Source organism: Mobula birostris, chromosome 4, assembly GCF_030028105.1.
Source record: "Mobula birostris isolate sMobBir1 chromosome 4, sMobBir1.hap1, whole genome shotgun sequence".
Classification (NCBI taxonomy): domain Eukaryota; kingdom Metazoa; phylum Chordata; class Chondrichthyes; order Myliobatiformes; family Myliobatidae; genus Mobula; species Mobula birostris.
Window position 1 is genome coordinate 109,733,818 of NC_092373.1, and position 72,089 is coordinate 109,805,906.

Genomic DNA, 72,089 nt, shown 5'->3' on the forward strand with positions numbered 1-72,089 from the left:
AACATCATGTGTGGTCTCAGTACCCATGAAGGTCCAACTGAAAGTTTTAAATGACTACCATCCAGTGGCCCTGGCCTCACACATCATGATGACCCTACAGAGGCTCACCTCCAACCCCTGGTCAGATCAGCCCTCAATCCCCTGAGGTCTGCTGACCAGGAGCACGTTGGCGTCGAGGATGCTGTCATCTACTTGCTGAACAGAGCGTAGTCTCATTTAAATAAGCAGAGCAGCACTGTGAGGATCATGTTTTTTTTTAATTTCTCAAGTGCCTTCAATACCATACAGCCCTCACTGCTGGGGGAAAAGCTCTGTTCAATGCAAATTGGCACTTACATTGTATCTTGGATAATGGATTCCCTGACTGGCAGATCATCGTTTGTGTGGCTTCAGAGCTGTGTGCTGGACATAGTTATAAGCAGCACTGGGGCCCCTCAGGGGTCTGCATGAACTCCCTTCCTGTATACCTTGGACTTTAGGTACAACACTGAGTCATGTCATCTGCAGAAATTCTCTGATGAGTCCCCAATAGTTTGGTGTATAAAGGGAGGACAGAGGATGAATGCAGAAGATTGAAGACTTTGTCAAATGGTGCAAGCTGAATCATCTGCAGCTCAACATTAGTAAGACAAAGGAGATGGTGATGGACTTTAGGAAGACCAAACCTGCACTGCTCTCTGGTATTATTGATGGTGAGAATGTGGATGTGGTGAGAACCTACAAGTTCTTGGGGGTTCACCTGGATGACAGATGAGTGGAGCACCAACACAGAGGCTGTGTACAAGAAGGAACAGGGTCGCCCCTACTTCCGGAGGAGACTGAGGCCTTTTGGAGTATGCGGGCCTCTTCATCATATGTTCAACCAGTCTGTTGTCATCAGTACAATTTTCTTTGTGGTGGTGTGCTGGGGGAATAGCACCAACACGGGTGATGCCAACAGGCTTAATAAACTGATTAGAAAGGCTGGGTCCTATTATAGGAGTCAAACTGGACACACTGGATTCTGTGGTAGAACAAAGGACCCTACGGAAAATCATGGCAATTCTGGACGATGTTTCTCATCCTCTGCATGCCACCTTGGTTGAACAGAGGAGCACTTTTAGTAATAGACTAAGGCTCCTGCACTGCTCCAAAGAGCGCTATATGAGGTAATTCTTACCCTCAGCCATTAGGCTCTATTATGAGTCAACCTATAGCCAGGGAAGTGATGACCCCTCCTGTTAGAATGTTATTAACCTCTGTTTACCAGAGCTCCGTTTAAGCTCTGTTTAGCTCTGTTTACCACACCCTGTTATCTTGGACACCCTGTGCAATACCACCATCAGTTCTTATCTGGACAGTGTGAATGTGAACCATTACTCTATAATATTACGGTAATTCTTGCACTACCATCTTACTAGTGTGTGCTTGAAAATCTTGTACGTCTTATTTTTAAGGTAACTTATTTTTTAATTCTTCTTTCTTCTGATATTTGTATATCTGTACACTTGTAATGCTACTGTGACACTGCAATTTTCTTTGGGATCAATAAAGTATCTATCTAACTGTCTACCTATCTATCCATATCTTGGCCTAGGTACCAAAGGGATACAGACTGATTTTAGAACTTCAGTAGAGACACAATCATCTGGGAAGATATGATTGGCAGTGGAACTGGATGTGAGAACGTAATACAATTGTACCCCTCCCAGGCTTGCTCTGCCATTTAATAAGACTATAATTGATTCAGTTTTGAGTCTCATCACCAATGTTCAAGCAAACGCAAGACTTCGGGGCAATATCTCCAAATCAGGGTCAGGCACCTGTTAGAATATGTTATCGTCTGACTGAGAGAAAACAAGGATGTGCATATCCACCATGTGATGATAAGTATCATTGACTGATCAAATGTTTTGTCTTCTGTCCTCAACAGTGGTGGCAACAGAAATGTAATCTTTAGAAAATTATTGCTGAAGTTCTTAAGAACCCCTAAGAAGGCATCCCGGAGGCAACCTAATAACCTACAACCAATAGGAGTCACAGAGTGTCTGGAGTGCCCTGACGACCGCATAATTTGGCATCTGTGAAGGACAGTGGGATTCTTGACTGAAAATCACCAAGGCTGGTTTGAGAAGAATGACCAGCAGATCCAACAGCTAATAAATCAGAATTGCAAGGAAGCTGTACCACTCATTGTGGGAAAATGAGCAGGTTTTAAGACATTTATAGACTGAGATTCAAAAGAAAATCTGTAACCTAAGGAAGAGGGAGTGGTAGGAGCTTAGAGATTCAATATTTCACTGATATATGTAATGAGCATTTAATCTTCAGCTTCCTCAAAATCTTCTGTGGTGCAGTCACCAAAGAGTCTGCCCTGCTAAGGACAATGCAGCTTGCTGTGTGGTAGGTCATGTCTAACCAATCTTATAGAATTTTCTGAGGAGGTTACGAGGAAAGTTGATGAAGGAAAGGTGTGGACATTGTCTACATGGACTTTAGTAAGGCCTTTCACCAAGTCCCACATGGGAGGCTGGTCCAGAAAGTTAAATCACTTGTTATTCAGAATGGGCATTTGAACAACAGCCATTCAGAGATCGGGAGCAAGAGAAGAGGTGAACTCACACAGGTCAGTAAGTGCACATTAAAAGCGGTGCTTTGTGGGAGTTTCAGCGTTTGAGCAGCAGCCAATCAGAGATTGGGAGCTGAGAGAAGAGGTGACTCTCACAGGTCAGTGAGTGTGCATAAAAGGTCGCGCTTTGTGGGTGTTTCAGCGTTTGAAAAGCAGTCAATCAGAGATCGGAATTTATTAGCAAGGGCAAATAAAAATAAAGCAGGTGCAAGTGGAGCACCCTTTGTTAGAGTGGGAATTAGAGGCTTCAGCAAGGAGAGGCTTGAGTGCGGGAAGACGAAAAGCTGTAGGTAGATTTTTTTTTAGTTTGTTTATTGTTTCCTTCTTTATAATTGCACAGTTAGAGCAGTAAGGGTGCCAGCCAGGATAGTGGAATCAGAAGTGGGAAGGGAGGGAGACCTCCAGTGTCCCTGATGACTTCACCTACAAGAAGTACATCCAGCTGCAGCTTCTAACACTCCACGTTAAGGACTTGGAGCTGAAACTGAATTAGCTCTGCATCATTCAGGAAACTGAGGAAATGATAGACGGGACCTATAGAGAGGTAGTTACACCAACGATGCAGGACATTGGAAACTGTAACTGTGAGGAGGGTGAAAGGGGTTAAACAACTAGTGCAGAATACCCCTGTGACTATTCCCCTCGACAACAGTTATATCACTTTGGATACTATTCCTAGTGCTGGTCAGTCCAGTACTGAGTCTGGTTCTGTGGCTCAAAAGGGAACAGGGGTGAAGATGAGCTGTGGTGATAGGGGATTTATTCATTAGGGGAACAGAAAGGAGGTTCTGAGGACATGAAAGAGGTTTCTGGATGGTATCTTGCCTCCCAGGTGCCAGGGTCCTGGAAATCTCGGATTGAGTCCTCAGTATTCTTAAGTGGGAGGGTGAACAGCTAGAAATGTGGTCCGTATAGGTACCAATGACATAGATAGGAAGAGGGACGAGGTTCTGCAAAGTGAGTTCAGGAAGTTATGTGCTAAGTTAAAGGACAGGACCTCTAGGTTTGTGATGTCAGGATTGCTACCCATGTCATGTGCTGGTGAGTCCAGAAAGAGGAAGATTATACAGTTAACACTAAGGAGTTGGTGTAGGAATTGCATCACAATTTTGGATCATTGGGCTCTCTTCCAAGGAAAGTGGTGGTTGTGGTGGGGGGAGGCGGTGCATTTAAACTGGAGTTGCAGGGGGATAGGAACCAGAATGCCAGAACAGATAGTAGGGAGGTTGTGGAGAAAGATGCTGTTAAACCTATGTACAAGGTCAGAATCGAAAAGTTGAGCATAGTGCAACTAATATTCTGAGCTGCATATATTTCAATGGAAGGATTACGGTAGAAAAGGCAGATGAGCTCAGGGCACGAACCTACACATAGAATTATGATATTCTAGCTACTAGTGAGACTTGATTGCAAGAGGGGCAGGACTGCCAGCTCAATATTTCGGGGTTCCGTTGTTTTAGATGTGATAGAGCAGTAGGGGTTAAAGAGGGAGGGGTGTCATTACTAGTCAGGGAAAATTTCATGGCAGTGCTCAGTCAGGGCAGAAAACTTGTCTAGTGAGGCTTTATGGGTGGATCTGAGGATTAAAGAAGATATGGCCGTGTTAAAGGGGCTATATTATAGACCAGCCAACAATCCGCAGGATTTAGAGGAACAAATTTGTCGAGAATTCACAGGCTGTTGTAGGAAACACAAGCTTGTGATAGGTGATTCTAACATACGACCAATTGACTGGGACTCCCATACTGTAAAAGGATAGAGTTTGTCAACTTTGTTCAGGAAAGTTTCCTTAATCAGTGCAACTGGAGAGTGTGCAATACTTGATCTTCTATTAGGGACTGAGACAGGGCAGGTGACAGAAGTTTGTGCAGGGGGATATTTTGCATCCTGTGCCATTAGTTTCAAGGTAATTATGGAAAAGGATAGGTCTGCTTCTTAGGTTGAGATTCTAAATTGGAGAAAGGCCAATTTTGAATGTACCAGAAATGATCTGGCAGGTGTGGACTGGGATGGGCTGTTTTCTGGCAAAGGTGTACTTGATAAGTGGGAGGCCATCAAAAGTGAAATTTTGAGAGTACAAAATTTGTATGTGGCTGTCAGAATAAAAGGTAAAGATAACAAGTGTAGGGAACCTTGATAGTGAGACCCTGGTTAAGGGAAAAACGGAGGTACACAGCACGTATAGAGAGGAACAAATGATGTTCTTACAGAGTATAAGAAATGTATGAGAACACTAAAGAAAGATATGAGGAGGATTAAATAAAGGCTTAAGGTTGCCCTAGCAGACAAGATGAAGGTAAATCCTAAGAGCTTCTAGAGGGCCTCTGCTTCTGGTTAGGATGGCGCCAGTGAACAACAGTTTCTAGGACCAGCCAGTCGAACTTCCAGATAGCCAATTTCTTCAATTATTTCACTTTTTCAAGCCTGTGAACTGTCAACAAATTTGTTCCTCTAAATCTTGCTTGTTCTTTTAGTCTTGATCGTGTTTCAGAGACTGTTGGAAACTGTGATGTGTAGTTTGGAGTTCAATCGAGTGTCAGGTGTCAGATCTCATGGTGGGGAGCATTTTGGAGATAGTGATCACAATTCTATCTCCTTTACCATAGCTTGGAGAGGGATAGGGACAGACAGGTTAGGAAAGCGTTTAAGTGGAGTGAGGGGAAATATGAGGCTATCAGGCAGGAACTTGGAAGCATAAATTGGGAACAGATGTTCTCAGGGAAATGTACAGAAGAAATGTGACAAATGTTCAGAGGATATTTGCGTGAAGTTCTGCATAGGTATGTTCCAATGAGACAGGGAAAGGATGGTAGGGTACAGGAACCGTGGTGTACAAAGGCTGTTGTAAATCTAGACAAGAAGAAAAAAAAAACTTATGAAAGGTTCAAAAAACTAGGTAATGATAGAAATCTAGAAGATTATAAGGCTCGCAGGAAGGAGCTTAGGAATGAAATTAGGAGAGCCAGAGGGGACCATGAAAAGGCCTTGGTGGACAAGTTTAAGGAAAACTCCAGGACATTCTACAAGAATGTGAAGAGCAAGAGGATAAGATGTGAGAGAATAGGACCAATCAAGTGTGACAGTGGAAAAGTGTGTATGAAACCAGAGGAGATAGCAGAGGTACTTAATGAATACTTAGCTTCAGTATTCACTTCGGTTAGGATCTTGGCGACTGTAGGGATGACTTACAGTGGACTGAAAGGCTTGAGCATGTAGACATTAAGAAAGAGGATGTGCTGGAGCTTTTGGAAAGCATCAAGTTGGATAAGTCACCAGGACTGGACGAGATGTATCCCAGGCTACTGTAGGAGGCAAGGGAGGAGACTGCTGAGCCTCTGGCAATGATCTTTGCATCATCAACGGGGACGGGAGAGGTTCTGGAGGATTGGAGGGTTGCGGATGTTGTTCCCTTACTCAAGAAAGGGAGTAGAGGTAGCCCAGGAAATTATAGACCAGTGAGTCTTACTTAAATTGATGGAGGAGATCCTGAGAGTCAGGATTATGAACATTTGGAGAGGCATAATATGATTAGGAATAGTCAGCATGGCTTTGTCAAAGGCGGGTCATGCCTTACGAGCCTGATTGAATTTTTTGAGGATGTGACTGTACACATTGATGAAGGTAGAGCAGTAGATATAGTGTGTATGGATTTCAGCAAGGCATTTGATAAGGTACCCCATGCAAGGCTTATTGAGAAAGTAAGGAGGAATGGGATCCAAGGGGACATTGCTTTGTGGATCCAGAATTGGCTTGCCCACAGAAGACAAAGAGTGGTTGTAGATGGGTCATATTCTGCATGGAGGTTGGTGACCAGTGGTGTGCCTCAAGGATGTGTTCTGGGACCCCTTTATGATTTTTATAAATGACCTGGATGAGGAAGTGGAGGGATGGGTTCATATTGGTAGGTCAAATATGATGGCAGAATATAGCATTAATGGTATAACTCTTGGCAGTGTGGAGGTTCAGAGGGATCTTGGGGTCTGACTCCATAGGACACTCAGAGCTGTTGCGCAGGTTGACTCTGTGGTTAAGAAGGCATACGGTGCATTGGCCTTCATCAGACCACACTTGGAGTACTATACTCAGTTCTGGTCGCCTCACTACAGGAAGAATGTGGAAACCATAGAAAGGATGCAGAGGAGATTTACAAGGATGTTGCCTGGATTGGGGAGCATGCCTTATGAGAATAGATTGAGTGAACTCTGCCTTTTTTCCTTGGAGCAGTGGAGGATGAGAGATGACCTAATAGAGCTGTATAAGATGATGAGAAGCATTGATTGTGTGGATAGTCAGAGGCTTTTTCCCAGGGCTGAAATGGCTTGCACGAGAGGGCACAGTTATAAGGTGCTTGGAAGTAGGTACAGAGGAGATGTCAAGGGTAAGTTTTTTTTTACGCAGAGAGTGGTGAGTGTGTGGAATGGGTTGCCAGCAACGGTGGTGAAGGCAGATACGATAGGGTCTTTTAAGAGACTCCTGGATAGGTACATGGAGCTTAGAAAAATAGAGGGCTATGGGTAACCCTAGGTAATTTCTAAGGTCAGGATGTTCAATACAGCTTTGTGGGCCGAAGGGCCTGAATTGTGCTGTAGATTTTCTATGAGTGATCTTGGGGTGTACTGCCCCGGAGAGGACCACGAGCATGGGCTGCGTCATGCACAAGACCAGAGATGGGTCCACAATTGACTCCATTTGGAACTGTTGAGAAAGATTGAAGCATCGAGGCAAATTCAGAGGAGGTCAGTGTTGCTCTTCATGGAGGCTGCAGATCAATGGTGGTTGGTAGCTTTGTCCACAGTGTTCAGGAGGCCGCACGTCGGTGGCGTTTTGAAGGGCACAGGTCGGCAGTGTGGCCATGGCTCTTCACAGAAGGACTAAATTTGTGCGGCTGCTCTTCTCATTTCTGGTAGGAGGATGTTTTCAAAATTCTAAGATTTATGTGATTATTGGACTGTCGTTTATATTGCTCTTCTTCAATGTTCTGTGTTATCTTTCTTGCTGCCGATTGGCGGGTTGGGGTTCAGGGTGGGTGTTCTGTTGGTTTTTGTGTCGGGGACAGGGGTTTGGTGCTGCTGATGCTGTTCTTTTTCAGAGAGAGGGTCTTGGGGTTTGGGGCTTTTGACATGGCTGCCATCTTACGGGTGGGCTATCTGTTGGTTTTTGTGCAAGAGAGGGGTTGAGGGGTTTGGGGTTTGCGAGTTTTGCTTATTTTTCTTTCTGTGGGGGGGGGGTTTGTTAATGTCTTTTCTTTCAACAACCCCTGTTGTTTTTCTGTATTTCATGGCTATCTGGAGAAGACTTGTATTGTGCATGCATACTTTGACAATAAAATGAATCTATGAACCTATGACCCTGATATGTTAAGAGCGAAACGATTGCAAGGGATAAAATTGGTCCTCTGGAAGATCAGAATGGTTATCTGTACATTGAGGCAAAAGAGATAAGGGAGATCTTAAATGGATTTTTTGCATCTGTATTGAGAGACGGATACAGAGTCTATAGAAGTGAGGCAAAGCAGCAGAGATGTCATGGATACAGATTACAGAGGAGGAGGTGTTTGGTGGCTTGAGGCAAATTAGGGTTGACAGATCTCCAAGGCCTGACAAGATGTTTCCTCAGACCCTGCATGTGCAGAAATTGCAGGGGCCCTAGCAGAGATATTTAAACCATCCTTAGTGTCAGGTGAAGTACCGGAGAATTGGGGGATAGCTAATATTCCACTGTTTAAGAAAGGCTGTAAGAATAAGCCAGGAAATTTTAGGCTGGTGAGCCTATTAGAGTAGTGGGTAAGTTATTGTAAGATATTCTAGGGGACTGGATGTATGGATATTTGAATAGAGAGGGACTATTTAGGGATAGTCAGCATGGCTTTGTGCTTGTTAGGTTGTGTCTAATCAACCTTAGAGTTTTTTGAGGAAGTTACCAGGAAAGTTGATGAAAGTAGGGAGTGGATGTTGTCTACATTGACTTCAGCAAGGCATTTGACAAGGGCTTGCTTGGCATTCAAGTTAAATGGATTAGACATTGGTTCTGTGGGAGAAGACAGAGAGTGGGAGTAGATGGTTGCCTCTCTGACTGGAAGCCTGTGACTAGTGGAGTGTTCCAGGGACTGGTGCTGGATCCATTGTTGTTTGTCATCTATACCAACGATCAGGATGATAATGTGGTTAAATGGATGAGCAAATTTGCGGATGACATCTAGACTGGGGTGTAGCGGACAGCGAGGAAAACTATCAAAGCTTACAGCAGGATCTGGACCAGCTGGAAAAATGAGATGAAAAATGAATTTAGGCGAGGTGTTGCACTTTAGGAGGAGCAACCAGGGTAACCACGCTCTTATACATCTGAGCGGTAGGGCAATGAGGAATGTGGTAAAACAAAGGGATCTGGGAATACAGATCCATAATTCATTGATAGTGGCGACACAGGTAGATAGGGTCGTAAGGAAAACTTTTTGCACATTGGCCTTCATAAATCTAAGTACAGAGTACAGGAGATGGGATGTTAACTTGAAGTTGTATAAGATATTGGTGAGGCCTAATTTGGAGTACCATGTGCAGTTTTGGTCACAATGAATCTTAATGTTGTATATGGTGACATAAATGTATGTGTATATATATATATATAGGCATCTGTTAGTCTCGTGAGACCATGGATTTGCGCCTTGGAAGGTTTCCAGGGAGCAGGCCTGGGCAAGGTTGTATGGAAGACTGGCAGTTGCCCGTGCTGCAAGTCTCCCGTCTCCATGCCACTGATGTTGTCCTAAGAAAGGGCACTAGGACCCATGCAGCTTGACACCAGTGTCGTCGCAGAGCAATGTGTGGTTAAGTGTCTTGCTCAAGGACACAACACGCTGACTCAGCCAAGGCTCGAACTAGCAACCTTCAGATCACTAGACGAATGCCTTAACCACTTGGCCACGTGCCATTTGGCATGGACTAGATGGGCCAAAGGGCCTGTTTTTCTGCTGTAGTTTTCTATGACTTTATGACTGTAAGTAGTCAATTGAATTCACTATTGACTTGGTGGGAGCAGCCAGAGAACAATAATAGGTGGTGCTTCTTGGTTTGGGGGATTATGACCAGTGGCGTGCAACAGGGACCAGTGCTGGATCTGCTCTTGTTCATCATACACATTAATGTCTTGATGGTAAACTGGATCAGCACATATGCAGATGACACCAAGATTGGGTATGTAGTGGACAGTCAGGAAGGCTATCAAAGCTGGCAGAGTGATCTGGACCTGTCGTGGTTTCACAAATGACAAGGAAGCGCCGAAGATTCTTCAAGAAATGTTTAAACTTTAATTTGCAAAGTAAAGCTGAGACAGACAGTGGACCAGGCTGTGTAAGTCTGTCACTGACTGCCCATTTGTCGTTTTCACACAGCATTCTTTATAGCCCTTCTGGGTAGCATACCTCTGTAAGTTTTTCACTCTAACTAATAAATCAATCACTCTTATCTCTCTTACTTGGCTACATTCGTTCTTCTCAAGGGGTTAAAAGTACACAGGTTTCATTCAATGGTTACATCCCAAATACCACAGTAATCCCACGCACTCAGTAACAGACGCTTAATGCATAGTAAAGGCATGGTCAATTTCTGAATAAGCACCTAATACGTGATAAAAAAACTTAGAAAACAGAGTTAAAATGTTTTCCAATATAATCCCTCCTTTGAGACTGACAAAGTCTCACATAGAGAGAGGAAACTCCAAGTACACACACAAAAGCTCAAATAAACTCCAGAATTTACTCCCAAATCTGGGTCAAACTATAATTTCTTGTGCTTAGAACTCGAAATGTTCTCTCCCTACCTTCCTAGGCCACTGAGCCAAAAACCTGTCCCTTCATGTCTGAGACAGGAAAAAAGACTCAGGAGCCCTTACAGTCTACTCCCACATTATCACTTCCCTCCTGTACATCTTGCATGTCGTGTAAGCTGTAACAGTACATCATTGGTGTTTCTCTTTCCACTGGGCTTGATTCAGCAATTTCCAGGAGCATCGGAAAGCGTTTTGTTGTGGCCCGCATTATAAGAGACTTGAGACACGGAAGAAAACAGCACAAAACAATCGCACAGCTTACCAATACAATACCTACAGTTATCGCTATCTTGGTTAGCCATGCTCCCCATCCCCCTAGTTTACTATCTAACCAGTCAAATAACTGATGTCCGAACCCTGCATTCTGTCTAACTTCTCTTCTCAGACTTTTCAATTTGTTCATTGCTCTGGTAAATGATACCTCCGGACTAGTGTTATTTGGTATAAAAGTACAGCACTGTTCTCCAAACATTACACAAGCTCCTCCTTTTTCTGCCAACAGCCAGTCTAACACCTGTCTATTCTGCCACGCCACTCTACTAGTTGCATCTAGCTGTTGTCCTAGTGCCTCCTGCGCATCATTGGTGTAATTAATGAATCTCTGTTGATTATAATATATGTAATTTATCCACTCAACATTTTTGCTAACCCCTATCACGGGTATAAGTGCTTCCCAGCCCGCAGCAATCTCATTTCTTGCCTTAAACTTGTTAGGTATACCTCTCGGCTGTCCTATACTGTCGATTCGGATCGTTGGATCAGGTTCATATTTTCGCCTCTTCCACCGCAGTGTCTGCTGCTTTGGAGCGTCAAATTGTACTTCAGGGGATACTACAACTTCTTGAATCAGCATAACCCGTGTACATGTACCTGTCCAACCGAGGGGGAGTGTGGATCTCAGACCTCCCTCCTGTCCACACAGCCACCAGGTATCTGCTAATGGGATGGCCTGGGCATCCAGTGCACCATTGGGCTGAGGGGTACCTGTCTTGTATCTTCGGCCTGGGGTTACATCCCAAGTCTTAACACGGTTGCTACTGAAATGCCCAACCGAGAGATCACCTGTCCGCATGAAGCATTCATAACTCAAATGTTCCTGCATTTTAAGCTTTCCCATTGTGGGTGTCTGGCTTCTTTTATTTATAGCCCACGGTCTGCTGTAATTACAGTTAGAGGCAAGCTTGTTTTGATCAAACTGCGAGGAAGCCTGGTATAACATACACCAATAAGGGCACATTGGTGTGTTGGCCACACACTTCTGATAACAGGGGTTTACCTTAACGCAAACCCTCATGGAACAAGCCTTGGCCGCACTCGGGCACTGCCGTTCACACCGTTCCCTATGCTCCCCTCGCTATTGCGCACAAGTGGAGGAGTTGTATGGCACGGAGACTACATACTGTGCTGGGCTTGACCTTGAGCACAGATAACAATTCTGCCTCTTCATCATCCCTGCTGTATAGTTTGCCCATTGGTACCACGTGCTCTGGTACCATGGTATGGAGGTAATCGTTGTGCTCCTCTTACTCCTTTCTCTCAGGTTTTGTGGGATCCTAACAGTCCCATGCCACATCTGCCAAGTTAATGGTCTCCAAGTCTGCACAAGAGTATCTGAGTGTATCATCCCGAAGGGCGAGACTGGTCGCCCCCAAGTCGTCCCCATTATCTGAAAAAGTACTACCACCCATAACCCCATCCTTAGAGTCTTCGGGCCTGTTCTCAGGACCAAAAATTTCCCTTATTACTTGGTCAAGTTCCTGCGGTACAGTGACACTTCATGTTCTTCTTGTCTGTCCCCTGCTATCCGTTGGTCTTCACCACTTACCTCAGGCTCCACACCTGACTGTCCCTGCCGGACTGCTCTGGTGCAGTGATTGAGATGGTACCAGGTGGAACGTCCCTCTACTTGAACTGCAGTGGGTGACGCCTTGGTTACTGTAAAAGGCCCTTCCCTTCTTGGTTCGTTCCACTTTCTTCGAAAAGCTAGCATATAGACCTGATCTCCTGGCTTGATTGGTCCTTCCCTTTGCACGATCTCCGGCTCTTTCTGTTTTTCCTGCGCACAGATAGACTTATGTATCATAGTTAGTTGCTGCAAGTATTGTTTTAGTTCTACTTCCAATTGTTCCAAGCTAGGCCCTTTATATGGTCCTCTCCACTGGGGCACAGGCGTGGGCCTTCCGGTTAGCACTTCATGCGGTGTTAGACACGTCACTCGATTAGTTTGCATGCGGTAACTCATTAACGCTAACGGCAGTGCGTCAATCCAGTTGAGTTTAGTATCCATACAAATTTTATTCAGTCTGGTTTTTAGAGTCCCGTTAATTCTTTCCACCGTGCCCCATGATACACGCATCCAAACCTCTGCTTTATTCTTAGTGCTTACAATACTAATTTGACCACGTTTTGGATAAACGCCGAACCATTGTCTGAGCTGACTTCTGTAGGTATCCCGAATCTTGGGATCACTTCGTTTGTCAGAAATTTTACCACTGTTCCTGCCCCTTGATCTTTCGAGGGTACCGCTTCTACCCATCTACTGAATCTGTCAATTACTACTAACTTGTATCTTTTCCCTCTTACTGTCCTTATCATATCTACGTAGTCAATCACTAAATGTTTAAATGGCCCTTTGGGCATGGGTGTATGACCTATTGGGGTTGTAATTCCTTTCCGAACATTATTCTGTGCACATACCTTGCACTGCGACAGCACATGGTCTACTGAAGCCTGTAAATAAGGCGACCAAAAACTGTCCTTTTTTATTTTCCTTATTACTTCCCCCCTTGCACAATGATCCATCCCATGCGCTTCTGAAATCAGGATAGTCAACAATGGGGTGGGTGCTACCAATAGACCGTCCTCCGTGCTCCACAGGCCGTCTGGGCTCTGCTTGGCCCCCCTTCGTCTCCACATTGTCTGCTCTGCCAAAGTTGCCTTACTTTGTATTTCAATCAGGTCCTCTACCTTAGGTTCCGGCTCCAAGCTTACCTGGGGCGCAATGATGGCCAACGTACATCCAGATGCTTTCCGGGCTGCTTCGTCTGCAGCTTGATTTCCCTTAGTTATTACATCGTTTCCTTTTTTATGTGCCTGACACTTCACTATAGCCAGCACTTTGGGTTTCATCATCGCTGTTATTAAATCTAAAATTTGCTGACAGTGCTGTATGGGATCTCCATTACTCTTCTTAAATCCTCTCTGTTTCCACACTCCATGCGCATATGCGGAATCAGTATAAATGTCTACTTTCTCACCTTCCATCATTTCACACGCTGCTGTCAGGGCTTTGATTTCCGCTAATTGAGCGAAACACGGTTGGGGGCAAGCTTCCATTCTAATAGTCTTAAAGCTTGTCTGATCCTGCTGCACTACTGAGAAACCTGCATGATTTCCATCATAATCCCTATAACAGGAGCCATCTACAAACGAAACCCTTTTATCTTCCTCTTCTAGTGGTTCGGATCGTAAATCTGCTCTTAATTTGGCAAATGCCATTGTCTCCCTTACACAGTCATGAGGTTCTCCTTCATGACCCAAGGGGACGTAATCAGCTATATTACTAGTAGTACATCTCTGTATGGTTATATCTGGAAATGTCAATAACATCTGTTATGCTGTTATTCTGGCTGGTGTCAACACGAATTTACGTCTTTCCAGTAATTCTGTTACCTTGTGTGTGTACAGGATCACAGGGTAGCCCATGGTCACGGATGATGCCTTTTCATAGGCATAGTATAATGCTGCTAATCCCCGATAACAGGGTGGGTACCCCTGAGCCACTTCATCCAATTTCACACTATAGTATGCTATTGGTTGTTTTGCTTCTCCTGTGCCTGTCTCTTGTGTTAGAACCGCTGTGATATAGCCTTCCTGCCGATTGGATACATACGAATGAAAGTCCTTTTCATAGTCAGGCAAAGCTAACTCTGGGGCTGACTGCCATTCCTGTTTAATAGTATTAAACGCTATTTCTGCCTCCTCATTCCACTGTAAGCCACTCTTCAAACTTGTATGTCCTGCCTCCTTCATTATTTTCCTTAATGGCATTACGATTTCAGCATATTCCCCAATCCAATCTGAACTGTATCCTGTTAATCCTAAAAACGGCATCATCTACTTTCCTGTCTGGGGTTTAGGAGCTTTAGCTATTGCCTCAATTTGATCCGGCGCTATCGCCTTCATTCCCTTGGAGATTACCCTACCTAGGTATTCTACCTGTTGCTTACAGAATTGCAACTTCTTTTTGGATACCTTATGTCCTCCATAGGCCAGTCTTTCTAAAAGGGTTATGGTATCCTGTTCACACTGCTCCTCGCTTTCGGAGCAAATTAACAAATCATCCACATACTGTATTAATGTACTTTCCAATTGTATACCCTCTAAGTCTGCCTTTAATACTTGATTAAAAATGTGCGGTGAGTGCTTAAATCCTTGCGGCATTCTTGTATAGGTATACTTGTTACCTCTGTATGTAAATGCAAATAAACACTGACAGTGGTCAGCCAGGGGAATGCTGAAGAAAGCTGAACACAAATCAATCACTGAAAAATAGCTTGATTCCGGCGGAACATTAGTCAAAAGCGTGTGTGGGTTGGGGACTACGGCTGGCCAGTCCTCCACTACCTCATTTACCTCTCGTAAATCATGTACGAGTCTCCATTTGGATTTGTCCGCTTTTAAGACGGGCAATAGCGGAGTATTACACAGACTATCTATCCTCTTAAGTACGCCTGCTTCGAGCAACCCCTGTATCGTGGGCGCTATTCCCTCCTCTGCTTCTGGTCTTAGAGGGTATTGTGGTCTCCAAGGTGGAACTGCTCCCTTTTCCAGTTTTATTTCTAACGGACTTGCTGTTTTTATTCTCCCTACGTCCGTGTCATGTTGCGACCACAGAATAGATGGTAACCTATCCAGCCTGTTATCTTTTCCCTGACCTTTCTCCTTTTCCAATAGTGACATGTGCAGCTGAGGAATTACTTCGACCTCTTTTATAGTTCCTGTCATATCTATATCTACCATTATTTTGATTTAGTTGTTGTCTCCCGATGCCCATACCTCCTGCGTAATTTTCCTCCAAACCATTACGGTTCCAGCGCGTTTTACTACGGGTCCTAGGTCTCTAGACTGGTATCCCTCATTCACCAGCAACGTTATGTGGGGCACAGCCTCTGGTATTCTATACCATTTCTCCAAGAAGGTATTCCACCTGACTTGTAGGGCTGCTCCTTGCTTTCCAATTATTATAGCCTCTCCTCTTAAGTGCTGCCGGGTACATGTCCCCTCGTGCCATCTCTCCTCTAACTCCTTACTCTGAGTCTTGTCAAAAATTACTGTGCAATGTAACTCAGACATAGGTGCTTCCGCCTTGGGCAATATGACCTCACGTCCTTTTTCCATTTTTCCCAGGTTTCCCAGATCTGATCTTCTATGTCTCCTATCCAGAAAACATTAGCTTTCTTGATTTCCCGCACTAGTAACTGAGTATTCGCTCTTTCCACACTCAACCCATTTTCTAGTGCATTCTAATTTTAATTCTAGTTTTAATAGTGCATCTCTGCCTAGCAAATTAATCGGGGTTCCTTTGGACACTAATACTGGCAGAATTATTCTTTTACTGCCCATCCCCAACCGTACTGGAGCTGCATATTATGTTAACTGTGTTTTCCCCGAGAACCCTACAGTCTTAATAAATTTTCCTGACATGGGAAGGTGAAGGGCATACTGTGGCTGTACACAGGTATACGTGGCTCCAGTGTCTATCATCATGGGTGTCAATTGCCCTTCTAGCATAACCTGAACAATGGGTTCCTCTTCCGCCTCCCTTGTTATCACTGGGTCATTTCCCTTCCCACCTGGGTTCTCTGGGCACCCCTAGCATCTTGCATAGGGGTTCACGGGTCCGCTTGAGCCCGTGGGGGCTGGTCCTTGGCTAACCTGCGGTTCCCTTCTCATCGGCCCCTGCTGGTACGTGACGGGCCATAACCTGAGTAGACAGTCTCTTCTCATATGTCCTGGCTGGTTACACCCCCAATACAGTCTCTCTATCTCTCTCTCCCCTTGTCTCCTCACTGGCCCTCTTTGTCCATAACCTCTCTGTCCCCCTCCTTGGGGTTTCCAGTCCTGTCTGGGCTGCTGTTTAAATTTACTCTGTTCCTGATAGGGCATTCGTGGGAATGCTCCTCCATTTATTATTGGCATGGGGTTTTCTGGCCCCTGTCTGACAGCGCGACCGGTTCCTCCATACAGTGGTGTTTCATCCATTTCAACGGTTGCACTCAAATCGGGTGCTACTGGCAGCATCTTTTTTCCTTCTCTTTTTCCTTCTTTTTGAGTTCTTCAAGCTGCATTTGCGTTAGCTTTCTTTGCACCTCTTCCTGCTGCTCAATCAGCTTCCATTTGTCTTTCCGATATTTCTCAACCGCATGAATTACGTGGTGTCTAAATTCTCGTGAGTTCATTGACATCAGTCCGACCACTTCCTCCAATTTAGATTTAACTTGCGGAGGCATTGCTTCCAAAACGGCAGTTCGGAACAGTATGGTTATAAACGAGTTGTCTTCCACTTCTTGCTCAGTCTCCAGCCTCCACCTTTTCAACTGATTTTCTACATAGGCTGCTAGATTCTCAGTGTCCCCCAGCGGATCCCCTTTCAAAGCTTTGGGGTCCACTTTGAGTGGGTAAAGCTTCCTGAGGGCCTGCCATACCCTCTGCCTCACTTGGTCAAAACTGGTCCCGTCAGTCATTGGGCTGAACGCATTTAGTAGTCCAGCCGTTTCCATCAACTCTTTTAATTTGAAGGTTCCCATCAACCTTATCAGCAGTGCCTTCAAATCTCCCATAGCCAATAACCGTCCCGTAGTTTCTTCTTCAAAAGCTCTGATCCACTTCCCTGCTCCTTCATGTAAGCTAGGCAGGGTGTTTTTCAGCCCTTCCAGGTCCTGGGAGCCCCAAGGAACATATTGTACTTGTCCCGACCCTTTTACTAACAATGGCATCACTTTTTTCCTTCTCTCCCCGTATTCTGATTTTCCTCCTCATCCGACTCCTCGTCCCCTTCTGACCTCGTTCTTACTGGCTGCCACACAAATCTCTCCGGGGTTTGCTCCCTCCCTTGTTTTCCTATTTTCTCTTGACTTCTCCTTAGAGTCCTCTCTTTCTGATTCAGGCTAGCATTTGCTCAAGTCCTGGCGAATTCCTCAAACTGTTGTTGGAAACCCAGTGGGAAACCCAATTTCCACTGTAATCTCCTATACCCTTTCTCCGCTTCTCTTATCTCCCTTTCCACTCTCTCTTTTTCCCCTTCAAGGAACTCCTCTTCTATCCCCTGTCTACACTCTCTTATACCCTCATACTCATTACTTGACTCTTGTTCTTCTGGTAAATCATCTTCTTTTTCAGCCTGTTCAGTGTCGTATTCCTGTAACAGGAATTCCTCCTGATTTTTCTTCAGCCTCAATTCCTGCAACTCTTTGATACGTTCTCTTATTATCTTACTTTCTCGTTCTACTTTTTTCTTATCTTCCTGCATCTCCTTCCACAGTGCCCCTCTCTCCTCCTCATATTTCCTTCTTTCCTCCTCGTTCTCCCAGACTTTAAATTTTCCCCCCAGTTCTAGTTCTCCTGTTAATACAGGGCACTGTTTAAGAATCTCCTTCTCGTAATAAGGGGGAGGGGTTTCTACATTTCTCAGGTCTGAGTATAGAGTCAGCTCTTTATTCGGTTTCTCCTGTGATTTACCAAACTGCTTTTCTTGTTTCTCAGTGTCTTCTTTACTTGCTACTGATATTCGTCCTTTCTTTCTCAATCTTTCTCCCTCCATCCTAAAGAGTTTTAACACTTCTATCTCCTATTTTCTTTTTTTTCTCCCTTTTTTTTAGATTTATCTCTTGGTTTATAATTTTTAATTAGCGCCTCCCTTTCCTCACATAAACTTATATCAAATGTTCCTTCTTTCGGCCACTTCGTGACCAGATTTTTGGTTCTTTTTTCCCATTTTTCTGAAATTTCCGCGATCTTACCGAGACACACCAGGAATATTCTACTCAATATTTCTACTGCTGTTCCTTACCCTGTCATATTGTTCGTCCCCTTTTTAAGGGATTCTTGGCGTCTCACACCAAAGTAATACTATTTTCTGTAACCTATTTTCTATCTAGCCTTATGGTTTCTTCTCACCCGCGTCTAAATTATCTACTTAAACTATCCTTATCTTCTATTCTGTTCTGCCCGTGCAGACCCCTTTCTCGGGCGGTATCCGCAGAACCTTCTTTTTACACCTCGCCTAGTCAGACCCTTAACTTTTCTTAAAGCAGTATTCATGAGGATTTTCTCTTTTCTTTCTTTCCCTGTCTATTCAGACCCTCGTCTCGTACGAAGCGGTATCCACAGGGACTTACCAACACCACGTGGAATTTTTCTCACCTAACTTCTTATTACTTTATTCATACTTACCCCCCTCACTGCAGTGTTCTTGATTAATCCTCCGAGCCTCCTTTTAACCCTCAATTCTGCCAGATTCTTTGAATCGGAGAGACCCTTCGGCAGTTGTTTCACACTCCTGAGTCCCCGAGATCTCCTCAAAAACCAACAGAATTCTTAGTCCAAATTGTCGCTAAAAAGCGCTTACCTTTGTTCGGGTGCACCCTGAATTCTGTTAGCTCTGTGGAGGTCCCCCAGGGACCGGGAAGCGCCCTCAGTTTGCCGTTTCCTTCTTCCACGGGTCTCTTCCCGATCCTGCCTGACTACGCCAGTTTTGTCGTGGTTTCACAAATGACAAGGAAGTGCTGAAGATTCTTCAAGAAATGTTTAAACTTTAATTTGCAAAGTAGAGCTGAGACACAGTGGACCAGGCTGTGTAAGTCTGTCACTGACTGCCCATTTGTCGTTTTCACACAGCATTCTTTATAGCCCTTCTGGGTTAGCATACCTCTGTAAGTTTTTTACTCTAACTAATAAATCAATCACTCTTATCTCTCTTACTTGGCTACATTCGTTTTTCTCGAGGGTTTAAAAGTACACAGGTTTCATTCAATGGTTACATCCCAAATACCACAGTAATCCCACGCACTCAGTAACAGACGCTTAATGCATAGTAAAGGCGTGGTCAACATCTGAATAAACACCTAATATGCAATAAAAACACTTAAAATAAACACTTAGAAAACAGAGTTAAAATGTTTTCCAATAGACCAGCTGGGAAAATGGCAGATGAAATTTAATGCAGACAAGTGTGAGGTATTACACTTTGACCAGACAAACCAGGGTAGGACTGTGAGCAATAGGGCACTGAGGTGTGTGGTAGAACAAAGGAATCTGAGAATACAGATCCATAATTCTTTGAAAGCAACATCACAAATTGATAGGGTTGTAAAGAAAGCTTTTGGCACATTGACCTTCATAGATCAAAGTATTGCGTACAGGAGTTGGGATGTTATGTTGAAGTTGTATAAGATATTGGTGAAGCCAAATTTGGACTGTTGCATTGGGTTCAAGTTACCTACCTGCAGGAAGGATGTCAATAAGCTTGAAAGAGTGCAAAGGAAGTCTACAAGAATGTTGCTGGGACATGAGGACCTGAATTATTGAGTAAGGTTTAATAGGTTAGGACTTCATTCCCCAGAGTGTAGGAGAATGAGGGGAAATCTTATAGACGTTTCTGAGGGTGCTATGTAGCATAGCAGTTACTGTGATGCTATTATAGCCGAGTTCTTGGAGTTTGGAGTTCAATCCTGCCATCCTCTGGGCATCCTCCCCGTGAATGAGTACATTTTCTCCAGGTTGACCGGTTTTCTCCCACAGTCCAAAGACATAACAGGTAGGTTAATTGGTCATTGTAAATTGTCCTGTCACTAAGTTAAGGTTAAATAGGAGTGTTGGGGTTGCTTGGCAGTGTGGCTTGAAGGGCCAGAGATACATTGTATCTCTAAATAAGAAAAGTACAAAATTATGTGAGGTGTAGATATGGGTGTAGCCATGGCTGTCTGCTGCAAAGATGTTTGAAGATCAAGACCTCAGACCTATTACAATTGCATATCCACCGTCAATCCTTTAAGCGTCCACAGAATCGCCTATCTGACCCCCTTACTATCGAGTCCCCTATCACAACTGCCCTCCTCTTCCTTGCCCTACCCTTCTGAGCTACAGATATGCAATGGCAAGCATTTAAAGGTTGCATGGATGAACTGCAACAAATGTTCATCCCAGTTTGGCAAAAGAATAAATCAAGGAAGGTAGTGCACCCGTGGCTGACAAGAGAAATTAGGGATAGTATCAATTCCAAAGAAGCAGCATACAAATTAGCCAGAGAAAGTGGCTCACCTGAGGACTGGGAGAAATTCAGAGTTCAGCAGAGGAGGACAAAGGGCTTAATTAGGAAGGGGAAAAAAGATTATGAGAGAAAACTGGCAGGCAACATAAAAACAGACTGTAAAAGCTTTTATAGATATGTAAAAAGGAAAAGACTAGTAAAAACAAATGTAGGTCCCCTGCAGACAGCAACAGGTGAATTGATTATGGGGAGCAAGGACATGGCAGACCAATTGAATAATTACTTTGGTTCTGCCTTCACTAAGGAGGACATAAATAATCTTCCAGAAATAGTAGGGGACAGAGGGTCCAGTGAGATGGAGGAACTGAGCGAAATACATGTTAGTAGGGAAATGGTGTCAGGTAAATTGAAGGGATTGAAGGTAGATAAATCCCCAGGGCCAGATGGTCTGCATCCCAGGGTGCTTAAGGAAGTAGCCCAAGAAATAGTGGATGCATTAGTGATAATTTTTCAAAACTCGTTAGATTCTGGACTAGTTCCTGAGGATTGGAGGGTGGCTAATGTAACCCCACTTTTTAAAAAAGGAGGGAGAGAGAAACCGGGGAATTACAGACCGGTTAGCCTAACGTCGGTGGTGGGGAAACTGCTGGAGTCAGTTATCAAGGATGTGATAACAGCACATTTGGAAAGCGGTGAAATCATCGGACAAAGTCAGCATGGATTTGTGAAAGGAAAATCATGTCTGACGAATCTCATAGAATTTTTTGAGGATGTAACTAGTAGAGTGGATAGGGGAGAACCTGTGGATGTGGTATATTTGGATTTTCAGAAGGCTTTTGACAAGGTCCCACACAGGAGATTAGTGTGCAAACTTAAAGCACACGGTATTGGGGGTAAGGTATTGGTGTGGGTGGAGAGTTGGTTAGCAGACAGGAAGCAAAGAGTGGGAATAAACGGGACCTTTTCAGAATGGCAGGCGGTGACTAGTGGGGTACCGCAAGGCTCAGTGCTGGGACCCCAGTTGTTTACAATATATATTAATGACTTGGATGAGGGAATTAAATGCAGCATCTCCAAGTTTGCGGATGACACAAAGCTGGGTGGCAGTGTTAGCTGTGAGGAGGATGCTAAGAGGATGCAGGGTGACTTGGATAGGTTGGGTGAGTGGGCAAATTCATGGCAGATGCAATTTAATGTGGATAAATGTGAAGTTATCCACTTTGGTGGCAAAAATAGGAAAACAGATTATTATCTGAATGGTGGCCGATTAGGAAAAGGGGAGGTGCAACGAGACCTGGGTGTCATTATACACCAGTCATTGAAAGTGGGCATGCAGGTACAGCAGGCGGTGAAAAAGGCGAATGGTATGCTGGCATTTATAGCGAAAGGATTTGAGTACAGGAGCAGGGAGGTACTACTGCAGTTGTACAAGGCCTTGGTGAGACTACACCTGGAGTATTGTGTGCAGTTTTGGTCCCCTAATCTGAGGAAAGACATCCTTGCCATAGAGGGAGTACAGAGAAGGTTCACCAGATTGATTCCTGGGATGGCAGGACTTTCATATGAAGAAAGACTGGATGAACTGGGCTTGTACTCATTGGAATTTAGAAGATTGAGGGGAGATCTGATTGAAACGTATAAGATCCTAAAGGGATTGGACAGGCTAGATGCAGGAAGATTGTTCCCGATGTTGGGGAAGTCCAGAACGAGGGGTCACAGTTTGAGGATAGAGGGGAAGCCTTTTAGGACCGAGATTAGGAAAAACTTCTTCACACAGAGAGTGGTGAATCTGTGGAATTCTCTGCCACAGGAAACAGTTGAGGCCAGTTCATTGGCTATATTTAAGAGGGAGGTAGATATGGCCCTTGTGGCTACGGGGGTCAGGGGGTATGGAGGGAAGGCTGGGGTGGGGTTCTGAGTTGGATGATCAGCCATGATCATAATAAATGGCGGTGCAGGCTCGAAGGGCCGAATGGCCTACTCCTGCACCTATTTTCTATGTTTCTATGTTTCTATTACAATCCTCATGAATGAGATTAGTCTCTCAAAAGCAGACACCTCAATAGACTAAAGAGCAAATGCAACACTGTCTCCACAAAACCATCCAATTGAGTTGTCAGAATATGTGAATATACACAGCAATGATGTCAAATTACATGCAGTTGACTCCATTGGGAAAGCCATGCAGTTTTAATTGCAGAGTACTGAAGTAGACACTCTAGCCTGAACCTCGTAGCAGCCATCTCATCTAACTTGGCTCTCAGCTGTTAAATATCTTACACAGTTGGAACATCCCTGTTCTCCAGACTATTCATCTCTGCAATATATTGTTCCAGGTGTCCATGACATTGGATATAATCAGTGGAAATCTTGGCGTTGGCAGAATCTTTGTTTGCAAACCCCAGTCTCTTCTCCCTCAAACAAACCTTCTTGTTCAGGTGGTGTGGCAATTCTCATCTTTGTCCTTATCTTCTTTCCTCAGGCATTTTTAGACTCATCCCAAAACTCCTTCCTCCAACTTTGCCCCTTAATACCAGTGAACTATATCAGACTATTTCATCATATCACCATATTGCAAACATCTTTACACCTATGACTGAGTAACTAAATACAGCTCCAACATCATATTCAAGTTTGCTGATGACACCATTGTTGTGGGCCATATCAAAGGTGGCGATGAATCAGCATACAGGAGGGAGATTGAAAATCTGGCTGAGTGGTGGCATAACAACAACCCCTCACTCAATGTCAGCAAGACCAAGGAGCTGATAGTAGACTTCAGGAGAGAGAAACCAGAGGCTCATGATTCTGTCCTCATTGGGGGATCAGAGGTGGAGAGGGTCAGTAACTTTAAGTTCCTGAGTGTCACTATTTCAGAGGACCTGTCCTGGACCCATTATGTACATGTAATTGCAAACAGAGCACAACGGCACTTCTACTTTCTTAGAGTCTGCAGAGATTCGACATGACATCAAAAACCTTGACGAACTTCTATAGATGTGTAGTGGAAAGTGTATTGACTGGCTGCATACAGTCTGGTATGGGAACACCAATGCCTTTGAACGGAAAATCGGATTCGGCCCAGTACATCATGGGTAAAACCCTTCCAACCATTGAGCACATCCACAGGAAATCTGTCATGAAAGATTCTCACCACCCAGGCCATGCTCTTTTCTCGCTGCTGCCATCAAGTAAAAGGTACAGGTGCCTCAGTACTCAGATCACCAGGTTCAAGAACAGTTACTACCCTTCAACCATCAGGCTTTTGAACAAAAGAGGATAATTACAGTCATCTATTGAGGTGTTCCCACAACTGATGATCTCACTTTAAGGACTCTTTATCTTGTTATTTCATGCTCTTGTTATTTATTACTATTTATTTATAGTTGCATTTCAACAGTTTATTGTCTTTATGCTCTTGCTCTTTCATTGATCCTGTTTACAGTTACTATTCTATAGATTTACTGAGTATGCCCACAAGAAAAAGAATCTCAGGATTGTATGTGGTGATGTGTATGTACTCTGATAATAAATTTTACTTTGAACTTTAAACATCCATAGCCCTGACTACTCATCTCACCATCTTCCCACAGGAAAATCATCTTTTCTAACTCAGACATCCAATTCCCTATGCTCTGACTTCTACCCATCATAACATCTCTACTGTTGTTAGCCTACTGAAGTGTGACCTGAATAGCTTGTTCTAACTACAACACTGATTATTTGATTTTCTTTTGCCATAACCCTGGAGTCATTCTTTTAAAATTTCCCATCTGTTTATTACCAGGCCTTACAAAATCAAACTATGCACAACTACACAACACTAACATCCTCAGCTAATAATTCTCACTATCCTAAACTCATACAGAAAAGCAAGGACCATCCATAGTTGCTCCTGTCCTTTCTGCAACCCTTTCTGACTGAAGGCATGAATTTCTTCATCCTTATACAGTGCAATCTTGCAAATTTCCCTTACTGCTATTTCACCTGCCTTCTTGGCCTGATCCTAATTTCTCTTATTGTCATAATTTTGCATTATTATATTTCAAATTTGCTTTTTGAGTCACAGCTGCATTTCTTAAGGTTAGAATTTTTCCACAAAGCTTCTGAAGGCCTTGTGTATGTTTTGCATTTGCAGAACATAGAACAGTACAGCTTGGAATAGACACTTTGGCCCACAATATCTGTGCCAACCATAATGCAAATTTAAATTATTTCCATCCACCTGCACACAGCCCATGTTCCTCCATCATCTGCAAGTTGATGGAGACGGAGAAATGCAATTGTTCTCCAAGGAACTCATTTCTGAAGTGTTGGTTTAAAAACAAGTTCAACAGGAACACGCTGTTAAGTTGGTAATGATTTATTTAAATTGGCTCTTTGCCAAGGGTTTTTATATATGTGAACAGGATGTAAATGTTGCAGCAAAGGAGCTTTTCTGGGATGAATAAATGTCCTAAATGACAGTCTACTAATATAATTACCTTGTCTGACATTAGTTTTATAAAGGAACACCTGTAAATAAAACATAATCTGCATTAATTTTCATGTTTGTTTTCTTATCAAATCCCAGAGTTTGGTAAATTATTGAAGAATTAATCACTCAGGGTTGGGCTTTCAAGATTTGGTTGCCAACTCATAAGTCCAAATGCATCTGACTTCCTGCTATTGGACCTTGTGCGTTGCAAAATGAGTCTTACCAAATTGTATGTTTAAAACCTTGCTAATTTGTGTATTTAAACTAATGGTACCAACGGAACTAGAGGCTATCGAAGCACTTGATTTCCTCAACAGCTATCGGAGAGTTTGCTTCTTCCAACTCCTGCAGTTTCCGAGTGCGAATGGGAATGATGAGTCACCAATTGCTTTACTATATATAAAAAGAATAAAGGAAGTAAAGAGAAGCTACATTCTCTCTGTAAGTATATTCTGATAAAAATGTTGGCAGATGTGTTACCCCTAAATTTGAAAGATAAGTCACAGTAATTAAAGAAACTTTGAAAACTTTTGTTAATAATGAAACAAAGTTATAATGTTTGAAAAGTTAAGACTGGTGGAATTTAACTCCTTATCATGATTTAAATGAGGCAATATTTTAGTTAGATGCATGCAGTGGGTTAACTTTCTCTCCTTTGTTTCTTGCTTATGAAGGTAATTGATCAGCATTTGGTTGTAAATGATTTCTGTCAAAACGTATTTGGAAATTACTACAGTCCAATGATTTCCTCTCTGATTATTCATTGCCTTTTCCAAATATACCTGTTGTTTCTTTACTTACATATTTTTTACATATTGTGATTTAAAAACAATAACTGCTGGAGTTGTGTTAAAGGCTCAACAAAATGTTATCCCTGTGACTGTCTTCAATGTCAAATGAAAACCCAACAATGCATTTCTCAGCTCCCAGTCCATTAGGAAAATTGGAAAACTTTATTGTGACTTTATATTGGTAATAATACAAATAAGTACTTGTGTCCAAAATTTGACATCTTCTAATAAAATCCAGAGATGTTCTTTGTTATCTCCAGAGTTTGTGTCATCTGTTTATGAAATGGTAAATTGACAATGTAGTAACTGCGATTTCTAAGAGGTACAGATCGTAACTTGTACACCATCGAGTGAATTGAATAAAACATGTTCAATTCTCAATGTAAATAATGCTGCATGGAGGCTGCTAGAATCAGAGGTGGGTGTAATTTCAGTTCTCCACAGGAGAACACTCTATTTTTGTAATACTTCTTTCCATGTAAGCATCCTTTCCAATTAGTATAGTGGATTCCAGTTAACTGGGCAGTTAGTTAATCGGAGCAGCCACTTATTTAGAGAACAGAAACTAATCAAGAAAATAACCGGGATTCCCTTCTTTTATTTGGGACGGCAAAAAAACAATTTCACTCCTTCAATGAGTTAGGAACTACAAAGAATTTAAAGTGTCGACATTCATCTTTAATGTTACAATAAAAATGAAGATCTCGAGGATACATTTATTAACAGCATTGTATGAATGTAGTCCATTATCTGCACTAGGTGTCAGCACTGATTTTGTTCATTCACAGTCAAAAGAGTACAACATGGATGAATTCCTCTATCAATAGATATTAGTTTTATAGTACTGTAGTGTTGGAAATGTGCTAATTTGTTCTGTATTTCATTTAATTACATAATTTGTTACTCAGTTTGTCTTTTTTATACCTTTTGAACTACAGTATTTGCATGAAACTTCGGCTAATTGAGGCAGCCATTTAATTGGACCAAAATGTACTGGTCTCAATATGGCCCTATTAACTGGAATCCATTGTGTAGAGCATTTAGTGGGAACCAAGACAAGCATCTTTATTTGAATGCAGTAACCCCAACCTGAATGTACAAATCAGTTCTAAATATACAGACTCATTTGCAAAAGAAATTGAATGCTAAAGTGGAAGGATGGGCAGGATCAAAATGCTTGATTCAGCTTCGAGATACAAATTAGCAGAATGAGTAGGTCCTTGACCTTTGTGCCTTCTTCATAATTAAGCTTATTGTTATCTCAACTTTAAACAGTAACCTTTCACCTCCCTTGCTTATCAAGAATCAGATGCAGCTTTTCATTGATTCTGTCGTGTTTCTTAGTATTTTCTGTGAATGCCCACAAAAAATTAATCTCAGTGTATGTACTGGATATAGTGACATATATGTACTTCGATAATAAGTTGACATTGAACTTTGAACCTCTGCTTCCACCACTGTTTGAGGAAGAGAATTCCAAAGACACATGCTCTCTGACAAAAATATCTCTCTCTCTGTCTTAAATGGCTGACCCTAATTCTTAATGACTCCTAAGTCTGTCTATAACTTATATAACTAAAACACACATCCTACATTTGTGTTCAATTTCCCTCACAAAAATAATATACGTTCTGTTGATGTCTCTAATTGCACCTTAGAACCTTTTGCAAACTGCTTGACTATCCAAGTGACAGAATCTCCTATGTGATATTAGAGAGAAAAATGAATGAAGTCTCATTGCAGGCAAATCAGAAGAGCCTGTGATGAAAATTCATTTGGATCTAAATTGGCTCAACAATAGGAATCTGAGAATGAGGATGGGCAGATGTTTTTGTAATTACTTACTTACTTACTGCCTGTTGCGCTGCTGGCATTTAGGGCAACAATGGAGGTCCTCCATCTTTGTCTGTCCTTGGCCACTCAGATGTAGAAGGACTCTTCATTGCTGTTTCTGTAACAATTTTGTGTTACCAGTCAGCTGACCCCTCTCACCCCAAACCTGGAGGACTGATGAACCGCTCTTAGTCTGGCCTCTACCCTTTGACCTGTTTGACGTGGGTGACCCTACCAAGAGCCAAAGCACAAAGCCCTGATTCCAGCCAACATAGTTCTCCAGGTCATTGAAGTAAGCAAGCTTCCAAACCTCGGCAAGGTTGTGGTCCTCCTGGAGGGTTTTTGTAATTGCAAGCCTATAACTGGTGTTGTAACATAGGGATCAATGCTAGAGCCCTTACTCTTTGTTAAATACTTTGATGATTTGCATGTGAATACAGAAGGCAGACTGCCATGAAATTCTGATAATATGCTGTGCAATTGTTAAGAAATCCCAACGATTCAATAGCTGGTTCATAGGATGATGTTTCTCATACTCCTTTTGAACCCCTCAGAGTTCTGGTTCCAACATTCGCTTCAAACTCACTGGAGACAGCTTCCTGTGCTCACTGAGGCCCTGGTGCTCCTTTAAACATTGGAAAATTTATTACACTACTTGGTAACATTCAAAAAATGTCAATTAAAAGTGTTTTGCAATATTAATAGGAATAATATCCACTGGAGGGTGGAATTTTAGTGTTGTAAGTGATATCTTTCGGTGAGGTTATGACAAGGATCACTAATGGTGGCAGCTCAGTTAGTTGAGGTAGTTAAAATGGTTATCAGAGTATGTTGCCTTCATTAGCCATGCTATAGAATATAAAAGCAGGGATGTTATGGTACATCAATTGGTTGGGCCCCAGGTACAATACAGATTGCCATGCAACAAAAAGGAAGCTTTTACATTGGAGAGAGTGCAGAGGAAATTCACCAAGTTGTTGCCTGAGATGGTTCATTTCACTCATGAGGAGAGACAGAGCAGACTGGGTTTGTTCTGTCTGGAGCAGAAGGGGTAATCTGAGAGAGGTATACAAAGCTATGAGGGCATAGATAATGTAGGCAGTAAGAAGCTTTTAATCAAATATGAAATGTAAAAGCCAGAGGGAATAGGTTTAAAATAAGGGGTTGTGATTTTGAGGGGATCTGGGAAAGTATTTTTTTCAACTCAGTAGGTGGTTGGAATGTGGGTGATGGAGGCAGGGACTTTCACAACATTTGCTTATCTAGATGAGCATTTAAATCATTAAGGCATAGGATCAAGTGCTGGAATGGGATTAGTATCAAGAGGTACTTGATAATTTGCATGGATGTAGTTTGCCCAATTGCCTACTTCTCTGCTGAATGACTCCATAACTCTGTGAGCATTGGAACTGTTGATTCCAGAGAGATGACAGAAACGTACATGACAGTATTAATGCCAGATGCTCCCAAACATGAGTTTGGAAGTTTAGCTCAAGATGCTCAAGTAATGGTCTGGAGAGCAGCTAAAATGAATGGACATATGGTTATGTAGAAAATTCAAGTTACAGGGGCATGACCAAACACACTAAGATTGTTCAGAATAGAGAAAAATATAAGAAAACCCAGTTTTCATTTTGGAGGTAATTTGGCAGGATAGGGCTGATCTTGAAGTTTGGAAGCAACAAACTAATATCCTAATCTGGAGAGAGAGAGGCAGAAAATGATTGAGTCCTAAATCTGTTTTAAGGAAAAGTTATCAGTGGACACACACCATAGCTTGATCCAGAGTTTAGTAGAAGCGAGTATGGATCTAGCTGATCAGTAATATACTCCAGCGGATCCAGAACCCCAATGCAATCAACAACAATACGAACAGGTGGATAACCAGCAGAACAAATACTGTATACCATATACTGTATAGAATTAGCAGAGTGAGCAGGCAAATATGAGATCATCGAATTTACAAAATATTGATAATTGAGTAAATTATTTCATTTACACAACAGCAGGTCAGAAACTAGAACTGAGGGAACTATAGATTACAGTACTGAAATTGGGAACAAAATATCAATAATTTTGGACCTTCAGAAGAGTGGAAAAGCATCACAAAAGAGGCAATGTGTCTGATACCTGCAAAGGAAGACTGAGAAACTGGTGGAAAGAAAGCCTGTCAGAAATTCAGAAAGGAAGGGGCAGCACAGTAACACAACACTTTACAGTACCAGCAACCCAGGTTTTATTCCTGTTGTTGTCTGTAAGGAGTTTGTATGTTCTCCCCGTGACTGTGAGAGTTTTCTTTGGGTGCTCTGGTTTCCTCCCCCAGTCAGTCCAAAGATGTACCGGTTGGGTAGATTAATAGGTCATTGTGAGTTGTCCCATGATTAGGAAAGGAAAGGAAAGCTATGTCGCATCCGGAGTTTCTCTGGTTAGCGGACAATTTCCCTCCACACCTCTCTGACGTAGTGGGGAACCACATACAAGGCAAGTTACAGCAGTGGTTTGCCATTGCCTTCTGCCGGGTGAGTTTCCAAAGAGATCACCAGCTCGTAACCCAGCACAGATGGAAAGCGTGCAGGGGAGCCGGCTGGATTCAAACTCGGGACCTTTCGTCCTGAAGTCTGATGCTGATGCCACTACGCCACGAGCCGGGTCCCCATGATTAGACCAGGATTTAACTGGGGGATTGCTGGGTGGTACGTCTTGAAGGGCCAGGAGGGCCTATTTCATGCTGTATGTCAATAAACACTAACAGCTGAGAGGTCAGCTATGAGCTTGAAACAGTTACAGTACATGGAAAACTAAACAGTAGAGTCATAGTGGGGTTCAGTGGAGCTGTATGTTTATTTTTTATCATGGGAAGGTATTACTAGGCAGTGGGAAGAAAATATTCAAGTATATTCAAAGTTCAAAGTAGAATTTATTATCAGAGTACATACATGTCACCACATGCAACCCCGATATTCTTTTTCCAATGGGCATATTTAGCAAATCCATAGAACAGTAACTGTTAAACAGGATCAATAAACAACAAACTGTCCAAATGCAAGTAAATAATGAGTATGAAGTAAAAAGATAAGGAGTCCTTAAAGTGAGACCATCGGTTGTGGGAATGCCAGAAATGGAATGAGTGTAGTTATCCCCTTTTGTTCAAGAGCCTGATAGTTGAGGGGTTGTAACAGTTCTTGAGTCCAGTGGTGCGAGTCCTGAGGCTCTTGTATCTTCTACCTGATGGTAGCAGCAGAAAGAGAGCATGGCCTGAGTGGGCGGCGAGGAACTTAGATGATGGATGCTGCTTTTCTACAGCAACATTTCATGTAGATGTGCTCAATGGTTAAGAGGGCTTTACCCATGATGTACTGGGCCAAATCAACTACCTTTTGTAGGATTTTCTGCTTAAAGGCATTGGTGTTCCCATACCAGGCCCTAATGTACCCAGTCAATACACTTAACACCACACATTTACAGCAGTTTGCCAGGGGTTTTGAAGGTTTGGATGTACTTGAGATCATGAAAATAATTACAGCATTCTGCTGACTCCTGGGAATCCCTGGCCCAACAAGCTTGATTGGAGAATGAACATTCAGTCATGTGCCAGGAACATACAAAAGCTCAGAGTAAATGGTGGAAAAGTGCACAACCTCACCAATTCTCCACTTATCAGTGATTAAGTCTACATGTCCCATATTAGCCATATCAGGCACCTTAGAGCCTGGAAACAAGTAATCCTTGATCTCAAGGCTCTGCCTTAGAACAGAAGATATACTGAGAATAAAAAAATAATTGCAGATGCTGAAAATCTTAAATAATATCTGAAAATGCGAGAAACACTCATCAGGTCAGATAGTATCTGCAGAAAGAGCAAAAGAGTTTAGGTTTTATGTCTGAGATCATTTTCGATATCGATCATGATGCCAGTCTAATTAATCCCATCCTTAATTCTGTTTCTCTTTCAATAGAGGCGCCCTGACTTGCTGTGTATTTCCAGCATTTTATGATTTTTTTAAAAGGTATTCTGGAAAATGTACAGTTCAATTTTTTTTAAATGCAGATTGAGCAGTGGGTCCTGCACAAGGTAACTTAAACCTATGTTTCGGGATTAAATTTAGCAACTATCAAATCAGAGGATGGTATACAATATAGAGGAGGAAATGAAATTAAAAATAGAAAGGTCAAAGGGCAGCCAGGTTGTAAGCTTGATTTGTCATTCATCATTGCCTTTATGGAGGATGTTTGCTCCGCTGAATGCTTCTTGAATTTTCTGTCTTTAGTTTCAATTTCCAGTTTACGCATTTTGTTTCCATGAATAATGACTAGTTTCTAAAGAATCACATCTAGTTTGTGGGATATTATTCCCAGCAGCAGTCAGCATCTATGAGAACAAGAAAGAAAATTGACCATATTTTTCACCTAACAGCCACGATTGTTTGAAGGTGGCTGAATGATTCCACCTACAGCTATGATGACTAACTGATTGTTTCATTTTTGGTTTGTTTTGTTGAACCAGTTTCATCCACGTCACTTAGTAACGTAGCAGAAAGTATCCAATTCCCTGTCAGTACTTCACTCTTGGGTTCAATAATCCCTCCCAGCTCTTTCCTTGGATACATCTTGTTTTTTTTAATCTATGCTGCTGTTATGTCTATAACTTTGAACATACAAAGAAGAATTATCAACCATTGATACACAAAGTCAACTTTGGATACCTTTAATTCACACAGAATCATGAAGGATAGCTGCAAGAAAGTTACAATGGAGGATTTAAGAAGCTGGCAGAACAACCTGTACGTAGTTTATAGAGTGATCTAGCCCTTGAGATTTAGGTATAGTAATTGTTTTATCTTTTTGCATTGTATTAAACTGCAGATTTAAAATAAAGAAAGTCTAAATCTCTTATCCTAAGTCTCTGTCCTCTAGTTTTATTCACCTCTAATGTGGGGAAAAGTTTCCTGCAGTCTACTTTATTCACACCCTTCATAATTTTATATACCTCAATCTTAACTTCCTCTGCTGCAGAAAAGTGACTGTGCTTTCCCAGTCTCTTCTCATTAACAGTCTCTTTACACACCAGGCAAGATCCTGGTGAATTTCAATGCCATATTATACATCAATGAGTAGAAAATATTGAGTTGTGCTGAGCAGTTACTCTCCTATGGTGGGATTAGGCTTGTTAATAGTCGTAATTCACCACCCCACAGAAAGCAGTGCACAGTTCCATTAAATAAAAGGTTTTGGTTTCAGGCACAGAGAGTGAAAGAAATAAATCTTTGTTTCCTTTGAAATAAATATATTTAATCATGCAGGTTAAAATGGTTCCACCCTGAAAGAAACGTCTATTCCATTCCTAAAGCATTTTGGCATGTTTTTTGCAATTGATGACAGCAAAATGGAGTTTACAAGTTCTGAATATCACAGAATATATAAATAATTTTAATTTGTTTGAAAGAAAATGCAAAACAATGTCTGGCTGCCTTGGTGGAACCAGATGTGACATCCAGGGCTCCTTGTGATTAAGAAACAAGAGAGGAAATAAATATTTATATGTATTGTTTTCCACCATACCACACTCTAAAGCAGCATGTTTGAGTTTAGAATATTGGCAAACACTTCCTTGATTAGCTGGGAATGAACTATTGCTGTTTATCCTTTTCCCTACGGAGTGCTGAGAGAGTCACTTAATTTAGGAAGATAATAGTTTCCACTTCAGTGTCATTGTTTGATGTACCAATTCCCAAGAAACCTGTGCTACACAATAGTCATTCTGCGGAGCTCTGGGAAGAGCTCTTACCACGTGGTGCATGTTGGAAATTGAAAAAGAAAACAAAAACTTGTTAAAGACGCTTAGCATATCAGCCAGCAACTAGATGGAGATATTTGGAAATGACCTTGTTCATTAGGTTGATTAATATTGTATTTCAAAACTAAGGAACAGGTTATCGGCTGTTGTTATTGCTGCTATTCCTTCTCCCTACTGTCTTTTCTTCCCTCTTCTTCTCCCCTCTTCCTGATACAGTGACAGCACAGTTCATTGACAAATTTGACAGATGGCTATGTAAGGGTTGTGGTTGTAATGATCATAAGGTTTTTATTTTTGCGGGCTGTATATATTTTGCCAAGTTGGTAAAGGCTTCTTCTGGTAGTTCCTGGAAGTTGTTGGTGGGAAGATCATTCATTGGTAAGTTTAAGATTATCCTGAAGGTTAACAATAAATTGTGGAGAAAACAGGGACACCTCTTTCTCCCTTATTAGGGAGAGAGAGGGCCTGTAGTATGTTAAATACCGGGTGTACAAGTAGTCTCAGGGTACTGCAAGCCTGTGTCTTTATTGATGCTTTGCTGCACGCTTGAGTGCTCGGTGGGGGGTGCCGATGTTTTTTTGCTGGTGGGGGAGAGGGGGGTCGTTGCTTTGCTGCTGCTTATGCGTGGGAGGGGGAGTTGGGGGGGCTTTGGGGTTCTAACATTTAACTGTCATTCATTCTTTGGGACACTCCTCTGTTTTCGTGAATGTTTGCGAAGAAAAAGAATCTCAGGACTTTTATTTCTGCCGGAAACCTCTGAGACTAACGTTATCTTGGAAATAACTTGGTACTCAATTTTTTTACAGATCGGACACCTAGGTTAGGAAATTTCAATGAAAGTACAACTTAAGACCATAAGATACAGGAGTAGAATTAGGCCCATCGAGTCTGCTCCACAATTTCATCACACTGATCCATTTTCCCATCAGCTCCAATCTCCTGCTTTTCTCCGTATCCCTTCATGCCTTGGCTAACCAAGAATCTATCAAATTCTGCCTTAAATATACCAAATGACTTGGCCTCTGCAGTTGCCTGTGGCAATGAATTCCACAGAATCACCACTCTCTGGTTAAATAAGTACCTCCTCATCTCCATTTAAAATGGTGCTCCTCTATTCTGAGGCTGCGTCCTCTGGTCTTAGATTCCCCTACCATAGGAAACATCCTCTCCACGTCCATTCTTCCAAGGCCTTTCACCATTCGATAGTTTCCAATGAGATCACCCCTCATTCTTCTAATTCCAATGAGTACAGGCCCAGCACCATCAAATGCTCCTCATATGATAAGCCTTTCAATCCCAAAATAATTTTCGTGAAGCTCCTTTGAACCCTCTCCAACATCAGCACATCCTTTCTTAGATAAGGGGCCCAAAACTGCTCAAAATACTCCAATATCAGAACTTAGTGTTCTGATATTGTCCATGATAGACATTTACCGATAATTAAGATGTTCATGCCATATTAGACCATTGGAAAGCTTACTCCTCCAAGGGGCTCAAAACTGAAGTACATACAATTTGACTTCAATATATCATGTGTTCAGCTGCTGCCATTTGATATGTGTGTGTGTGTGTGTGTGTATGTGTGTGTCCTGCTGAAGAAGCAGGTTTTTATTAATATAATTAGAATAACATGGTCAATATTGGATTCACAAGGGACTGCAGATGCTGGAATCTGGAACAACAAATAATACACTGGGGGAACTCAGTGGGTCATGCAGATCTGTTGAGGAAAGAAATTGTCAATATTTCATGTTGAAACATTGCATCATTAAAAAGAGAAGGCAAGTGGTGAGAAATGATTCTGAAGTGATTGGTGGACTGAGGAGGGCTGCAAAATCACAGGTCTTCTGATTGCACCCTGTTACTAGATTATTCAGGAGTGTTATTTTATGCAAGAATGGAGACAAAGAGTGAATATAAACAGAAGACAAAAAAAGAATCTCTTCAAAGAAATAGAGGGCTTCTTTGGAAGAGAAATGACATTGAAGTAAACACCAAATGCAAACACAAAATATGATAGAGGTTGAATATTTGGATTGAGAATTGCTGATTGACCTAAAACATTAACTCTTTTTCTCTCTTCACAGAGGCTGCCTAACTTGTTGAGTATTTCAGCATTTTATAGTTAACGTTTAAGATCATTGCTTTTCCGATCTCCAATGGGTTCATAGGTAAGTGTACTCACAAAACACATATAGAGTGCAAGTTACTTAGTTCGGAAATGGAGAGACTGAAGTCCCTCCCATGAGCTACTGTATCTCATAAGTGCTATTAACTCCAGCTCTCCTATCATGATGGCTACAATAATTAGTACTTAACAGTAAAACAGAAACAGGTGGATGATAGATAGAGGCAGATTAAAAAAAGGGCAGATAAAAATAAGTTGGTGGTAGGAAGGTTGATTGTGCAGGGTAAACATATAAATATTGGATTACTTGGTACCTGCATTGACTGGAATTTATGTATCAATGTAATAGGAAATATCAATATTCTGTGTGCAGATCAAAACCTGCAGGCTACAGAACAACCTTTGATCTCAAGACCAAAGTCTATCGTAACTGTTAGTCAGCTTGTAGGATTGGGTGATAAGAGAGAGTGAAACTGGCCCATTCAAATCCATGATACTGCTATCAGTAAGAATTGTTATGAAGTCCATGCAATACCACTTTCCTGATCACTGCTTGACATTGGCTCAGATAAACTCATAATAACCTGAACAATTAAAATAAGAACCACTTGGATCAAAACTGAATATTTTCATATATGTAACGTGTGTGAGGTTCGACTGCATGAAGAAAAGAGACACCAGGAAAGGATAAACATAATTAAATTTTCCTGGACTGTTCTGAGTTAGCTGATCTCAAGATCTATGATGAGGATGGCCCCTCTACAATTCTGTAATTCTGTGTCGAGTGCTAATATTCTGTACTGAGTGCTCATTGCAACTGTAAAATTCTTCAGACTTATGTCCAATTCAGATCACTCATGTTCTCTAGTCATTGGATACTTCTATGTAATCTAATACCACCCAGCCAAATATAGCCTTTTCTCTTTCTTAATCGTTGCTAGAAAGTGTAACAATCTGGGCTTTCTTCTAAAATTATTTCTAGAAAATCCTGATTCACAACTCTATAAATGTTTTATGAAAACGCATTTCTTGGAGCAAATCTTTAATTATCACGTTATCACATAAACCCTTACGTTGGCTTGGCATTCAAGTTTACCGGCTGATATTACAACCAAGAAATACAGTCTTTTTAATGTATTTTGCACGACAAGGTTCTTGTTTCAATCCTTAGAGCAAAGAAATAAAAGCAGGAAAACAGGTTTGTTCACTGAAACAATCAACTTCTTTTATCTTTGAACTGCAGTAAATATATTCATAACATTTCTTTCATGCAACTCTGCTGCAATTTGCTGGTCTTTCTTTAGTAATATTGTGCAATTTTTAAGCTCCATCTAGACTCCTGAAGACAATTACCACATGGAGCTGCCTTTTACTAACCTTGAAGTGGCTTTCATCTTGTTGGCCTTTGTGATTTTCTCGCTCTTTACTTTAATGTCAATCTACAGTAACCCAGAGGTGGCAATGCCAGGTATGTCTGTTCAGTCATATAATGTTGTACATTAAGCAGTCATATGTTAACCTTGCAGAGACTGGGAGCAGAATAATTGTATTGGTTGCTGTCCCATGAGAAACTATTTCAGGGACAATTCAGCTCCTTATAGTTCAAGCAAAAATTAATGTTATCTTTTGCAAAAGTTTACCTAACGATGAACTGTGTTTTCTTAGAGCCAAAAATTTCTTACTGAGCGTCATAATAAAATTCTTCTATTAACCCCTGCACAACTTTAAAAACTGAGAGGAAAACCATGTGGGGTTCCTAATCTTAATCACCACTCAATGACATTACTGAAAATGCAATTGTGTGTATACTAGATAAGAGCAGATTCTGGTTTATTTAAATATCCTGGCAACATTTAGAACTGATTTTCCTGTGATCTCTGCATTGTATGGCAGGCCAGAAGTTTACACTACAGGTGTGCGCTGCTTGATCTGACACTGCTTGCAATTTAGAATCATAGACGAATGCAGCACAGAAATGGGGACTTCTGGCCCATCTCACCCATGCTGACCATAATGCCTTTCTATGCTAATCCCATTAGACAAGATTAGGCACACATTCCTCTATTCCTTTCCTATCAAAGTACTCAATCAAATGCTTTTTAAATATTGTAATATAGTCCATCTCCACTACCTCATCTGGCATCTCATTCCAGTAATTTACTACCCTCTGTGTGAAAAAAATTACGTCTCAATGTTCCTTAAGTTTCTCCCATCTCACCTCAAACCTGTGTCCTCTAATTTTAGACTACTCTTCCTTGGGAAAAAGATTCTGACTACCTATCCTATATATGTGCCAGAAAATAATCCAGGCCTATCTAATCTCTTGTTATAGCTACTGTTGTCTTTGACCTTAATCAGAAGGAAGTAAAATATAATCAAAAAGTCTAATGGATATTCGGATTCAGTTTCATTTGTTTTATCACATGTACAACAAGATATTCAGTGAGATATGTTATTTGCATTAACAACCAGCTTAACATCAGGATGTGCTGGGAGCAGCCCACAAATGGCAGCGCACACTCCAGCACCAACATAGCACAACCACAATGTTCAGCAGAACAACACAAGCAACAATGTCAACAATAGACAACAACAGCAAGACAAACCCCTTTTTTCTCACCCACCCACACAGACAGACCCCCAGGCCACCAGCCTCCAGTGGACTTCTGGACTCACAGACTTGTAGATATCGTGCCTCTGACATCTGGACATGCACCCCCACCCCCACCCCCACTCCCAGAGCTGCAGCCATCAGGCCCCGAATTCCAGGACTCATGTGATCCTTGAATTCTGGTACTTGCCAGCCTGGGGTGCCTCTGCTTCTCGTGTTTCCTGCCTGCATAGGCCTCCAATCCCGGGACCTGCCAACCTGAGGGATCTTGCCAACCTGGAGGATCACAAGCCCTTGTCCATGGGGCCCATCGATCTTGGTAATTAATTACTGGGATTGCTGGTCTTCATCTACAGAGCTTGCCAACCCAATATCCGTACATAGGGATTGTTGGCCACCAACTGCAAGTGCTCCAATCCTAACTCTGGCCTGACCTCTAACTCTCCCCTCATCTCTGTCTCTAAACACTAACATAACCCCTAACTCATTGTGCTATTCCCAAAAGTATTTGTGTTTTATCTCAAAAGCCTTGTTGGGAAGGGATGTGATGCTTCATTACAGAGGACTTTAGTAATATCCATAGAGATTTGAGGCACAGTACCACAGGAAGAATTGTTTACCAAACTCTGCTTTCTATTCTAATATCCTATGTACATATTTTGAATGGAATACTACCAATATAAACTCATCATAATAAAACTAAACCCACCAACACAGTAACAGTGTACCTCAAATTGTCTCACACATTGCACACCTCATTGCATACTACAAAATAAACTCTACTACATTTCCTGACCTTTGAGTCATGACCAAAATTGAGGTTGCAAAGATAAAAAGGGGATTTACGAGGATGTTAGAAGTCATATTACTTTGGTATTTTTTTCAACTGTTCACCTTTCACCTTCTCTACGCTTAAATCATGTTTGATTTGTAACTTCTCCCAGATCTGATGAAAAAAAATTCTCCAACCTGAAGCATTAATCCTGTTTTTCTCTATTAGCTGCTGTCTGGCTTGCTTAATATTTCCAAAATTTTCTGCTTTTTCCCCACATTTCCATCATCTGCAACAATGTTTATGATGTTGTACCAATCATCTATTTTCCTCTCTTCTACTGGATTGTATACAGTAGGGTGGTGTGTAAGTGAATTTGTGACTTGTGTTCTGTTACAATCTTGCTTGGTAAACTTTGTCTGGAAACCCAAATCTTCAGCTTGTGGATAATAACTGCTTATTTCCAAGAAGTTGGAAAAATAATATTTTGACCACAAGTTAAAAAATCAGCTGCTACCTTTGCCAAAGGCCTATCTAGCATTGCATGTTCAAGCTTGGCTTCTTCTAATGCCTTGCCCCAATAAATCTGCATGTGTCACATGTTTGTGTGAATTCCACACTCACTCCTGGCCAGTGGAGTGATTTGCAATCTGTCCTTAAATTACAGTTTTCTCCTGGATAGAATTATTATATATGCTTCAGCATTTCTCTCCTTTCTTCTGAGATCCCACCACACTATTACCTCTGAAAAATAATCATTAAGTGCTGAGCTCATCTCAAATGTAGAAACATTGAGCAAGACTGTGTGGGAGATCTGTTATTTCTCTCTTGACAATTGCATATAATTCTTACAGCATTGTACTGCATGGGGTCCCTCAATTCAGCTTCTTTGTCAATGGCTCTGTTATAGGCACCTACTTCAGCATATTCACTTTCTCCAATTTTGTGTGTCTGTGATCTGTTTGACTTCCCTCCAGCAGAAAGATGCACACACTCAATGTGTCTGTGATATATATTTGCAGAATCAATCATTGCAGATTCTTTGTGGCTTGGGCCTCAAGGGTTTTGTTATCATCCTGCTTATGTATACATACATACTAGTACTGTCTATATGAGTAGAATCTCTCCTGCCTAAATATCACAAACAAAATACCTCTGTCTTACTGGATGCAGGCTAAGGAGCTGAAAATGGAATGAAGTTGTTATTGTATTTCCCACCTCTAACCTTTTGATGGCCCAAGACACTGCCCCAAAGAACTCTTGCAGTAATATAGTATGCTGGGACTGGGTGATTGATCTATAACCACAACCATCTGCCTTTGGAAGTGTGATTCCAACTCCTGAAGTGTTTTTCCCTCACTGTCCTTTCATTTTAGTTTTACCAGAGTACTTTGAATCCACACTCAGTCAAATTTTGCTTTGACGTCAAGAGTAATCATTTTCCGGTCTCCTTGGAATACAGCTCTTTGGTCCATATTTTAACAAAAGCTGTCCTGAGGTCTTGAGCCAAATGGTCCTGATGAAACCCAAAATGGGGCAGCAGAGTGGTGGTTATCCATGAATTCAGTGCCACTTGATAGTATTGTCAATGACAGATTCCATCACCCTGCTGATGATTGAGAGTTGACTGACTGGAAGGTAGTTAACTGGACTGGAATTGCCCTTTTATGAAGAGGACATACATGGATAATTTCCATATTTTTAGGTGATGCTAATATTATAACTTAATTGGAGCAGTGTGGCTAGAGGCACAACTAGTTCTAGATGTTCAGTACTCTAGGTGGAATATTATCTGATTCGATAGCCTTTGCTACATCTGGTTTTCTCAGCAGTTTCTTGATATCATGAATAGAATGACTTCTTTAATGGTGGAAGTTTCAAGAGGAAGCTGGAATGGATAATCTGTTTGGCACTTCAGGCTGAATATGGTTATGTCTTTCATCCTTAACATAGGCATCCTCTGGGCTTTTGTCCCCCCCACCTTTTCTTTTTCCCTAGGCCTCCTGTCCCATGATCCTCTCATATCCCTTTTGCCAATCAACTGTCCAGCTCTTGGCTCCACCCCTCCCCCTCCTGTCTTCTCCTATCATTTTGGATCCCCCCTCCCCCTCTCACTTTCAAATCTCTTACTAGCTCTTATTTCAGTTAGTCCTGACGAAGGGTCTCGGCCTGAAACGTCGAGTGTACCTCTTCCTATAGATGCTGCCTGGCCTGCTGCGTTTACCAGCAACTTTTATGTGTGTTGCTTGAAATTCCAACATCTGCAGATTTCCTCGTGTCTGTGTATTCTTGTGTGGTCCTTAACATGGATATGCCAACTCCTGTTATCACTGTGTATTCTTGGAGCCTTCTCCTCCCATTAACTGCTTAATTATCTACTGCCATTTATGATTAGGTGTGGTAGGACTGAAGAGGTTTGATCTGATCCACCGATTGTGTGATTGATTAGTACTCTCTTTTATACACTGCTTTGCAGCTAACCATATATCTAGCCTTAAGTAGTAGTTCCACTAGGCTGGCACCTGATCATTACAATCAGAATCAAAATCAGGTTTATTATCACTGAGATATGTCATGAAAATTGTCATTTGCCACAACATTGCAGGACAAGACAAGACATTAGAAACAATGACTATTATTTACAAAAATGAATATATAATACAAGCGAGGAACAGTAAAACTGAGGGTGGATATCCTGTCTTTTAAGACTTTTGTTGTCAGTAGTGATGCTATTAATGCACTCTTGGTGAGAGAGAATTGTAGATCATAATCAGAAGGAGAAATAGTAAATCCCCAGGGCCAGATGGTCTGCATCCCAGAGTGCTTAAGGAAGTAGCCCAAGAAATAGTGGATGCATTAGTAATAGTTTTTCAAAACTCGTTAGATTCTGGACTAGTTCCTGAGGATTGGAGGGTGGCTAATGTAACCCCACTTTTTAAAAAAGGAGGGAGAGAGAAACCGGGGAATTATAGACCAGTTAGCCTAATGTCGGTGGTGGGGAAACTGCTAGAGTCAGTTATCAAAGATGTGATAACAGCACATTTGGAAAGCGGTGAAATCATCGGACAAAGTCAGCATGGATTTGTGAAAGGAAAATCATGTCTGACAAATCTCATACAATTTTTTGAGGATGTAACTAGTAGAGTGGATAGGGGAGAACCAGTGGATGTGGTATATTTGGATTTTCAAAAGGCTCTTGACAAGGTCCCACACAGGAGATTAGTGTGCAAACTTAAAGCACACGGTATTGGGGTAAGGTATTGATGTGGATGGAGAATTGATTAGCAGACAGGAAGCAAAGAGTGGGAATAAACGAGACCTTTTCAGAATGGCAGGCGGTGACTAGTGGGGTACCGCAAGGCTCAGTGCTGGGACCCCAGTTGTTTACAATATATATTAATGACTTGGATGAGGGAATTAAATGCAGCATCTCCAAGTTTGTGGATGACACGAAGCTGGGTGGCAGTGTTAGCTGTGAGGAGGATGCTAAGAGGATGCAGAGTGACTTGGATAGGTTGGGTGAGTGGGCAAATTCATGGCAGATGCAATTTAATGTGGATAAATGTGAAGTTATCCACTTTGGTGGCAAAAATAGGAAAACAGATTATTATCTGAATGGTGGCCGATTAGGAAAAGGGGAGGTGCAACGAGACCTGGGTGTCATTATACACCAGTCATTGAAAGTGGGCATGCAGGTACAGCAGGCGGTGAAAAAGGCAAATGGTATGCTGGCATTTATAGCGAGAGGATTCGAGTACAGGAGCAGGGAGGTACTACTGCAGTTGTACAATGCCTTGGTGAGACCACACCTGGAGTATTGTGTGCAGTTTTGGTCCCCAAAATCTGAGGAAAGACATCCTTGCCATAGAGGGAGTACAAAGAAGGTTCACCAGATTGATTTCTGGGATGGCAGGACTTTCATATGAAGAAAGACTGGATGAACTGGGCTTGTACTCGTTGGAATTTAGAAGATTGAGGGGGGATCTGATTGAAACGTATAAAATCCTAAAGGGATTGGACAGGCTAGATGCAGGAAGATTGTTCCCGATATTGGGGAAGTCCAGAACAAGGGGTCACAGTTTGAGGATAAAGGAGAAGCCTTTTAGGACCGAGATTAGGAAAAACTTCACACAGAGAGTGGTGAATCTGTGGAATTCTCTGCCATGGGAAACAGTTGAGGCCAGTTCATTGGCTATATTTAAGATGGGGTTAGATATGGCCCTTGTGGCTACGGGGGTCAGGGGGTATGGAGGGAAGGCTGGGGCGGGGTTCTGAGTTGGATGATCAGCCATGATCATAATAAATGGCCGTGCAGGCTTGAAGGGCCAAATGGCCTACTCCTGCACCTATTTTCTATGTTTCTATCTTATTGATCTGATCTCAGCATAATTCAAAACTGGTAATCCTGAAACGGTAAGTGAATGACTTGTGTGGCTCCTTGGTGTCTTGTAATCCCCTTGTGGGTGTCAGCAAAAAATCAATTTGGAGGTAGCACTGGAATGCACATAATCCTATCCTCAATTAACAATTGCAAGCACAAACCCTTCCAATAGGAGTTGCTGGCTACTAATTGGGAGAGAAACCCTATGCTATTTTATCCTCTCTCAGCTCGCCAACTGTAAAGGTAAAACATAGTTTCAAATATGCATTTGCTATTTTGCTAAAATAATATCTTTTTTCTGCATATATTGCCAGTATATTTTTTCTTTCACACATGGCAGCCTTACCTATTTCAATGAGTATCATCATCATTCTTGAGTTCAGTATTTTGTATTTCTTCCACCAATGCTTCAGTAGACACATAACAAAGAATTGGTCAAGTTAGAACAACACCCACAAAATGCTAGAGGAACTCAGCAGGCCAGGCAGTATCTATGGAAGAGAGTACAGTCAATGTTTTGTGTCGAGACCCTTCAGCAGGATTAGAGGAAAAAATGAGTAGAGTTGAGAGGTGGGGCCAGGGGAGGGAGAAACACAAGTTGATAGGTGAAACCGGGAGGGGGAGGAGTGTGGTAAAGAGCTGGGAAGTTGATTGGTGAAGGAGATACAGGGCAGGAGAAGGGGGAATCTGATAGGAGAGGACAGAAGGCCATGAACAAAAAAAAAAATGGGGGAGGAGCACCTGAGAGGGACAGGCAAGGGGATAAGGTGAGAAAGGGAAAAGGGAATAGGGAGTGGTGAAGGGGGGGAGACATTACCGGAAGTTCGAGAAATTGATGTTCATGTCATCAGGTTGGAGGTTACCCAGATGGAATATGAGGTGTTATTCATCCAACCCAAGTGTGGTCACCTCATGACAGTGCAGGAGGCCATGGATAAACATATTGGAGTGGGAATGGGAAGTGGAATTCAAATGGGTGGCCACTGGGAGATCCCGCATTTTCTGGAGGACGGTGCCTAGGTGTGCTCAGTGAAGTGGTCTCCCAATCAGGTCTCACCAATATACAGGAGGCCACACTGGGAGCACTGAACACAATAATGACCCCAACAGACTCACAGGTGAAGTGTCGCCTCACCTGGAAGGATTGTTTGGGGCCCTGAATGGTAGTGAAGGAGGAGGTGTAGGGGCAGTGTTGTACTTGTTCTGTTTGCAAGGATAAGTGCCAGGAGGGAGATCAATGGGGAGGGATGAATGGACAAGGGAGTCATGTAGGGAAACCAGTGGACACTCAGAAATAGGCAATCAGCACATGGAGAAGTTTCTGTGATGCTTCACTGCCTCTAATTCTTCCACATGGGAGTAGCATCTGCTCTGGGCTGGGCTGCCCCATAATCTATGCATCTCCGCCGTGCAGGTATGTCACCCTTTAAACTGTCTCATGGCTACCACCCCCCATCGTTCCCTACTGAGGAGCTAACGGTGGAAGTCCTCTCCACCAGGGTCCTGGTTTGCTGATGCTGGAATGTTTGGAAGAGGGCATGGAGGGCCATCCTAGCTGCCAACTGCAAGTACTGCCGCCGGGCGAACCACCATTGGGCCTGCGGCCTGCAGCACCGGAACCAAAGAAGGTGGAAGGTGGTCGACTGTATATGATTTGCCGGCTGATGGATTCTTGTTGTTGTGGACATGGTGTGCAGTACCTGGTTGACTGGAAAGAGTATAGCCCAGATGAGAGGACTTAGGTGTCATCCAGTTTCATCTTAGATCCTTTACTCATTGAGGAGTTTCATTGGACCCATCCAGATTGCTCTGGGCTGTTGGGTGCCAGTGATAGGAAGGGAGGGAGGGAGGGATTGGGGGGGGGGGTGATGGTTCATGTCAGAACTTCACAAGCAGGGACCTCCCAATCTTCAATCAACTAACAGTAATCACCTGCAGCCTATTTAAACCCAGCTCTCATCCGCAATCCTAGTTCAATTGTATGAACCAGCTGGCTTTAACTGTTACCTTAGTGAGTTAAGTATCTATTTGCTCTTGTATTGTGGCCCCTCGTGGCTTGTACTTTGTGATTTCCTATTAAAGTTATTGCTCATACTAAATCTTCTCCAATGCTTTGCATTTGGGTCAAGCCTCCTGTACATTTCCTAACAATAGGAAAGGACAGAATAAGGCCCAACAAACAGATATGAGACAATGACAATATAATTGATTTGGCATTACAGGTTTCAGGATAAATATTGGCTGGATTGCTAGAGAGAATTCTATGTTTTCTTATGACATAAAAGGAGACCATTTTGGCTCATTTGTCTTTGGTGGCTTCTCAGAAATGCCATCAGCCCCATTTTCCAACATACACTCAGTGGCTCCATATGTCACTACAGCAGGGCATGACGACCCTACCTTACACGAGTCCCGGGCTCAGCTGGCTCCGGCTGACAGTACCCGGTATGGGCCCCTATCCAGGATTATGGATCCCACTGCCTTGTGGGTATCTTCGGGAGAAGAGAAGGCTAAGGAGTTGTTGTTGTTGTTGTTCGTCCATCGTTGACGTCGATGAGGACCTCGACACCATTATGATGGTGTCAAGACTAGCGCGTGATTTGGATTTAAGTGAGGGAGAGTTGTGCAGCATCAGCCTCACTCTCTCTTCCCAATTCCCATCTGGATCCAGTGGCAAGACAAAGTCACCTCCCAGCAGCTCCTGCAGCCAAGCTGATGCCAAATGTACTGCTTTGCATTTCCTTGGACCACATCCACGAGGCTGAGAGGGGGATCTTGATGTCTGGGCAGCCCAGGATCTCCATATTCATCGCCCAGGTCTGCGCCCCGGAGAAGTCACTCTGGTCTGTGCCCCGGAGAGGTCACTCAGGTCTGCACCCCGGGGAGGTCATTCCGGTGCTGCTGAGGTCACTCCGGTCTGCGCCCCAGAGAGGTCACTCAGGTCTGCACCCCGGGGAGGTCATTCCAGTGCTGTTGCAAAACAGCAAAACCAACACAGGAGGCCTTCATGTGCCAAGGACTGCTGCTCAAGAATTGGCTTAGTCAGCCACAGCCGACGCTGTTCCACACCCAATTGAGTCCTAAACTGGATGCATCCATTGTCTACTTAGACAGACGGAGCCACTACTTATTATTTACTCAGTGGCCACTGAATTAGGTACAGAAGTGGGACCCGCTGTGGTCTTCTACTGCTGTAGCCCATCCACTTCAAGGTCTGACGTGTTGTGCATTCAAATTTGTCTTCTGCACACCCCTGTTGTAATGCATGGTTATTTAAGTTACTGTTGCTTTCCTGTCAGCTTGAAATAGTCTCTTCTGACCTCTCTCATTAACAAGGCATTTTCACCACAAAACTGCTGCTCACTGGATGTTTTTTTTTCTTTTTGCACCATTCTCTGTAAACTCCAGAGACTGTTATGCACCAGCAATTTCTAAGTTACTCAAACCATTCCATCTAGCACCAATAATCATTCCATGGTTAATGTCACTTAGATCACATTTCTTCCCCATTCTGATGTTTGCTCTGAACAATGGATTTCTTAACCATGTCTGCATGCTTTTATGCATTAAATTGTTACCACATGATTGACTGATCAGATATCTACATTAATGAGTAGGTATACCTAATAAAGTGGCAATTGACCGTATTTCTCTGTCAGATATCCTTCAACTTCACAACAGAGAATACAATAAGCAAAATGCTACTAACCAAAATGCTGTTGAGATGTGGGAGAAAACTGGAATACAATGGGAGGAAACCCATGGAAATGCATCCACTGCAGCACTCTGCTCCCCGTTGCTAAGGAATCTTTTGTATCCATCTAAATTGGTAGACAGAGCTTTGTTTTATTTTTCTGATCAGAAAGGTATTCCTGCTGTTAATGCTGCCCTTCCTCAATGCTGCATTGAAATGCCAGTTTTGATCGTGTGTTTCTCTTTCTGGAATAGGATAAAACCATAATCCTGTAATTAAGGGACAGGTCTATCAAGGATTACCATCAGCGAAGAGAAGTGTATATTGGTTCATTGGCAAACATTCCCTCTCAATCTCATCATGATCTTGCTCTCTAGGGTCATTAATGAAAGGATAATCAGCAGCCCAGTGATAAAACCATTTCCTCTCTCGAAGCAGAACTCGTTAGTGTGTAATATAATTCTATTATTGCCTAGTGTTGTCAGCTTTACCACAGGCCAAAACTAGACATTGTTCTAAGCTAGACTAGGAAAATGCTGCATTGACACAACAGTATACATACAAAAAATTGAAAAGAGAATCTATTTTATTTTGCAAACTTTAACCAAAAATAAAACATAAATATTTTCGTATGATCCAGAGGTGAGGGGAACAGAGTGGGGCATGGGTGAAGGTGTGATGAGATAGACAAAGGGGGAATGCTGCTCAAAGCCTGTTACTAATTTCTCGAACTTCCGGTAATGCCCCCCCTTTCCTTCACCAATCCCCATCACCTTTTCCCTCTCTCACCTTATTGCCTTGCCTGCCCATTGCCTCCCTCTGGTGCTCCTCCCCACTTTTCTTTCTTCCATGGTGCTCTGTTCTCTCCTATCAGACTTCTCCTTCTCCAGCTCTGCATCTCTTTCACCAATCAGCTTCCCAGCTCTTTACTTCACCCCTTCCCCTCGCAGTCTGACCTATCACCTTTTGTTCCTCCCATCTTTTAACTCTACCTTCTATTTTTTTCTCCAGTCCATCTTTTTGGCCCATTTACGTGGCTTCCCCAATTAGCAAAGTTTCAAATGTTTCGATTTAATATGAGAGAATGTATACAGTATACAACCTGAACGTTGAACTCTTCACATGGAGTAGTTAAAATAGAAATAATGGAAATAGTTAAAATGGTATAAAAAAGACAAACTGAGTAACAAATTAGGTATTTAAATGAAATACAGAACAAATTAGAATACTGTTAATACTACTGCAGTATTATAAAACTGTATATTAGTTCATAATACTTATCGATGGAAGAAATCATCCTTGTCACGTTCTTTTGACAGTAAATGAACAAAATCAGTGCAAATAATGGACTGCTTTCATACCATGCCATCAACGACTGCAACTCCCAAATCTTAATTTACACTCCTAGCCATTTCTGGCATCTCCAATCCTGAATGTTTGACACTGCAGTGAGCAAAACAGTTCTGAATTGTCTTACTGCTATTTCTCATAAACTATCAGTGACAAAAATCACTGCTTTTTGAACACAAACACAAGCAACTGATGCTATTTAAAAACTGTTTGCTTGAAGGATGGTATTGTGTCTGATGGCCATTCAATTGCACACAACTGACACTAGTTGGAAACTTCAACAGGTCTCCTGTCCCAATTAAGCAGCCTAATATCCCAAATAAACAAAGGGAATCCTGACTATTTTCTTGACTAGTTTTTGTTCTTTAAGAGTTGTCCTAAATCGGAGCTGCCCAGATTATCCAATGCTGAATTAACTGGAATCCACTGTATTCTAAAAGCTGGACATTTAGCATAAGATTCATTTGTGACATTAGTTAAAAAGCTACTGGTGCTTATTTTGTGAGGAGATCTGTGTGGTGGCAGGGAGTTCAGTAGTTTTATGGCCTGGGGGAAGGAGTTGTTTCCCATCCTAATATTCCTTTTCCTAATGCTACAGTACCTCCAGCCTGATGTTGGGGGTGGGGAGGGAGGGGGTTAAAGAAATTGTTGGATGGTTGGCAGAGATCTGTAAAAAATGGGTAGAATGGTGGGGGAGAGCCTCGTTGACATCAATCTCCTCAGGAAGTGGAGATGCTGCTGTGCTTCCTTGACTAAAGAGATGGTGTTGAGGAATCAGATGAGATAGTCAGTTCTTTGCATTTCCACAAACTTGGTGCTCCTAACTCTCTCCATAGAGGAGCCGTTTATGTGCAATGAGGAGGGCCAGCCTGCAGCTTCCTAAAGTCCATAATCATCTCTTTAGTCTTGTCCATGTTGAGACTCAAGTTGTTGTGCTCGCACCATTTGACCGAAAGTTTCCAGCTTTATTCTTGAGCATATGGAGAAATGTTTCTCCAAAGGAATAGACTGCAGATGCAGGAAATATGGATTTAAAAAAGGAATGTTGTAAATACTTAGCAACACACATAAAATGCTGGCCTGGCAAAATTCAGCGGGACAGGCAGCATCTATGGAAATGAATAAACAGTTGAAGTTTCGAGCTGAGGCCTTTCTTCAGAACTGGAAAGGAAGGGGGAAGGTACCAGAATAAGAAGGTGGGAGAGGGGAAAGAGGACAAGGTAGACGGTGGAGGGAGGATAAAGTGAGAGTTTGGAGGTGATAGATAGAAAAGGCAAAGGGCTGGAGAGGAAGGAAGCTGATAGGAGGCGAGAGGCCACATTGAGGAAACAAAGAAGAGGGAAGGGGGAGTGAAAAATAATTACTAAAAGTTGGAGAAATTGACATTTGTGCTATCTGGTTGGTAGCTACCTAAATGGAATACGAGGTATTGCTCTTCCGACCTGAGGGTGGCCTTATCATGGCAGCCATGGACCGACATGTCATAATGGGAATGGAGATAGGAATTCAAATGGTTGCTCACCAGGAAATTCCACTTTTTGCAGATAGAGCTAAGGGGTTCGACAAAATAGTCCCCCAATATAGGCAAATGCTTAACAGGTAAGGCAGGGTCCAGGGAGAGAGAAAAGGAGCTGGCCTTTTAGGTCATTGAACTTGCATCACAATACAAGAAACTTTCTTCACTTAAAATTTGCTTTACCCCATTACTTTTAATATGAAGGACCACTGATTCATCAGTTGAAAGAAGATGGTAAGGAGGTTTCCTTGCCTATCTTTGATCTGATGTAATGAGATTTTCATGGGATCTGAAGCTAAAGCTGAAGACTACAGGAGTACTTCCCACTGACTTTGCTATCATTTCTGATTGGTCTGCCCTGAGCTGGGACATGACATTGCTAAGAAATGTAATACAGGAACCTGATACATTGTCTGATGAGTTAGGCTTCAGTCCTCCGACATTTACAAGGAGACCTTTGAAGAATTCACCAGGATAAAATCAACTTCAATGCTAAGGTTGATGCCGGGTTGTTTATCCAGTTTAATTTGTTGGTTTTGAGACAACTGAGTGATCTGTTGGGGCATCTCAGAGGGCAATTAGGAGTTAATTGCCTTGTTGGGTCTGGAGCCAAAGTTAAGTCATACCAGATAAGGAAGAAAGTTTCCTTTCCTGAGAAGCATTCATTAAGCAGATCTGTTTTTGCAATGATCTGATAACCATTAATAAGATTAACTTTTCACAGAACTCTTGATTGTTTCAACTGAATTTAAATTCCACTGTTTTCATGGGGATCTTTGAACTCAATTCGTTGGGTTGTTGGTTTAATTATCTCTATTACTCAACCACTGTACCATGACTGCAGCAAAGCACCATAGCCACACCCTCAGGTTCAGGACCGCATCAAGTCTTTTACTTTACCACTAGTGTTCATGTAATTAAAAATCTAAGCTTACTGTAAATGTACAAACTCATTCAAGGCAAAAATAAGCTTTTGAGTTATGACCGTCCTTCCTTCAAACAAAAGGTGTAGCCATGGGCACTAGCATGGGTCCCAGCTGTGCCTGCCTGTTTGTCAGCTATGTGGAACAGTCTATGTTCCAAGCCTACACTGGTGTCCAACCCACACTTTTCCGACACTACATTAACAACTGTACAATGGTGCTTCCTGCACCGATGCCAAACTCATCGACTTCATCTATTTTGCCTCCAACTTCCACCCTGCCCTCAAATTTACCTGTTCCATTTCCAGCATCTCCCTTCCCATTCTCGATCTCTCTGTCTATCTCTGGAGACAGCTTATCTACTGATGTCTATTATAAACCCACAGACTCTCACAGCCACCTAGACTATACCTCTTCCCACCCTGCTAATTGTAAAAATGGAATCCCTTTCTCTCAATTCCTCCATCTCCAACACATCTGCTCTCAGGACAAGGATTTTCATTCCAGAACCAAGGAGAAGTCATCCTTCTTCAAAGAAAGGGGCTTCCCTTCCTCCACCATCAATGCTGCCCTCAACCGCATCTCTTCTATTTCACGCACGTCTGCTCTCACCCCATCATCCCACAACCCTACTAGGGATAGGGTTGCTCTTGTCCTCACCTACACCCTACCAGCCACCACGTCCAGCAGATAATTCTCTGGAACTTCCACCATCTCCAACAAGATCCTACCACCAAGCACATCTTTCCCTCCCCCCTACTTTCTGCTTTCCGCAGGGATTGCTCTCTACATGATTCCCTTGTCCATTCATCCTTCCCCACTGATCTCCCTCCTGGCACTTATCCTTGCAAGCAGAACAAGTGCTACACCTGCCCCTACACCTCCTCCTTCACTACTGTTCAGGGCCCCAAACTGTCCTTCCAGGTGAGGCGATACTTCACCTGTGAGTCTATCGGGGTCATCTACTGTGTTCAGTGCTCCTGATGTGGCCTCCTGTATATTGGTGAGACCTGACGTAGATTGGGAGACCACTTTGCCGAGCACCTACACTCCATCCTCCAGAAAAAACAGGATGACCCAGTAACCACCCATTTTTTTTCACTTCCCATTCCCATCCCGATATGATTATCCATGCCCTCCTGCACTGTCGTGAAGAGACCACACTTAGGTTGGACGAATAACACCTTATATTCCATCTGGGTAGCCTCCAACCTGATAGCATGAACGTCGATTTCTCTAACTTCTGGTGGTGCCCCTCCCCTTCATCATTCCCCACCCCCTTTTCCCCCTCTCACCATATCCCATTGTCTGTCCCTCTCTGGTGCTCCTCCCCCCTTTTCTTTCGTTCATGGCCTTCTGACCTCTCCCATCAGACTCCCCCTTCTTCAGCCTGTATTTCTTTCACCAATCAACTTCCCAGCTCTTTACTACACTCCTCCCCCTCCCGGTTTCACCTATCAACTTGTGTTTCTTCCTCCCTTGCCCCCACCTTTTAACACTACTCTTCATCTTTTGTTCTCCAGTCCTGCCGAAGGGTTTCGACCCGAAACGTTGACTGTACTCTTTTCCATAGATACTTCCCGGCCTGCTGAGTGCCTTCAGCATTTTGTGTGTGTTGCTTTTGAGTTATAAGCTTTTCTTTGGAACATGTTCAATAACACTCAATGACATTGGATAGCTGGTGTCTTATGTTGTGTATTTCAATACAAGGGCATTTTTCTTGTAATCTATTTTGTTATTAAAGTTGTATTTTCTGAATCAGAACTTATAAACATAGAAACATAGAAAATAGGTGCAGGAGTAGGCCATTCGGCCCTTCGAGCCTGCACCGCCATTTATTATGATCATGGCTGATCATCCAACTCAGAACCTCGCCCCAGCCTTCCCTCCATACCCCCTGACCCCAGTAGCCACAAGGGCCATATCTAACTCCCTCCTAAATATAGCCAATGAACTGGCCTCAACTGTTTCCTGTGGCAGAGAATTCCACAGATTCACCACTCTCTGTGTGAAGAAGTTTTTCCTAATCTCGGTCCTAAAAGGCTTCCCCTCTATCCTCAAACTGTGGCCCCTCGTTCTGGACTTCCCCAACATCGGGAACAATCTTCCTGCATCTAGCCTGTCCAATCCCTTTAGGATCTTATACGTTTCAATCAGATCCCCCCTCAATCTTCTAAATTCCAACGAGTACAAGCCCAGTTCATCCAGTCTTTCTTCATATGAAAGTCCTGCCATCCCAGGAATCAATCTGGTGAACCTTCTTTGTACTCCCTCTATGGCAAGGATGTCTTTCCTCAGATTAGGGGACCAAAACTGCACACAATACTCCAGGTGTGGTCTCACCAAGGCCTTGTACAACTGCAGTAGTACCTCCCTGCTCCTGTACTCGAATCCTCTCGCTATAAATGCCAGCATACCATTTGCCTTTTTCACTGCCTGCTGTACCTGCATGCCCACTTTCAATGACTGGTGTATAATGACACCCAGGTCTCGTTGCACCTCCCCTTTTCCTAATCGGCCACCATTCAGATAATAATCTGTTTTCCTATTTTTGCCACCAAAGTGGATAACTTCACATTTATCCACATTAAATTGCATCTGCCATGAATTTGCCCACTCACCCAACCTATCCAAGTCACCCTGCATTCTCTTAGCATCCTCCTCACAGCTAACACTGCCATCCAGCTTCGTGTCATCCGCAAACTTGGAGATGCTGCATTTAATTCCCTCATCCAAGTCATTAATATATATTGTAAACTGTCCTTCTTATCAAGTTGTGTGAGTTTAAAGTCATCTCTAAGAAAGAAAGGCTTTCACGTGTAGTCTGCAGCTGATATCCTACATTTTGAAGTCTAGTCACTGCTGCAATGTAATGTAATTCAGCTATCATTAAATAAATGTGCTTAGAAAAAGCAACAGGCCCATTCACCTCTGCAAACAAAACATATGAACAAAAATACTTCATTGAACTGCTTATAAAGCTCACTGTTGTTTCTCTAGGATGGTTAACTCCTTCTAGCTCCAAGGTCCTACCTTGATTTTAACGTGGGAACCAAGTGTTTGCAATTGTTCCACACAGGAATTATTATCTTGGAATTTTTTCTCATATGCCTTTTACATTAAGTGGAAATGAATAATCAAGTCTTTTTCACTAAAGAGTGATTATACCAAATCTTGACGGATCTTTCTGAAATTCATTAGATGGGCAAACAAATAAATAATCAAACTTGTTTAATTTTTCTCAGCTGTTTAATTGCAACTCTCTAAAAACTGATGATCCTTTATTTCATACGAGTACTTGAAAAATGAGTAACATACCCACATTTTAGATACTGAGCCTAGCAGTAACAAGCCCTAAAAACTGATCTGTAATGTTCAATCACATAAAAAAGCAAAACAATGCTGATTTAAGTAATGCTGGCACATTCAAGCAACTGCATTCTTCATGAATGCAAAATAAGTTTACTCAGAAAATTGCCTCATGTCCTCTTTACATTTTAATTAATGTTCATGTTTATACATTTAATATATAAAAATTGAATGTGAGTTTATGTTGATTTTATTCCACATTACACCCTTCTGAACCTCCCACTTCACCCTAGCTACAACCCCTTCAACATTCTCTTTGACGATGTGAAATGGTCTATATTTAGCAGAAGCCTCATCTCCATCTCATCCTGATACAAGAAGCTTTCCATTCCCAGAATCATTCTCATGAACCTCTTTTGAACCCTGTCCAATGTCAGCACATCCTTTCTTAAATTAGAGGTCCAAAACTGCTCATGTTGCTCCAAGTGAGGTTTCACCAGTGCCTTATAAAGCCTCAGTATTACATCCTTGTTTTTATATTCTTGGCCTCTTGAAATGAATGCTAACATTGCATTTGCCTTCCTTACTTTCAACTCAACCAGCAAATTTACCTTTATGGAATCCTGCACAAGGAGTACCAAATCCCATTGCACCTCCAATTTTTAAATTTTCTCTCCCTTTAGAAAATAGTCTATGTTTTTATTACTTCTGCTGCAGTGCGTGACCATACACTTTCCAACACTGTATTCCATCTGCCACTTCTTTGCCCATTCTCCTAATCTTCCTGTCCTTCTACAGCCTCCCTGCTTCTGTGGTACTACCTGCCCCTCCACCTATCTTCATATCGTCCACAAACTTGGCCGCAAAGCCATCATTTCCATCATCAAAATCATTGACAGATAATGTAAAAAAGATTAGTTCCAACTCTGATTCCTGTGGAACACCACTAGTCACCAGCAGCCAACCAGAAATGGCTCCCTTTATTCCCACTCTTTGCCTCCTGCCAATCAGCCACTGCTCTAGCCATGCTAGTATATTTCCTGTAATACTATGGGCTCTTATCTTGTTAAGCAACCCTATGTATGGCACCTTGTCAAAGGCCTTCTGAAAATCTAAGTACACAACATCTACTGATTGTCCTTTGTTTATCCTGTTTGTTATTTTCACAAAGAAATTCCAACAGATTTGTCAGGCAAGATTTTCCCTGGTAGAAACCATGTTGACTTCAGCCTGTTTTATCATCTGCCTCCAAGTACCCTGAAACCACATCCTAACTGGTCTATCATTGCCTTTTCTTCTGCCTTGCTCCCTTTTTGAAGAGTGAAGTGACATGAGCAATATTTCAGTCCTCTGGACCCATGTCAGAATCTAGTGACTCTTGGAAGATCATTACTAATGCCGCCACAATATCTTCAGCCACCTCTTTCAGAACCTGGGGGTGTACACTATCTGTTCCATGTGACCTTTCATTTTCCCAAGCAACTTCTCGCTTTTACTAGCAACTGCACTCATTTCTGCCCCCCAACACTCTCGAACTTTTGGCATACTGCTAGTGTCTTCCACAGTAAAGGCTGATGCAAAATACTTCTTCAGTTTGTCTGCCATTTCCTTGTCCCCCCATTACTACCTCCACAGTGTCATTTTCTAGTGGTCCAATATCTACACTCACCTTTCTTTTACTCCTTATATCTGAAAATCCCTTGGTATTCTCTTTGATATTATTATTGGCCGACTTCATAGTTAATCTTTTCCCCCCTTATGGCTTTTTTACTTGCTTTCTGTTGTTTTTTTATCATATATCCTCTCTTTTGCTTTTATTTTGGCTTGGCTTCATCGTCAGCCATGGTTGCGTCATCCTGCCTTTAGAATAATTCTTCTTCTTTGGGATGTATCTATCCTGCACCCCAAATTGCTCCCAAAAACTTCTGCCTTTGCTGCTCTGCTGTCATCCCTGCTAGTATCCCCTTCAAATCAATTTTGGCCAGCTCCTCTCTCATGCCTCTGTAATTCCCTTTACTCCATTGTAATACTGATACATCTGACTTTAGCTTCTCCCTCTGAAAATGAAGGGTGAATTCTATCATATTATGATTACTGCCTCCTAAGGGTATCTTTACCTTAAGCTCCCTAATCAAATCAGGTTCATTACACAACACCCTATCCAGAATAGAGATCCCCTAATGGGCTCAACCACAAGCTGCTCTAAAAAGCCGTCTTATAGGCATTCTACAATTTCTCTGGCTTGGGATCCAGCACCAACTTGATTTTCCCATTCTACCTGCATATTAAAAATCCCCCATGACTATTGTAACATTGCCCTTTTGACATGCCTTTTCTATCTCCCATTATAAATTTGTAGCCCGCATCCTGGCTACTTTTCAGAGACTTGTATATAACTCCCATCATGGTCTTTATACATGTGTAATTTCTTAACTCTATCCATAAGGATTCTACATCTTCTGAACCTCTTTCTAAGGATTTGATTTCATATTTTACCAACAGAGTCACCCCACCTTCTCTGCTACCTGCCTATCCTTTTGATACAATGTGTAGCCTTGGGTTTTAAGCTCCCAACTATGATCTTCTTTCAGCCATGACTTAATGATGCCCTCAATGTCATACCTACCAATCTCTAAGTGCATTGCAAGATCATCTACCTTATTTCATATACTGTGTGCATGCATTCAGATATATTACCTTCAGTCCTGTATTCACCATCCTTTTTGATTTTGTCCCCATGTTACATTGCAACTCATCCCACTGACTGCAGTTTTTCCTTATCATCTGCTTGCCCTTCCTGACAGTCTCACTGAACACCGCATCTACTTGTATATCAATTGCCCCATCCTCAACCCTATCACTCTGGTTTCTATCCCTCTGCCAAATTAGTTTAAATCCTCCCCAACAGCTCTAGCCAACCTGCCTGCTAGGATATTGGTTCCCCTTGGGCTCAGGTGTAACCTGTCCCATTTGTATAGGTCACACCTTCCCCAGAAGAGATCCCCAAGGATGCAGAAATCTGAAACCCTGCCCTCTGCACCAGTTCCTCAGTCGTACATTTATTGATCAAATCATCCTATCTTACCCTCACTGGTGTGTGGCACAGGTAGAACTACAGAGAAAACTACCCTGGAGGTCCTATTTTACGGTTTTCTACCCAATTCCCTAAATTCTCCCTTCCGGACCTCCTCCTTTTTCCTATCTATGTCATTGGTGCCAATATTTACCAAGAGTTCTGGCTGCTCACCCTCCCTCTTTAGTATTCCATGGACCCAATGCGAGATGTCCCTGACCATGGCACCTGGGAGGCAATGTGCCTCATTCATATTCCCAGAATCTCATGTCTACTCCTCTAACTAAGAAGTCCCCTATCACTAATGTACTGCTCTTCTCCCCTGCCCACCCCTTCCTTTATGAGCCATTGTACCAGACTCAGTGCCGGTGACCCTGTTGGTGCATCTCCCCGGTAAGTTGTTCAACCCCGAATGGTCATTCCACCCCCCCCAACAGTATCCAAGGCAGTATACTAAATATTGAGGGTAACTGCACAGGAGTACACTGCACTAACTGCTCATTTCTTTTCCCTCTCCTGACAATCACCAGGTATCTGCCTCCTGCAGCCCGGGGTGACCACCTCCCCGTACCTCCTATCATCTCCTTAGTTTCCTGTATGAGCCGAAGGTCATTAAGCTGTAGCTCCAGTTCTTTAACATGTTTTCTGAGGAGCTGCAGCACGGTGCACCTGGTGCAGATATACTTATCCGAGAGGCTGGAGGTCTCCTAGAATTCCACATCTCATACAAAGAACACAACACAGCCCTGGATCCATTACCACTGCACTAACCAAGCAGTAATAGATAACGAAAAAAGAAGAAACTTACCTCACCCAGCCTGATCTCACCCAAGCCCAGAGTTAGAAGCACTCGTCCACTCACACAATGGCTGCTCTACTTGTCCCTTCCTTATTTTTATTTGCCCTTACTAATGAATCGCAATTCAATTGGGCTACCAGGAAAAAGCCAAAAGCCTGTAAGTACTCCTTTTTAAAATATCTTGCCTGCCCTGTGTGTAGCCTCCTCTCCTAATTTGATTGAGCTATTAGTAAAAGCTGAAAGCCGATAAACGCTCTTTAAAATCTCTCGCCTCAACCTTTGTGTAACCTCCTCTCTTGATTCCATTGGGCTGCTGGAAAACAATTGGTATTTCTTATTTGTTTCCTTAGAAGATGAAGAAACTGAAGAAAATTGCCAGAAAAGCAAGTCAAAAGCTCACAAGTCCAGTGTGACAGCAGAGCCAGCTGATTCCATTTCTCCGCCAGAGAGATGACAAGAAAATAGGATTCCAATATGTATTTGGACATTGGGAATGTATTTCTTCAGGGCTGCTGGGGCTCAACCATGCGAAAAAGTGGGGACAATTTTGTGCCATTGTTGTGATTAATGGCTGTGTGGAAGTCAACTGAGCCATTAAGAATTAATGATATGCAGGTCTTATCAACAGGAAACTCTGCACCTACGCTTATACACTATATACTTACAGAAAAGGATTGCACAATTGTATTTAAGATAGAAAATATTAGTAGTTTCAAATTTTGCAAATAAGACACTATGCAGACATATTTTAAAAATTAAATTGAAATCCACGGCATTTACTATATTTCATTTTCCATTCAACTATCATGATGTAGTTGCTGGCCCTAATCATTTGGTGACTCTGCAGAGCAAGTTTTACACACAAACCGATTGTCACTTGTATCCTTGGTTGGGCAGTCATTTCCTGTCTGCAAACCTTGTAATTAATTGATTATCACCAACAGAAAATGCTGGAAAAACTTAGCAAGTTGGGCAGCATCATTTGTTAACATTATGTGTTGGAGACCCTTGTATTTTTCCAGCCTTTTCTGACTTTCAGATTTCCAGCATCTGCAGTTTTTGCCATTTCTGTTTTGAGTTTTTATAACAACTTAGATCACAGTATCATAAATTAAAAGTTGCCATCTCAGCTTTTCCTTTTGAATATTCCATTCAATAAAAGCATTCAATAAAAACAGTCGATAGAAGTCCTGCCAAAGGGTTTCGGCCCGAAACGTCACTGTATTTTTTTTCCATGGATGCTGCCTGGCCCACTGAGTTCCTCCAGCATTTTGTGTGTTTTGCTTGGATTTCCAACATCTGTAGATTTTCTCTTGTTTGTAATAAAAGCATATAGTTGCAGCCTTTGGCCAACAAGTGACCCCATATAGTAAGTCTGTGGGTTATCCAAAGTCAAGACTACAGGAACATGAGAAAATAAGACCACTTGGACTCTTAAGCCTTTCAATTTGATCTATGCTGGCCTCAAAAACCTCTCCTCAGGGTTTCCTAACTATACAATTCCTTCCCCCTCACAGATGCTGTTCAACCCACCAAGTTCCTTCACGATTTTCACTAAAGAATTTTCAATTAGTGTCCACATGCCACAAACTGAAGGATATTGCTTCTATCGTATACACATTATGTTTTCTGATAGTTTGTGAATGATGCATTTTCTAACATCTAGTTTGCAAAATCATATTAACAAACGTTATATCCCAGAAGTGCTTTAACAGTAATTATGGTGGTTCAGATTCAATTATTTATCACATGTACATTGAAACATACAGTGAAATGTGTCATTTGCATTAACAACCAACACAACCTAAAGATGCGCTGTGGGCAGCCCACAAATGTGTTAGCACACATTCTGGTGCCAGCATAACATTACCACAGCAGAAGCAACGTCAACAACACAACAACAGCAAAACAAACCCCTTTTCTCCCTCCCACCTACCCACTCTCTCCCACACATACACAGACAGGTCTCCAATCCCAGGACGGGCCACTCCAAACCATTACCCTGCAGTCCTTGGTCTGTATTTGAAGAATCCAGATGTCAGGCATTTGACTTCCAGGCCCTCCGACCCAGGGGCCTTGTCCATTGGGCCTTGTGTACTGGTAGCACAACTTGGGTGAGACATGCAAAAGGATTGGCTGTGACTTCGTCATCATCAGATGATTGCTGACAATTATTGTTTCATGCATGAGAAACAGGCATTTCAGCTAGGTTCTAGGCAATAGCCAAGATCCTTAGAACTGTATCCTTATTAGTAAGCATTTGCACCTCTTGTGGGGAGTTGAGCACAAATTCCTTTGATTAGCCTGATTAGTCTTTAACCTCTCAGAATCACAAATCAAAAAAAGTGTAACGTTATCAGCCAGTTGGTGTAGGTAGTATGAGAGCCTTTGTTCCCAGTGGGGGAAAATGCCAGTATGGAGTGTTCACGGATCAGGGATAGAACTAACCCATAGTTAGAGACAGAACTATTGACTCACCAAGTAAGATCCTGTTGAATATCACTGCACACAAGAGTAAAACTATTCTTCATTATATTACTGGAAAAATGAATCCTGGTTTTGGGAATTGCAAGTGTGAAGACTGCTAATGCAGGAATAGTGGAGCAATGATCTCACTGTTCGCAATGAATATACATTCAAAGAATGTTGAGTCTGTTTTTACAATGTACGTTTCTCCATAAAACCCTAAAGTATTTTTGTGCAGGTTTTGCTGTGTCACAGGTCGGGATGCAATTATTTATATCTGTTGTTTGTTAAGCAGTGTCATTAGTAATGTAGTCAGTAAGTTTGTTTTTGTGTGATAACATGAAATAGATGATAATAGTTCAACTGCCATACATCTCTCTTGATTTCCAGTTTGTTGGTTCTGTCGAAAGAGGGCTATATAAAATATCAGCAATTCTACACATCATCCATTGTCAAAACTATCTCTGGTCATGCAGGGCAACAAAGAGATGTTGACCCAAGAAGTTAGTCCTAATTTTAATATCAAATTAATTTATTGTTGGGAAATTTGAAGGAGTTGATTAAAAGCTATGTCTGTACAGCAATTAAATAAAATTAAGTGCATCTGCTTCATTTAATTTAATGATTTTCAGAGAGATCATTAATTCCTTACTATATTCAAGAAAAATCCACATTTCTGGGCTCCTGTGCCTGCCAGTTATTGATGTAGAATGCTAGCAAAGTCCCAGGTTCTGGTGCTGAAGCCTTGTGTGCTAGGAACAATATTGCTTTCATTTTTCTTATAGAGCACAGAATTCACAATTATTGTAGATCCTGAAGTCAACGAATAGGTGATAGTTACCCATGTGTTGTAATGATCATTAAACCTAGATGTCACCTGCCCACAGAAACAACATATTGCCCTTTGGGAAATGCTCCTTGTGAGTACCTCGTGCAGTCGTACATTTTCCCTGCTTGCTTAGGGAATGGGATCATGCTACAATGGACAGTATCTATACTTGCACAATTTGTTTTAACTCGCTTTTAACCTCTTACCCATTAGGGTCAGGGCAAAACGAGCAAGCACCTTATTCCTTTTTGGACTCTCCTAAACAGCCAATATCCCATTTTTGGGGAAGCTCGATAAACTGTTAGCCAGGATTTCAAAAACCCTTTAGATTAGCTGAGAATGCACAAATTAAAGCAATATTGGAAATGATCACTTGTAAAAGCAAACTCCAGAATATTGTAAATGATCAGTTTGAACATAAAGTGAAGTAGAGTTACGTCACCATGGTCCTCGAATCTGTCCCATCATTCAATACGATCCTGACTGATGTATCCTCGGCTTCATCTCCTCTTCTGTGCCAGTTCTCCATGGCCCTCATGTTTCAAAAATGTATCTACTTAATCTTCAAACTACTCCAAATATCTGGCCTCTACAACCTTCCGAGAATAACGTTACAGACCTACTGCAATTGCTGCTCTTCGCACCTTGCCAGGTGTGTTCAAGAAGGATTCCTGACACAGTATGTGGACCGGCCATTGAAAGGAGAGGCCATACTGGATCTAGTTCTGAGTAATGAACCTGGTGAGGTGGCAGACCTCTTGGTGGGGGAGCATTTTGGTGAGAGTGACCACAACTCCCTTAGCTTCAGCATAGCTACGGAAAAAGATAAAAACAGACAAAATGGGAAAGTGCTTAACTGGGGATGGGCTGACTATGAAGGGATGAGGCAGGAACTAGCGAGAGTAAATTGGAAACAGATGTTCAAGGGTGAAAGCACAGAAGTGATGTGTAATGTGGAGGAAGTTCAGGGACCATTTGTGCTGGGTTCAGGATAGGTTTGTCCCACTGAGACAAGGAAAAAATGGTAGCAAAAGGCAACCATGGCTGAAGAAACACATGAGGCAACTCGTCAAGAGGAAGAAGGAAGTATATGTTAGATATAAGAAACAGGAAGCAGGAGGGGCTCATGAGAAATATAGGGTAGCCAGGAAGGAGCTTAAGAAAGGGCTTAGGAGAGCTCGAAGGGGGCATGAGAAGGCCTTGGCATGTAGGATTAACAAGAACCCCAAGGCACTCTATGGGTATGTGAAGAACAGAAGGATAACAAGAATGAAGGTGGGGCCACTAAAGGATAAAGAAGGCAACATGTGCCTGGAGGTGGAGGAGGTTGGGGAGGTCCTAAATGAATACTTTGCTTCAGTATTCACAAGTGAAAAGGACCTTGATCAGGGTGAGGTCGAAATAGAACAGGCCTGTGTGCTGGACAGTGTGGAGATTAGGGAAGAAGAAGTGTTGGATCTTCTTAAAAGCATCAAGATTTGGTAAGTCCCCAGGGCCGGACATGATATACCCCAGGTTGCTGGGGGAAGTGAGAGAAGAGATCGCTGGAGCAATAGCTATGATCTTTGAATCCTCTTTGGCTGTAGGGGAGGTGCCGGAGGATTGGAGAATGGCAAATGTAGTTCCCTTGTTTAAAAAAGGTAATTGGGAGAATCCTGGGAACTATAGACCGGTGAGTCTTACGTCGGTGGTCTGCAAACTATTGGAAAGGATTCTTAAGGATAGGATCTACGAGCACTTGGAGAAGTACAGTCTACTCAAGGATAGTCAACATGGCTTTGAGAAGGGAAGGTCGTGCCTCACGAGCCTGACTGAGTTTTTTGAAGAGGTAACAAAAGAAATTGATGAAGGTAGGGTGGTAGATGTGGTCTACATGGATTTTAGCAAGGCATTTGAAAGGTCCCCCACAAGAGACTCATCCAGAAAGTCATGAGGCATGAGATCAGTGGAACCTTGACTGTTTGGATAAAAAATTGGCCTACAGGAAGAAAGCAGAGGGTAGCAGTGGAAGGAAAGTATTCTACCTGGAGGTCTGTGACTAGTGGAGTGCCGCAAGGATCTGTCCTGGGACCCCTGCTATTTGTGATTTTTATAAATGACCTGGATGAAGAGGCGGAAGAATGGGTGAGTAAGTTTGCGGATGATATGAGGATTGGAGGAGTTGTAGATAGAGCTGTAGGTTGTTGAAGGTTACAAGGGGATATAGACAGGATGCAGAGTTGGGTAGAAAAGTGGCAGACGGAGTTCAATCCAGATAAGTGTGAGGTGATGCATTTTGGAAGGACAAACCAGAAGTCTGAGTACAGGGTTAATGGTTACTTAAGAGTGCAGATGAACAGAGGGACCTTGGGGTTCAAATCCATACATCCCTCAAAGTCGCTGCACAGTTTGATGGGATAGTTAAGAAGGCCTGTGGGTTGCTAAGCTTCATTAATAGGGGAATTGAGTTCAAGAGTAGAGAGTTCATGTTGCAACTCTACAAATCTCTGGTGAGACCACACTTAGAGTATTGTGTTCAGTTCTGATCACCACATTATAGGAAGGATGTGGAAGCTATGGAGAGGGTGCAGAGGAGATTTACCAGGATGTTGCCTGGATTGGAAAACAAGTCTTATGAGGCAAGGTTAGCAGAGCTGGGACTTTTCTCTTTGGAGCGTAGAAGGATGAGAGGGGACTTGATAGAGGTCTACAAGATTATGAGAGGCATAAATAGGGTGGATAGCCAGTACCTGTTTCCCAGGGCACAAATAGCAAACAGCAGAGGGCATATGTACAAAGTTAAGGGAGGGAAGTTTAGGGGAGACATCAGGGGTAAGTTTTTTACACAGAGGGTTGTGGGTGCCTGGAATGACTTGCCAAGGATGGTGGTGGAGGCTAAAACATTGGGGGTATTTAAGAGCCTCTTGGACAGGCACATGGATGAAAGAGAAATAGAGGGTTATGGGGTAGTGTGGGTTTAGTACTTTTTTTTAGGGATATATGGGTCGGCACAACATTGAGGGCCAAAGGGCCTGTACTGTGCTGTAGTATTCTGGTGTCCAGTGTCTAGTGTCACACAAATTGGCAGGTCATGAATTGACTGTGGCCATAGTCTTACATGATGCTTCCAGGTGCTTTTCAAAATTGTATTTGCGATGTAATACCCACTCAGACAGCCAATACCTTAATTTGTACCGTTATAAATGCCTTTTAATTGAGGATACTTGCAGTATAGTATATATAGATATATACATTCAAGGAGAAAGTTCTTAACATACCTACAGATAGATATAAGAATTTTGTTTCAAAGATAGCCATCTTTTTCTTGCACATTCATTTGCCTTCAAGCAGTTGAAATTATTGCCTTCAAGAAAACCCAGGTCCTGTTTTGGGCTTTCTGTTTTCAACCCCTTATGGTTTCAATCAATACCCAGTAAAAATTACTTAAAAGGAGTGGACATGCTGTCAGAGGTGGTGGGAAAGGTAGATACACCAGAAATATTTAAGAGATGCATACACAGGCACATGGATGAAAGAAAAATGGAACTGAGGCTATATGGGTATCTGGAGGGTGCTTGAAGATCAGTTGCACAGAGTACAGGAAAGGTACATTCCTGTTGGAAGGAAGGATGGGGACGGGAAGATAAGAGAACCTTGGACGTCCAGAGAGGTGATGAATTTAGTCAAGAAGAAAGAGGAAAAGTATGTAAAGCTTCAGAATTTAGGATCAAATGAAACAGACGAGGAGTACAAAGAAGCCAGAAGGGAATTAGGAAAGCCAAGAAATGTCCTTGGCAGGTAGGGTCAAGGTGAACCCCAAGCCATTCTACACATTCATCAAGAGCAAGAGGATAACTAGGGAGAGGGTAGGACCACTCAAGGATAAAGAGGTGAATATTTGCTTGGATGCAGAGAATATGAGTGATGTACTTAATGAGTACTTTGCTTCAGTATTTACCAGTGAAAAGGAAATGGAGGACCAGGAGATGAGTGAGTGTATAAGTATGTTAGGGTGTTTATAGGTCAAGGAAGAGGAAATTGGCCTCCTAATGTGTATTAAGAGTACTAAGGGCCTTATGGAATTTACCCCAGGTTATTGAAGGAGGCAAGGGGTGAAACTGCTGGGCCCTTGACCAGTAACTCTGTGTCCTCTCTAGCCATAGATGAGGTCCCGGAGGACCGGCAAGTGGCTAATGTTGTACCTCTATTTAAGTGGGAAACAAGGGAAAATCCTGGGAACTATAGACCAGTGAGTCTCATGTCAGTTGTAGGGAAATTGCAGGAAAAAATTGTAAGGGATAGGATATATGAGCATTTGGAAACCCATGACCTAAATTGGGAGAGCCAGCATGGCTTTGTTCAGGGCAGGTTATGTCTTACTAACTTCATTGATGAGGGTAGGGCAGTGAATGTTGTCGACATGAGTTGTAGTAAGGTGTTTGACAAAGTCCCTCGTGGGAGGCTAATCCAGAAGATTAAGATGCATGTGATCCGCAGCAAGTTGGCTGTTTGGATTCAGAACTGGCTTTCACCTAGAAAACAGAAGGTAGTGGTTGAAGGGACATTTGAGCTGAAGGTCTGTAGTTATTGATGTTGCACAGGGATCCATGTATCTATCCAAACCTCTCCTAAACATTGAAATTGAGCTCAGAGGGTTGTCAGAACGACGAACAAGCTGCTAGTGCAGGTGGTGCATATGAGCTCGATTTCAACGTTTAAGAGAGGTTTGGATGGGAGGGGTATGGAGGGCTCTGGTGCCAGTGCAGATCAATGTGAGTAGGTGGTTTAAATAGTTGGGCACAAAGTAGATGGGCCGAATGGCCTGTTTCTGTGCTGTAGTTTTCTAAGACTCAATGACTCATGCACACTACCTCACATTTCTTTCTTTTTCTTTTTTCTTTCTTTGTTTACTTTTTGCAGTACTTTTTTTTGTATAAATTTTTTGTAAATATTTCTTCTTGTAATTTATATTTTTGACATTATTATGTATTGGAATGTACTGCTGCCGCAAAACAGCGAATGTGATATTAAACCTGATTCAGATTTTGACATTTAGTTTTTCAAGTTAAAGATCCTCTGGGATACATTGATAGCTTCCCAGAACTTGTGAGCTCCAAAGGTAGGATAACATATTTTTAGAATCATCATGTTACATTTCCAGTTAACTGGAGAAAACGGTACAGCAAGTCAACATCTTGCGAAGTATAGAGAGATTTGCACATGCTTGGGCTCCATTTTAAACTGGAACAAAGTCATTATTTTAACTCAAAAGTACAATGCTTTTAACTAAACCATTGCAAGATATTTAATCAAAGGTACAACCTAAGCTGTTATGTAAATGAGCTGAACAAACTTAACTTGGCCTACTTTTAATTCTGTTTGCCTGAGAAACTCATTTGCAGATGCATTCCCTTACCCAGACTTTGCTCTTGAAAATGCTGAAAAGGGGTGGTTTTCTTAAGGCAAATATCACTGGGTAAACATCCTTGTGCCTGCCTCTGAAGAATGACGTATCCGTTTGCAGAAGTTTTTGTTCTGTTATCAGTACTTCTTCCGATGGACACACTGCTCCACATGAGCTCTAGATTATTGAACAGATAGTTTAATGGTGCTGCTAGAGAGTACAGGCCACTTCAGAGTGTGATCATTGAATATTAAATCCACAATCTACTTAATCACTCTTTTCTTTATGCTCCAGTTCACAGGCATCATGAAAAATACAACCACTTTTACAGAACACCACAAAGCAATTGCGAAATAGTGTCTCCCTTAGATGGCATGAACATCGACTTCTCTAACTTCCGCTAATGCCCCACCTCCCCCTCGTACCCCAGCTGTTATTTATTTTTATACACACATTCTTTCTCTCACTCTCCTTTTTCTCCCTCTGTCCCTCTGAATATAACCCTTGCCCATCCTCTGGGTCCCCCCCCCCCGTCTTTCTTCCCGGACCTCCTGTCCCATGATCCTCTCATATCCCCTTTGCCTATCACCTGTCCAGCTCTTCGCTCCATCCCTCCCCCTCCTGTCTTCTCCTATCATTTTGGATCTCCCCCTCCCCCTCCTACTTTCAAATCCCTTACTAACTCTTCGTTCAGTTAGTCCTGACGAAGGGTCTCGGCCTGAAATGTTGACTGTACCTCTTCCTAGAGATGCTGCCTGGCCTGCTGCGTTCACCAGCAACTTTTATGTGTGTTGCTTGAATTTCCAGCATCTGCAGAATTCCTGTTATTTCCCTTAGAACTTGTTCATCATGGGTTTCTATACTTCATGCTTCATTCAAAGTCAGCGTCAGTAACCACGCTGGCTCAAATGATAAAGCCAGAGATTTGGGATGTTTGACCAGAGACCTGATATAGCGTTGCAGAGTACCGAAGTGGGCCATCTGGCCCACCACATCCATGCCAGCCTCTTTGGCCTTTCTATCTAATCCCATTTGTCTGCTTTAGGACTGCATCTTCCATTAAAATGTTAGAACAGAGAGGGATGGAACAAAGATTGGTGTGGGTTTTCACATTATACAAGATCAAATCAGCAACCTGTTTCTAAAACAGAAATGAATGGGAACGCTTCCATGAAAGAGTGTTTCCAACATTTTCTGTTTTTTTCAGATTTCCAAGATCTGCAGTTTTAAAAAACAACAGCCTGTTTCACATGTTGCTCAATTTGTATTGTCCCTGAAGACGTAGGAAGAAAATAGGCTTTGGGAGAAGTTATAAGCAAGGGGTGGCAGTGGAGATTGGAGGCTAACGGTTTCTATCAGCCCTTTCACACACAAAGAATGGAATTATTCACTCTGTTAGACTCTCTGTTCACTATTCACCTGTTGCATGGAAACGGTTGAAATCCATTTAAAAGGGCTTGGCTTTGATCTCTGGTTTATTTCTGGAGATTAACTACAGGCCAGCCAACATTTTACAGCTGACAACACCATGCCCAGCTCATGGGAGTTAAAAAGAGCTGCAAAGCATTTGAGTTTGAAAAAGGAAGAAGGAACAATTCCAAATTCTGATAGCAATGGAGTAGTTGTGATTGCACAAATCTGAGAATCCCTTACCAACAGAGGATGTGCAAAGACACTGGGACAATGTCAGACTCCATCTGTAATGCCTCATGGTGGAGCTGCTTTATCAGTCACTGACAGGCTTGTACAAATAATGACCAACTAGGGAGGAATCTCTCCTGCTAAACTATATTCTAAATACACTAACAGTTGCAGAAAAAGCTGGAGAGAAATATGTCTTCCATTCATCCCTGTGTCTATCAAACAATTGTTGCTACATCTTATTAAAAAAAATAACTCATAAGTACCATGTGATCTATTTTGTAAGAAGTAATTCACACCAGAATAACACCTCCTCCATAGAAGGACTGTTCTGCAAATTTGGATATTTATATGTAGCTTACTGTTATTGCTATTGCTCTGCTGGAGAAAGGTGAAGTATGTTGCAGGTACTGGAAAGTCAGAGATTTTACCTTTCTCCAGAGAACTGCTTTAGTTACTTTTCTGTAGTTACTGATCACCCCATAACATTGATACTGCTGCAGCTGTCTACAACCACCTCAGTCTACCCAGTTCCCAGGATCATCTGACCCTACACCCAGCCATCTCCCCTTGTAGCCTCCTCTCCATCTCATCTTCTCCATGATCTCCACCATCCACAAAGAAAAGAGACTTTGGGCCTTGTGTCGGGTAACCTACTGGAGCCTTTCCTTCTAGATACAGCTCTTTCAACAGGTCAAACTTGGCTTCTGTGTACTTTAGGCTTCTTTCCCCAGCTACAGTACATCTTCCTCTGATGTACGTTTGGCACTGGAGGGGTATCAATATGGAATGTTTGATAATTGCCCTGGCTGTAATGATACCACAGACCTGACTCCTCACATAGTGCAGGTCTCAACTGATAGTCAATTCCTGCCCTTCTCTGAGGACCATCACTTTGTCATGCTGGAGAGGCCTGTGAGTTCCTGAGGTCCCAAGAGCGATGCAGTCTGGAGTCTGGCCATCTGGCGTTTAGCTTCTGTTAGGGTCACCCATGGCAGTAAGCTCAAGGGAGAGTTTGCAGACAAACAGTGATCCACCCAAAACCTCAGCGGATAAGCTGACAGAAGACGACCACAATGGCAGGAAGGAGGCAGCAGTGAAGGGTCCCCGGTCATCACAGCACTCTGACCCCAATCTGTCAACGACCATGTGGTGGCTGACCGTGGGTCAGCCTGCCCACGTTAAACAAAGTCACGTATGGGAATTCTCCATTAAGCAAATCCAGCCTAACATCCTGGATTAAGTTCCATGGTGATCGGCAGGTGGCAAAGGGGGCAAAACTGAAAGGATCAAAGCTCCTCAGAATATGAGGATCCCAGATCAGGTCCTGGAGCCCCTTGGGAGAACATCATACTCAGCTCAAGTGACTGGACTTCTAGTTCATTTCCTTCCACTGCAAGTAAGGACAGGAAGATACTGTGCAATGACTTCAATAGGCAGCTTTGACCTGAATACTCTTGTAATAGTTGACAGTATTACCATACTGAACCATATACCTTCCAGAAGAGCTGGAAAGTGTGAAGAAGTAATAGATTTAAATTCCTTAAAAATGATAGACATAACAAATATATTTGCTGTTTACTCTGACAGTGTTTGATATTAGTGGTAATTGTAGTAGAATGCAAAGAAATTAATTTGACTATCCTTGCTTACCATCATAATGTAGAAACTAAAAACCTCCTGGCAATTCCAAGGAGAGTCCGAGCGGAGTTGTATCATTGTAACAAAGGACATTAAAGACATTCTGAATGCTAAAAAGAGGGCGTTTAGAGATGGAAATAGGGAGGAGCTGAGATATGTACTGTAGCTGAAAGCCAGGATCAGGGAGGCTAAAGACAGGTACAGGAGGAAGCTTGAGTGGAAACTCCAGCAGAACAACATGACAGAGGTCTGGAGGGGGATAAGGACTATCACTGGGTTCTGGCAAACTAGCAACAGAGGAGCTGAAGGCAGTGTGGACGGGGCCAACGAACTTAACATGTTCTTTGACAGATTTGACATTATGACCCCTGCCCATCCCCCACATGAGTCATCTGCTATCGGCCCCCAACCAACGCATATTCCACTCTCCCGTCCTACCCCTCCTCACAGTCCCCCACCCTGCTCTCATGACTATACCCCTTCCTCACACAAAACCACCACGGTGGGTGGGCTTCACGGCTGAACAGGTGAGAAGACAGCTGAAACGTCTCAATCCAAGCAAGGCTGCAGGACCGGATAGTGTCAGTACCAGGGTGCTCAAAGCCTGTGCCCCTCAGCTACGTGGAGTACTTCGCCATGTCTTCAACCTGAGCCTGAGGCTCTGGAGGGTTCCAGTGCTGTGGAAGACGTCCTGCCTCGTCCCTGTGCCGAAGATGCCGCACCCCAGCGGCCTCAATGACTACAGACCGGTGGCATTGACCTCCCACATCATGAAGACCCTGGAGAGACTTGTTCTGGAGCTGCTCCAGCCCATGGTCAGGCCACACTTAGATCCCCTCCAGTTCGCCTACCAGCCCCAACTAGGAGTTGAGGATGCCATCGTCTACCTGCTGAACCGTGTCTACGCCCACCTGGACAAGCCAGGGAGCACTGTGAGGGTCATGTTTTTTGACTTCTCCAGTGCGTTCAACACTATCTGTCCAGCTCTGCTGGGGGAGAAGCTGACAGCGATGCAGGTGGATGCTTTCCTGGTGTCATGGATTCTTGATTACCTGGCTGGCAGACCACGGTACGTGTGCTTGCAACACTATGTGTCCAACAGAGTGATCAGCAGCACTGGGGCTCCATGGGGGACTGTCTTGTCTCCCTTTCTCTTCACCATTTACACCTCGGACTTCAACTACTGCATAGAGTCTTGTCATCTTCAGAAGTTTTCGGATGACTTTGCCATAGTTGGATGCATCAGCAAGGGAGATGAGGTTGAGTACAGGGCTACGGTAGGAAACTTTGTCACATGGTGTGAGCAGAATTATCTGCAGCTTAATATGAAAAAGACTAAGGAGCTGGTGGTAGACCTGAGGAGAGCTAAGATACCAGTGACCCCTGTTTCCATCCAGGGTGCCAGTGTGGACATGTTGGAGTATTACAAATACCTGAGGATATGAATTGACAATAAACTGGACTGGTCAAAGAACACTGAGGCTGTCTACAAAAAGGGTCAGAGCCATCTCTATTTCCCGAGGAGACTGAGGTACTTTAACATCTGCTGGATGATGCTGAGGATGTTCTACGAGTCTGTGGTGGCCAGTGCTATGTTTGCTGTTGTGTGTTGGGGCAGCAGGCTGAGGGTAGCAGACACCAACAGGGTCAACAAACTCATTCGTAAGGCCAGTGATGTTGTGGGGATGGAACTGGACTCTCTGACAGTGGTGTCTGAAAAGAGGATGCTGTCCAAGTTGCATGCCATCTTGGACAATGTCTCCCATCCACTACATAATGTACTGGGTGGGCACAGGAGTACATTCAGCCAGAGACTCATTCCACCGAGATGCAACACAAAACGTCATAGGAAGTCATTCCTGCCTGTGGCCATCAAACTTTACAACTCCTCCCTTGGAGGGTCAGACACCCTGAGCCAATAGGCTGGTCCTGGACATTTCATAATTTACTGGCATAATTTACATATTACTATTTAATTA

At 42.6% G+C, this 72,089-nt stretch overlaps 1 long non-coding RNA gene across 1 annotated transcript; it reads left to right on the top strand.

The window, feature by feature from the left end:
• The first annotated feature begins 25,457 nt into the window (after window positions 1-25,457).
• Window positions 25,458-58,560, top strand: LOC140195994 (uncharacterized). The gene is made up of 3 exons (XR_011885591.1): window positions 25,458-25,617; window positions 35,682-35,765; window positions 58,501-58,560. It is a non-coding gene; the product is annotated as an uncharacterized lncRNA (long non-coding RNA).
• Window positions 58,561-72,089: the final 13,529 nt, after the last annotated feature.